At 48.6% G+C, this 72,089-nt stretch overlaps 2 pseudogenes; one reads left to right on the forward strand and one right to left on the reverse strand.

Annotated features, from left to right (window-relative positions):
• Positions 1–19,003: 19,003 nt before the first annotated feature.
• Positions 19,004–41,883, forward strand: LOC148774613 (uncharacterized; annotated as a pseudogene).
• Positions 41,884–57,570: 15,687 nt separating this feature from the next.
• On the reverse strand, positions 57,571–69,396 carry LOC148774614 (uncharacterized; annotated as a pseudogene).
• Positions 69,397–72,089: the final 2,693 nt, after the last annotated feature.

Genomic DNA, 72,089 nt, shown 5'->3' on the forward strand with positions numbered 1-72,089 from the left:
CCGTACAGAGAGGAGAACACAGTTTACAGACTGATTCTTAGATGAGGTCCTATTCTCATTTCATGCCTCCAGAGTAATCCAGAAGCTCTCTTGCAACATGAAAGGAAACCTGACTTCCCTAAAGCAACATGAGCGAGTTCCTGAGGTCCCCGACATAACTCGAGAGAGACCACATGCTTAACGCCACAACTCGACAAAAATCAAAGATTCCCCATCAATGCAAGATGAGGAATATTTCTGCTGCAGAGTCTCAAAAGAAACCTCACATTCCAGGTTTAAATTCGAACGGATACTTGACACCCTTACTTCGACACAAAAAGCTCCCTGATTAAGCCGTCCCCACCGGCGAGGAGAACACAATTAACGGATTCATCTCTAGATGAGGCCCAATTCCCATTCCTCGCCTCGAGAGGAATCTCTAAGTTCCCCTTTACAACACGAAAGGAGACCTGACTTTACAGGTTCAATTGGAGCAAGTGTCTGAGGTCCCCGTCACAATTCAAGAGAGACCCCAAGGTTCCCGCCGCTACTCAAGAAAAACCACAGCATTCTGCCCTCAAGGCATGATGAGGAACAATTCTGCTGCAGAGTCTCAAGAGAAATCCCACATTTCTGCTTGAAACTCGTACGGGTACTTGACACACTTTATGCGACATAAAATGGTCTGTGAAATAGCTGTCCCCAATACTGAGGAGCAAACAGTTTCCGGACTCAACTTAGATCAGGCCCTATTCCCATTGCACACCTCGAGAGGAATCCCGATGCTCTCCTTGCAACCCGAAAGGAGAACTTATGTCCATGAAGACCACGGGTGAGTTCCTGAGGTCCCCGTCGCATCTCGAGAGGGACCACAGTCCTCCCACCACTACTCGAGAAGAAAAAAAAAGATTCAGCCCTCAAGGCGAGATGAGGAACTTACACAATGCAGACTCTCAGAAAAATTCCACATTCCCTCTTGATTCGAAAAGGGAACTTGACAACCTTTTTGTGACTCAAAACTTCCCTGGCATAACCGGTCCCACTGAGGAAGAGCACACAGTTTACCTACACAATGCTAGGTTCGGCCCTATTCCTCTGCTGTGCCACGGGAAAAATACCATGGTTCCCGTTACAACACGAAAGGAGACGAGACTTCCCGGGGACAACACCAGCAATATCCTGAGATCCCCGTCGCAACTTGAGAGAGTCTACAAGCTACCCGCCGCAACAGGAGAAAACCCAAAAGATTCACCCATCAATGCGAGATGAGGAAATTTTCTGCTGCAAAGTCTCAAGAGAAATCACACTTTCCCTCTTGAAACTCATAGGGGTACTTGAGACCCTTTACGTGACTCAAAACTTCCCCGACATAACCGGCCCCACTGAGGAAGAGCACACAATTTACCTACACAATGCTAGATTCGGCCCTATTCCTCTGCTGCGCCACGGGAAGAATATTGTGGTTTGCATTCCAACACGAAAGGAGACCAGACTTTTCTGGGACAATACAAGCGAGTTACTGAGGTCACCGTGGCAACATGAGAGGAACCCTAAGCTTCCCGCCATAACTCGATAAAAACCACAAGATTCCCCATTAATGGGAGATGAGGAAGTGTCCTGCTGCAGAGTGTCAAGAAAAATCCCACAATGCCGCTTGAAACTAGTAGGGGTACCTGACACCCTTTATGTGACTCAAAAAATTCCATGATATAGCTGTCCCCACTGGAGAGGAGAACACAATATACAGACTCATTCTTAATGACGCCCTATTCCCTTTCCATTCCTCCAGAGTAAGCCCGAAGCTCTCATTGCAATAGGAAATGAGACCTGATTTCCCTGAAGCTACACGAGCGAATTCCTCAGGTCCCTGACGTAACGAGAGAGAGACTACATGCTTCCCGCTGCAAGTCGAGAAAAATCAAAAGATTCCCCATCAATGCGAGATGAGGAATATTTCTGCTGCAGAGTCTCAAGAGAAACCCCACATTCATGATTTCAACTTGTACGGACACTTGACACCCTTTCTGCATATAAAAAGCTCCCTGATTAAGCTGTCCCCACAGGAGAGGAGCACAGAATTAACGGACTCATACGTAGATGAGTCCCAATTACCATTCCATTCCTTGAGAGAAATCTCTAAGTTCCCCTTCCAACACAAAAGGAGACCTGACTTTCCAGGGTCAATGGGAGCGAGTTCCTGAGGTTCCCGTCGCAATTCGAGAGGGACCCCAAGTTTCAAACCGCAACTCAAGAAAAAACACAGCATTCTGCCCTTAAGGCATGATGAGGAACTTTTCTGCTGCAGATTCTCAAGAGTAATCCCACATTTCCGCTTGAAAATTGTACGGGTACTTGACAACCTTTATGCGACCCAAAACGTTCCCTGACATAGCTGTCCCCAGTAGTGAGGAGCACACAATTTCCGGACTCAAACTTAGATCATGCCCGATTCCCATTCCACACCTCGAGAGGAATCCCGAAGCTCTCCTTGCAACACGAAGGGAGAACTGATGTCCCTGAAGACCACGAGTTAGTTCCTGAGTTCCCCGTCGCAACTTGAGAGGGACAACAAGCTTCCCACCACAAGTCGAGAGAAACCAGAAGATTCAGCCCTCAAGGTGAGATGAGGAATTTTTCCAATGCAGACTCTCAGAAAAATTCCACATTCCCGCTTGAAACTCGAAAGGGTACTTGACACCTTTTATGCGACTCAAAACTTCCCCAACATAACTGGCCCCACTGAGGAACAGCACACAATTTACCTACACAAAGCTAGATTCGGCTTTATTCCTCTGCTGCGCCACAAGAAGAATACCGTGGTTCCCTTCCAACGCAAAAGGAGACCAAACTTCCCTGGGACAACACCAGCAATAACCTGATATCCCCGTCGCAACTCGAGAGAGACTACAAGCGACACCCCGCAACTGGAGAAAAACCAATAGATTCGCGCATCAATGTGAGATGAGGATATTTTCTGCTGCAAAGTCTCAAGAGAAATCCCACATTCCCTCTTGAAACTCGTAGGAGTACTTGACACTTTATGCGACTGAAAACTTCCCTGACATAACCGGTCCCACTGAGGAAGAGCACACAGTTTACCTACACAACGCTACATTCGGCACTATTCCTCTGCTGTGCCACGGGAAGAATACCGTAGTGACCGTTCCAACATGAAAGGAGACCAGACTTCCCTGGGATAACACGAGCAAGTTCCTGAGGTCCCCTGGCAACTCGAGAGGATACTAAGCTTCCCGTGGTAAGACACACACACAAAAAAAACCCAAAAGATTCCCCATCAATGCGAATTGAGGAAGTATTCTGCTGCAGAGTCTCAAGAGAAATTCCACAATGCCACTTGAAACACGTAGGAGTACCTGACACCATTTATGAGACTCAAAGAGTTCCCAGAATTAGCTGTCAACATTGGAGAGGAGAACACAATATACAGACTCATTCTTAGATGAGGCCCTGTTCCCATTCCATGCCTGCAGAGTAATTCCAAAGCTCTTCTTGCAACACGAAAGGAGACCTGACTTCCCTGAAGCATCACAAGCGAGTTCCTGAGGTCCCCGACGTAACTCAAGAGAGACTACAAGCTACCTGCCACAACTCGAGAAAAAACCCCAAGATTCCCCTATCAATGCGAGATGAAGAACTTTTCTGCTGCAGAGTCTCAAGAGAAATTCCACATTCTGGCTTGAAACTAGAAAGGGTACTTAACACCCTGTATGCGACTCAAAACTTCCCCGTCATAACCGGCCCCACTGAGGAACAGCACACAATTTACCTACACAACGCTAGATTCAGCCCTCTTCCTCTGCGCCATGGGAATAATACCGTCGTTCCCGTTCCAACACGAAAGGAGACCAGACTTCCCTGGGACAACACCAGCAATATCCTGAGATCCCCGTGACAACTCGAGAGAGACTACAAGCTACCATCCGCAACTGGAGAAAAACCAAAATATTCGCCCATCAATGCGAGATGAGGATATTTTCTGCTGCAAAGTCTCAGGAGAAATCCCACATTCCCGCTTGAAACTCGTAGGAGTACTTGACACATTTTATGCGACTCAATTCTTCCAGGACATAACCGGCCCCACTGAGGAACAGCACACAATTTACCTACACATTGCTAGATTTGGCCCTATTTCTCTGCTGCTCCTCAGGAAGAATACCGTAGTGCCTGTTCCAACACGAAAGGAGACCAGACTACCGTGGGACAAAAAGAGCGAATTCCTGAGTTCCCCCACACAACTTGAGAGGGACCCCAAGCTTCCTGCCACAACTTGAGAAAAACTACAAGATTCTACCCTGAATGTGAGATCAGAAAATTTTCCGCTGCATACTCTCAAGAGAAATCCCACATTTCCGCTTGAAACTCCTACAGGTACTTGACATCCTATATGCGACTCAAAAAGTTCCATGACATAGCTGCCCGCATGGAGAGGAGAAAACAATTTACAGACTCATTCTTCAATGAGGCCCTATTCTCATTCCACCCTTCAAGAGTAATCCAGAAGATCTCTTGCAACACGAAAGGAGACCTTACTTGCCTGAAGCAACACAAGCGAGTTCCTGAGGTCCCCGACGTAACTCGAGAGAAACCACATGCTTCCACCGCAACTCGAGAAAAATCAAAAACTTCCACATCAATGCGAGATAAGGAATATTTCTGCTGCAGAGTCTCAAGAGAAACCCCACATTCCCGCTTTCAACTCGAACGGACACTTGACACCCTTTCTGCATATAAAAAGCTCCCTGTTTAAGCCCTCCCCACAGGAGAGGAGAACACAATTAACGGACTCATCTCTAGATGAGACCCAATTCCTATTCCATGCCTCGACAGGAATCTCTAAGTACCCCTTCCAACACGAAAAGAGACCTGACTTTCCAGGGTCAATGGGAGCGAGTTCTTGAGGTCCCCGTCGCAATTCGGGAGGGACCCCAAGGTTCCTGCCGCAACTCAATAAAAACCACAACATTCTGCCCTCAAGGCATGATGAGGGACTTTCCTGCTGTAGAGTCTCAAGAGAAATCCCACATTTCCGTTTGAATCTCTTATGGGTACTTGACACCCTTTATGTGACCCGAAACTTTCCCTGACATAGCTGTCCCAGTACTGAGGAGCACACAATTTCCGGACTCAAACTTAGATCATTGTCTATTCCCATTCCACGCCTCGAGAGGTACCCCGAAGCACTCCTTGCAACACGAAAGGAGAACTGATGTCCCTAAAGACTATGAGTGAGTTCCTGAGGTCCCTGTTGCAACTCCAGAGGGACCACAAGCTTCTCACCACAACTCGATAGAAACCAAAAGATTCAGCCCTCAAGGCGAGATGAGGATCTTTTCCAAAGCAGAGTCTCATAAAAATTCCACATCCCCCCTTGAAACTCGAAAGGGTACTTGACACCCTTTATGCGACTCAAAACTTCCTCGACATAACTGGCCCCAATGAAGAAGAACACACAATTTACCTACACAACGCTAGATTCGGCCCTATTCCTCTGCTTTGCCACGGGAAGAATACCGTGGTTCCAGTTCCAACACGAAAGGAGACCAGACTTCCCTGGGACAACACCGGCAATATACTGAGATCCCCATTGCAACTAGACAGAGAGTACAAGCTACTCGCCGCAACTGGAGAAAAACCAAAATATTCGCCCATCAATGAGAGATGAGGAAATTTTCTGCTGCAAAGTCTCAAGAGAAATCCCACATTCCCGCTTGAAACTTGTAGCAGTACTTGACACCCTTTATGTGACTCAAAACTTCACCGACATATCCGGCACCACTGAGGGAGACACACAATTTACCTACACAATGCTACATTTGTTGCTATTCCTCTGCTGTGCCACAGGAAGAATACCGTGGTACCCGTTCCAACACGAAAGGAAACCAGACTTCCCTGGGACAACATGAGAGAGCTCCTGAGGTCCCCCTGGCAACTCGAGAGGAACCCCAAGCTTCCCGCCAAAACTCAAAGAAAAGTACAAATTCCCCATCAATGGGAAATGAGGAAGTTTTCTGCTGCAGACTCTCAAGAGAAATCCCACAATGCCGCTTGAATCACATAGGGGTACCTGACACCCTTTATGCGACTCAAAAAGTTCACAGACTTAGCTGTCCCCAATGCAGAGGAGAACACAATATACAGACTCATTCTTAGATGAGGCTCTATTCCCATTCCAGGCCTGGAGAGTAATACCGAAGCTCTCCTAGCAACACATAAAAAGAACTGACTTTCCTGAAGCAACACAAGTAAGTTCCTGAGGTCCCGGCCGTAACTCGATTGAGACTACAAGCTTCCCGCCATAACTCGAGAAAAACCACAAGATTCCCCCATCAATGCGAGATGAGGAAATTATCTGCTCCAGAGTTTCAAGAGAAATCCCTCATTCTCGCTTAAAACTCGAACTGGTACTAAACACCATTTCTGCGACACAAAAAGCTCCCTAATTAAGTCAAACCCACAGAAGAGGAGCACACAATTAACGGACTCATCTCTATATGAAGCCCAATTCCCATTCCACGCCTCCAGAGGAATCCTGAAATTCCTCTTGCAACGCAAAAGGAGACCTTCCTTTCCTGGGGAAACAAAGCGAATTCCTCAGTTCCCCATCGCAATTCGAGAGTGACCCGAAACTTCCCGCCTCAACTCGAGGAAAACCACAAAATTCTGCCCTCAAGGCGTGATGAGGAACATTTCCGTAGCAGATTTTCAAAAGAAATCCCACATTACAATTGCAACATGACAGGTTACTTTACATCCTTTATGCAACGCAAAAATTACACCGACATACCCCGCCCCAATCGAGAGGAACACCGACTTTCTTGCCACAACTGACAAAGTGCCCCATTATCCAGTCCTGTTTTCCAGATGACAGTCGATTCACCTGCTTTGTCTGGAATGGAATCGGGACATTCCCGTCGCACTGTACGAGGAGGCCAGGACCACCTTGAACCTAGGAAGGATCCGCAGGGTTTCAAAACAAAATTGTAAAAGGAACCGATGTCCCCAACCACTCATGATATTGTCTGATTCCACGGCACAGATTCAAATATATCCTCGAGTATCAACTCACAAGACGTAAGGTGACCAGATTCCCCGAGAATTCTCGATACAATCTCCAGTTACAAATTCAACTCGCCTGTGGTTTAACACTCCTTTAACCAATCGAGAAGAAAGTGGAGTTCCATGCCTGAACACGAGAAGAGGCCTGACCCCCCAGGTCAATGTTTGAGAGCAACTCCAAGATCCATATCCCCACTGGAGAGGAACACACAGTTGACAAATTCAACACTAGATAGGGCCCTATTCATCTGCTGCACTTGGAGAGGAATCCCGAAGTTCCCCTTCCAACGTGATAGGATAACTTACTTTACTGGGGCAACACGAGTGATTTCATGAAGTCCCCGTCACAACTCGAGAAGAAGTGCAAGCTTCCCGCCGCAACTCGAGAAAAGCCACAAGACTCCCCCATCAATGCGAGATGAGGAACTTTTCTGCTGCAGAGTCTCAGGAGAAATCCCACATTCCCACTTGAAATTCAAACGGGAACTTGACACCGTTTATGCGACTCAAATGTTCCCTGACATAACAGTCCCCAGTGCTGAAGAACACACAATTTACGGGCTCAAACTTAGATGAGGCCCTATTCCCATTCCACGCTTTGAGAGTAATCCCGAAGCTCTTCTTGCAAAATGAAAGGAGACCTGACTTCGCTGAAGCAACACGAGTGAATTCCTGAGGTCCCCCGCACAACTTGAGAGAGACCCCATGCTTCCCGCTACAACATGAGAAAAACTAGAAGACTCTACCCTCAATGTGCGGTCAGAAAATTTTCCGTTGCAGAGTCTCAAGAGAAATTCCACATTTCCGCTTGAGACTCGTACAGGTACTTGACACCCTTTATGCGACTCAAAAAGTTCCATGACATAGCTGCCTGCACAGAGAGGAGAACACAATTTACAGACTCATTCTTCGATAAGGCCCTATTCTCATTTCACGCCTCCAGAGTAATCCAGAAGCTCTCTTGTAACACGAAAGGAGAAGTGACTTCCATGAAGCAACACGAGCATGTTCCTGAGGTCGCCGATGTTACTCGAGAGAGACCACATGCTTCCCGTCGCAACTCGAGAAAAATCAAAAGATTCCCCATCAATGCGAGATGAGGAGTATTTCTGCTGCAGAGTCTCAAGAGAAACCCCACATTCCCTGTTTTAATTCGAACGGATACGTGACACCCTTTCTGTGACACAAATTGCTCCCTGATTAAGCCATCTCCACAGGAGAGGAGCACACAATTAACGGACTCATCTCTAGATGATGCCCAATTCCCATTCCTCACCTCGAGAGGGATCTCTAAGTTTCCCTTCCAACACGAAAGGAGACCTGACTTTTCAGGGTCAATGGGAGCGAGTTCTTGAGGTCCCTTTCGCAATTCGAGAGGGACCACAAACTTCCCACCACAACTCGAGAAAAACCAAAAGATTCAGTCCTGAAGGCGAGATGAGGAAGTTTTCCAATGGAGACTATCAGAAAAATTCCACATTCCTGCTTGAAACTCGAAAGGGTTCTTGACACCCTTTATGCGACTCAAAACTTCCCCAACATAACCGGCCCCAGTGAGGAATAGCACACAATTTGCCTACACAACGCTAGATTCGGCCCTATTCCTCTGCTGTGCCACGGGAAGAGTATCGTGGTTCCCATTCCAACCTGAAAGGAGACCAGACTTCCCTGGGACAACACCAGCTATATCCTGAGATCCCCGTCACAACTCGAGAGAGACTACAAGCTACCCACCGCAACTGGAGAAAAAACCAATAGATTCTGCGAGATGAGGAAATATTCTGCTGCAAAGTCTCAAGAGAAATCCCACATTTCCGCTTGAAACTCGTAGGTGTACTTGACACCCTTTATGCGACGCAAAAATTCCCTGACAAAGCAGTCCCCACAGGAGAGGAGAACACAATATAAAGACTCATTTTTGATGAGGCCCTATTCCCATTCCACACCTCGAGGGTAATCTCAAAATTCTCCTTGCAACACGAAAGGAGACCTGTCTTCCGAGAAGCAACATGAGCGAGTTCCTGAGGTCCCCGTCATAACTGGAGAGAGACTACAAGCTACCCGCCGCTCTGAGTTCCCCTTCCAAAAGAGGTAGTTCCTGAGGATCTAGAAAACTCCAAGGTAAAACCGACTATGACATCAAAACAGAACGGGATACCTGACACCCATGCTGAAGCTATAGAAAAAGCCTTAATGAATGGTCTGGTCAACACACGAGGACAGATTCCCCTTTTACAACTTGAAAGGAATGCAGAATTCCATTCCTTAAATCGAGACGAAACCTGATCCTCCAGTAAAACCTTCATAGCAATCCCGAGATCCCTGTCGCCACTGGAGACAACACACATTTTACCGACTCAATGCTAGATGTGGCCCTATTCCTCTGCTGCCCCTAGAGAGGAATCCTGAGGTTTCCCGTCCAACATGATAGGAGACCTGACTTCCATGGGACAACACGACAGAGTTCCTGAGGTCCCCGTTGCAACTCGAGAAGAACCCCAAGCTTCCAGCCGTAACTCGTGAAAAACCACAAGATTATCCTTTCAATGCCAGATGAGGAAATTTTTCGTTGCAGAGTCTCAAGAGAAATCCTACATTCCCGCTTGAAATTCGAATGGGTACTTGACACCCTTTATGCGACTCAAATACTACCTGACATAGCTGTCCCCACTGGAGAGGAGCACACAGTTTTCCGACTCAACAGCAGAGTAGGCCCTATTCCCATTCCACATCTCAAGAGTAATCCGGAAGTACCCCTTCCAACATGACAGGAGACCTGTATTCCCTGAAGCAACACGAGCAAGTTCCTAGGTCCCCTTCACAACTGGATAGAGGTACCAAGCTTCCCTCCGCAACTCGAGAGAAACAACAAGATTCTGCCCTAAAGGCGAGATGAGGAGCATTTCCATTGTAGATTCTCAAGGGAATTCCCACGTTACCGTTGGAAACTCGAGAAGTTTCTTAACATCCTTTATGTGACTGAAAAATTACACTGACCTACCCTGCCCCAATCGAGAAGAACACCGAATTTCCTGCAACAACTGACAAAGTGCCCCGTTTCCAGTTCTCTTTTCCAGATGACAGTCGATTCGCCTGCTATGTCTGGAATGGAATCCGCATGTTCCCGTCACACAGTACAAGGAGGCCGGTATCACCTTGAAACTCGGGAGTACCACAGGGTTTCAAAACACAATTGGAAAAGGTACCGGTGTCCCCACCAGCTTGAGATATTGTCTGATTCCACTGCACAGATTCAAATGTATCCTCTAGGATCAACTCACAAGACGAGTGGAGACCTGACTCCCCGAGCATTCTCAATACAATCTCCAGGTACAAATTCAACTCGACTGTGGCCTAACACCCCTTTTACAAATCGAGAAGGAAGTGGAGTTCCATGTCTGAAAACGAGAGGAGGCCTGACTCCCCAGGTGAAATTTGAGAGCAAACCTGAGAACTCTGTTGCTACTGGAGAGGAATCCTGAGTTAAACCGACGCGAATCTAGATGCAGTCCTATTTCTTTGTAGCAACTCCAAGGAATCCCAAGGTTCCTCTTGCAAATGGAAAGGAGTTCTGACTTCCCAGAGACAACAAGGGAGGCTCCCTGATATTCCCATCGTTACTCGAGTGGATCACCAAACTTCCCACAGCAACTCGAGCAAAACCTCGAGATTCCTCTTTCAAAGCAAGATGAGGCAATTTTTTTTTCCTGAAACACATAGACAGAAGTCCCAAGTTCCTTTTCCAAATTCGATATGAGGCTTGAGTTCCTTGATGCAGCTTAAGGGTCGCCCAGATTTACCCATCCCGCTGAGAGAAGAAAACTGAATTCCCCCGCCACAATTTAAGAGAAGGCCCGTTATCACACCTCAGCTGAAGATAATGGGGCTTTCCACTTTCAACTGAAAAGGAATCCCAACTACCACTCACACCACTTGAAGAGTCCTGTCACATCTATTGACACTCGAGGGCAACCCAGTAGATACTGCAGCAAGGTCAAAGGACTCCAAGTTCACACTCAACTAGAGATGAATCGTGTTTTGTTTGCAGCAGCTAGAGTAGAATAAGTAGTATCAACTCCCAACGTGATCGGAGGCATTAATCCCCCACTGAACCTCTCGGGGAGTGGGGGGAAAGCCCAAAATTCCCGCTCAAACAGATAGCAGGCCTGATAATCCTTTTACAACTTGGGGGGAAATCTTAATTCCCTCCTCAACAAAGACTAGGCCTGACTCCCCAGGGAAACTTTCATAACAACCCCAAGATCCCTGTGGCCACTGGAGAGGAAAACCGAGTTTACCCTCTCAAGTCTAAATGTGGCCCTCATGCTCTGCAATGACTCGAAAGAAATCACGAAGTTCCACTTACAACAAGATAGGAGACCTGACTTCCATGAGTCAAAACTAGCGAGTCACAGTGGTTCCTGTCGTAACTCGAGAAGACCTCCAAGCTTCAAGCCGCAACTCGAGAAAAACCATGAAATTCTGCGCTCCACGTACAGGTTGCCCCTATCCGCTAACTAGACTTTCCGGATGTTCCCGACGAACAATAGCCAATTAGACTTTCACTGTGTCCAGTGAAAGGGGAGTCAGGTGCAGCCTCCCTTTCAGCACCAATCCCCAGGTCGGGTTGACAGGGTGCTGATCTTCCATCTGTGAGCCGCAGGCCACAGGTATCCTCGTTTGCCCTTGGCTGTGTGAGCAGCTGAAGGGAGTTTAGTCTCCGCAGGTGCCCAGCAGGCCTGTGGCTTCAGACCACCAGAGGTGAGTATCTCAGAGGACAGGAGCCACCGTGCCAGAAGTGGAGTGGAATCCACCCTAAGGGTGGGCACTGATCGCCATGAGATGCTCCTGTGGGACTTTGATGGGTCCGGCACACTCTTCTCCCAGAGAGCGAGAGAGATGTCTATGGGCTCTGCTAGGCCCTCGGCTTCCTCTTGTGGTCCCGAAGGCTGGTTGTCACCATCTGGAGCACCTAGCTCTGAGATGATGACCACTACCACCTGCACTGTTTTTCCCTTTGCCCGCATGTCCATGCGAAGTGTCAGGCCATCTCTGACATACACAAGACATGTGCATTTCCTCTCATTGGACCTGCATATGTTTCTTCTCTTTCCTTCCCGATCACTGATTTTCTCGAGGATATGGGGGCCAAAAGGATGGTGGGTCTTTCTCTGGCTTTGTGCTCTGAAGAACACTTCTCCTTTTGTTGGTGTGGGTTTATCTTTCCATTTCTCCTGCCTGGTTTATTGTTGTGAGTTTGTTTGTTCCGGCAGAAGAACTCAGCATTTCCCTTGTGCCTTATGTGTCCCAATTACCACAGCTCTGCCTACCTGGAGATTTTGAGCACATTTGCCAAGAGGCTTCGTTTGGCAGATGACATCTTGAAAGGACCTACACTGTCCTTTCAGATACCCAAAGGCTACTTCAAATGACATAGAAATGAGAATTCTAAAGTTTGGTCTTCCTTTATGTGGGAAGTCAGAAAATCCCCTGGAGAAGGGAAAAGCTACCCACTCCAAGATTCTGCTCTAGAGAATTACACGGACTGTAGAATTCATGGTGATGCCATGATTCTAACAATACATAGAGACTGCAACTTTCACATTCAGTCAGAGCAAAATCCAGTTTCCTTTCATTTCAGTGGTTGGCATTGATTGGGGCCTCAAAAAGATGGGAAGAAATGCAGAGAAAAGTAGACTCAATGTTGTCAGGAGGGGGAGAGAGGAACTGGGAGTGCTTGCCATGAATCCAGGCTTTGCTGGGAAGTGGGGGGAATAGAATGAGGGTGTCTGAATGTAGACAGTGTTGATGCTTACAGAGCATTGTGAAGGCCTCCATATTCCCAGATGGCTTCAAGGAAGGAAAATTTATTGACACACACTTATGACCAAAATATACATAAAGCCACAAAAGACATAAAAATTGAGAAGAAAGATGCCTAGGAGCCTGATGAAAATCAGGTCAGGGGAAGGGAAGTCAATCTCCCCTGGGTGAGGAGGGAATGGACGGCTTAAATGGGGAACACACAGGGATGGAGGCTGCATAGCCAACTGCACCCTTGGACCAGGTGTTTGCCAAAAGGGCTCTGGGTCTATGTCCAGAACTGGGGCCTGTTCTCCCTGCAGGGGAGGGACAGAAATGGTGGGCGTCTGAGTCCTTGGCAGGAGCCAGGACAGGCTGCCCCTTCCCAGGTGGCCACTCAGGCCCTGACTCGGGTTCTGCCGCCAAAGCCCAAGCAGGTGCAAATGCACGTGGAATTGGAGGTTCTGGAAGGTGGAGTAGGACATCAGGGCCGGGGACTGGGAGTCCTGCTGACACAGAGATCCAATGTGCTGAGGGTGCTGGCCAGTACCCGGCTTGTCCCGTGTCTTTGGGAGGGGATGTCTCAGGTCTCGATTCCCCTCATTGGATCCCTGGGTCCTGCACCTGGAGATCCCACCTCTGTAGGGACAGGTCTTGTTCGTGGGGTCTGGCTGAGTTTGACGGCCAGAGCTAGAGTTTGGGGAAAAGAAGAGTTTGCCACAGGCCAACATAGCAATGTGCCTAAGTGGGCACGAAAGCTTCCTAGAGATGCGCTAAGAAGGCCCAGCATTGGTGTCTTCTCTGCATTCTAAAAGATGGGTGGTTTGAGTCCAGCCTTTGGTCCAGGCCCAGCCTCAGCTCTTGGGGACTCCTCCCTGTGTGGCTCAGCACCAACTCCCCACACTCACATGCAGCATCCCCAGCCGCCTCACCTCTGTGCTCTGTTCTGCTGGGTTCCAGGTCTTCCTGCTGCTTCTGAGGCAGGGATTCTCGACCCTTTGGTTTAGAGCCGGCTGTGCTGAGCTCAGTGACAGCCTGACACTGAGTACCCGGGTGTGTGCTGAGTGGTGTCTGGGCAGCAGGCCTCGCCTGCTTCCTCTTCATCGCCAGTTCGGCTGATCCCTCTGTGGTCACGCTCACCTGGAGCCTGCACTGGGCCTCCAGGGCAGGGGGTGGAGCTCTGAAACCTCCCTCTGGGAGGTTGATGGGGTGTGAACCTCAGGGGCCACCTCGGATGGGACGCTATGCAATGATAGTGATCATCAGCCAGCCCTGCTTCGATATTTCTGAGGTGAGCCTGGCCAGGATATCTAAAGTTTCTGCCCGTCTGCCCTTCTGCTCCCAGAAAGAACAGATACGGGTGTCTGCTCAGTACCCACCGGGTAGGACGGAGACCCCCCATGACGGTGTGAGGTCAGCCTCGGCACAGGGCTCTGCCTGGACGCTCACCATGCTACCCAGCATGCTCTCCCCTGGGGTGTGGACACAAGCGACCCACGGGCTCCTGACCCACATGTGGCTGGGCTTGCTTGAGGCAGACACACCCCGAGAAACCCCCATCCACACACAGCGAAAGGCCTCAGGCTTCCCCATATGGGACGGGAGAGGTGGCCTGACCTGGCCTGGGTCTCCCCTGTTACCTTTCTGTTCCTTCAGACAAAGGATCAGAGGCCTCTTGGGGTGGGGGGGAGCTGAGCCAGCGTCGACCGCGTTCCCACACACTCTGCCTGTGAGCTCGCCTGAGGCCCTGGCCTCTGGGCAGGGGCAAACAGCAGAACATTTTGAAAGGAAGAGATCTGGCTGGGGGCTCCTCTCTACTGGGGAGGCCTGGATACCCGGGTTGCGGGTTCTGTTGGGTTGTGCTTCCAGGAAGTGATATCATTTCCTGCTTTCGTGGCCAAGGTCCATTCCACAAAGTTCCCCAAGGGAACCTCTGTGTTTCTGGCTGTTCCGCCATACCCTTAGGACACGTGCAGGCAAAGTGACACCCACACAGCAAAACCCACAGCCTTGAGGAGACCAGGGTGCAGCCAGGGCCTGAGTTCTGAGGACACAGCTGCTTTCAGCCCAGGTTCCTTCTTCTCAGAAGTGATGTGGCTCTGGGCAAGACATGTGCCCCGCATGGTTTCCCCAGTCTCTCCATCTGCAGATTGATGATCACTCTCCCATCTCCTGCCTAGGTCTGTCAACCTACAAACAGATCCAGTGCCTGTTCAAACTTTGGGCCACTCTCACATGGAGCTACGACACTGAGACTTCCCAATGGACAGATTACACACAGGGCTGACCTAGCACAGAATGGGGCAGAATCAGGCATAGATGGGCTCTGGGACCTTTGAAGATGAAGTCTCCTTCCTGCCTATTTCTTGACCCCAGCATTGGGAGGACTGGAAGGTCATATTCAGACATGGCCGCCTCTGATATCAACCTTCCTCCTCCTACTCAAGTGTCGCACTCTGACTCGAGGGGTGGGGGAGCCTGCCACAAAAGTGGCTCCCCGCATACTTGTTTTTGAGTCTCATCATCTTGGGTCATTTTCCCCTTTCAAGGGGAATCAGCACTGTTATTTTCCCCAAACTCAAGTGAGTTTCATGCAAATACTGTGAAATCGATTCATTTACTCTCTCCATTGTTCAGTCTCTTTGGCTCGTTCCCTCTCTTTCTTGACCTTTCCAAATTCAGTCTGTCTCTTCCTCTCTGTGTCTCTCCGCTGGATGCTCGCATGCCTGAGAAATGCATGTACGCATATATATTGTTGACCTAGGGTGAGGCATTAGGGTTTCATTTCAAGTGAGGTAAAGGTTTTGGGTTGGTGTTCGTCTTAGGGGAAAGGATATTTCTGGGGCTTGTTCTGGGAGACTTAGTGGTGTGAGTTCTCAGTCTCTTTTACGAAGGAACCCCTTCTCCGATATTCTGCTTGCAAATATTCTTTTGTGTTCAGATTGTTACCATTTTGATAAGTGAATGCTTAGCATTTCTGATGCAAAGCTGTTCAAGTGGATGGAAGCAAGTTGGTGTCCTTTGGTTTCCTGTTTCCTTGACTTGAAGAGACCTGATTTCGCTTCCCTCCCACACACATGTTGATAAATCCATGACATTAAGGAGCCAAAGGCCCTTGTTTATTTCCACGAGTTTCATCACTTCACGTTTGCGTTGATGTGTTTCACTAAATCTGAAATGTTATGAGACCAAAAGCCAATGTGATTGTTGAGATGGAACCATCTCCAATTCCCGTGGCCTTTCGTTGCATAGTCTCTTGTTCACATTCATATTGCCTCCCCTCCTTTGGCATTGAGGAATTGACCGTTGAAGCTTGGGTTTATTCCTGGACCCTCAATTCCATTCCATGGATCTGGTTCTCTGTGTTTGATTTCTTCCCAGTACCATGCTGTCCTGATGATCCTAGTGTGATAGTCTAATTGGCTATCAGGCAGCCTGCTATGTCCATTTCAGGGCTTTGTGGTAGATTGCATTGACCCTTTTGACTCCTTTGTTTTTCCATAGACATTCTGGAATTCTTTCGTTATAATGACCTGGGAACAACCATTGGTATTTTGAAAGGAATAGCGTGGAAACTCTGGATTGCCCTAAGGTAGGGGTTGGGGGGAGGGGGAAGTGACATGATCTTACCAGGAGGAATTCTTCTGATCCGTGAGCACAGCTTATTTTCCATTGGATTGGTGGGCTTCACCTTCTTTCTTCCATCTCTTGCAGTTCTCTGAGAAGGGTTTCCCTCCTGGGATAGATGGACTCCTAGCTATTGCCTTTTAGGGAATGTCACTGTTGGTGGGGTTGATAATTGCCTTCTTCTAAGCGTTTGCTGGAAGTGTTAGAAATGCCAAGGATTTTTCTTCATCTTCCTCACTGTCCATCTCTCTGAGCCTCCAGGTAGAACAGGCCTAGTCCAGGGTCCCATGGGGCTCAGGGAATGCAGCTAGACCGCGTTTCTCAGACCTCAGTGCTGGGCATCATTTGGTGTACTCTCCGTGTCCCTTCCTTCGCCTGGTGTCTCCTTCAGGCCCATTTGTGTTCATGTCTTTTATGTATTAAGAGCCAAATCCTGCCTAAGCTCTGTGTATGCAAACAGTTGTCTCCCAGCTTGGGGAGTGCCATTTGTGCTTTTCAGACGGTTTTTAAAAGGGTCCATATCTTAGATTTGACAAAGTTCACTGTGTTCCCTTGTTACTCTTTGTGTAGTGCCTTTCTGTGTTGTGTATGAAGACACAGAGCTCATGTTAATGTCTGCTCCATTTCCTTCTGGATTTGTGAACCGTTTGCATGGAATGTATGTCTAGGAATCATTTGAAGTGCATTTGTCAAGAGGTGTCAAGTTTCCATGGACATTCATGTGGTTTCCAAATGCGTTGCTCCTAAACTCTTTCGGAGACCTTCTCAGAAAAATGGGGGTTTTTCTGCTTGCATTTCCACAGATGAATGGATTCAGCAGCTCTAGCAGAAGGGACGCTGTGTCCAGTGAAAAGGGAGTTGGGTGCGGCCTCTTTTTCAGCACCAATCCCCAGTTCAGGTTGACAAGGCTCTGAACTTCCATCTGTGATCCAGAGGCCACAGGCATCCTTGTGTACCCTTGGCTGTGTGAGCAGCTGAAGGGAGTTTTGTCTCCACCGGTGCCCAGCAGGCCTGCGGCTTCAGACCGCCAGAGGTGAGCATCTCAGAGGACAGGAGCCACCGTGCCAGAAGTAGAGTGGAATCCACCCTGAGGTTGGGAACTGATCGTCAAGAGATGTTCCTGTGGGACTTTGATGGGTCTGGCACACTCTTCTCCCAGATAGCGAGAGAGATGTCTATGGGATCTGCTAGGCCCTCTGCTCCCTCTTGTGGTCCCGAAGGCTGGTTGTAACCATCCTGAGCACATAGATCTGAGATGATGGCCACCTTCACCTACAATGTATGTCCCTTTTCCCACGTGTCCATGCAAAGTGTCAGGCCGTCTCTGAGCTACATTAGCCATGTGCTTTCCCTGTCATTGGACCTGCACATGTTTCTTCTGTTTCCTTCCTGATAAACGATTTTCTCGAGCATGTGGTTGCCACAAGGATGGTTTGTCTTTCTCTGGCCTTTTGTTCTGAGGAACACTTCTCCCTTTGTTGGTGTGGGTTTATTTTCCCATTTATCCTGCATGGTTTATTGTTGTGAGTTTGTGTCGGCGGAAGAACTCAGCCTTTCACTTGTGCCTGATGTGTCCCACTTACAACAGGACGGCCTACCTGGAGATTCTGAGCACATTTGCCATGACGACTTCGTTTGGCAGATGATATCTTGAAAGGACCTACACAGTCCTTTCAGATATCCAAAGGCTCCTTCAATTGACACAGAAACCAGAATTCTCCAGTTTGGTTTCCAATATGTTGGGAGTCAGAACAATCCCCCAGAGAAGGGAAAAATTACCCACTCCAGGATTCTGGCCTAAAGAATTCCATGGACTGTAGAATTCATGGGGATTCCAAGACTCTAACAATACTGAGAGACTATAACTTTCACCTTCAGTCAGACCAAAATCCAGTTTCCTCTCATTTTAGTGATTGACATTGATTGGGGACCCTGAAAAGATGGGAAGAAATGCAGAGAGAAGTAGACTCAATGTTTTCAGGTGGGGGAGAGAGGAACGGGGAGTGCTTGCCATGAATCCAGGCTTTGATGGGAAGTGGGAAGGGGATAGAATGAGGGTGTCAGAATGTAGACAGTGGAATGGTTACACAGCATTGTGAAGGCCTTCATATTCCCAAATGTCATGAAAGAAGGAAAATTTATTGACACACACTTGCGAGCAAAATATACAGAAAGCCATAAAAGATAAGAAGAAAGATACCTAGAAGCCTGATGAAAATCAGCTCGGGAGAAGTGAAGTCAATATCCCCTTGGGGTGGGGGGAAGGGAGTGGACAGCGTCCACAGGGAACACACAGGGATGGAGGCTGCAGAGCCAACCGTGCCCCTGGATGATGTGTTTGCCGAAAGGGCTCTGGGTGTATGTACAGAGCAAAGGCCTGTTCTCCCAACAGGGGAAGGACAGTCATGGTGGGCGTCTGAGTCTTTGGCAGCAGCCAGGTCAGGCTGCCCTTGCGCAAGTGGTCACTCAGGCCCTGACTCGGGTTCTGCCACCAAAGCCCAAGCATGTGCATGTACACATGAAGGTGGAGGTTCTGGAAGACATGGTGAGACATCAGGGCCTGGGGCTGGGAGTCATGCAGGTACAGAGTTCCAATGTGCTCAAGGGGCTGTCAAGTACCCGGTTCGCCCCGTGGCTTTGGGAGGGTTGTCTCTGGTCTCGATCTCCCCTCATTGGATCCCTGGGTCCTGGACCTGGAACTCCCACGTCTGTAGGGACGGGTCTTGTACGTGGAGGCTGGCTGAGTTTCACGGCAAGAGCTAGAGATGGGAGGGAAGAGTTTGCAAATGCCAGCCTTGCCATGTGCCTAAGGGGACATGAAGGCTTCCTAGAGATTCGTTAAGAAGGCCCTGATTCGGAGTCTTCTCTACAGTCTCCAAGATGGGTGGTGTGAGGCCAGCCTTTGGTCCAGGCCCAGCCCCAGCTCTGGGAGACTCCTCTCTGTGTGGTTGAGCACCGCCTCCCCACACTCACATGCAGCAGCCCCAGGAGCCTCAACTCTGTGCTCTGCACTGCTGGCTCCAGGTTTTCCTGCTGCCTCTGAGGAAGGGCTTCTCGGAGCTCTGGGTCAGAGCCAGGTGTGATGAGCTCCGTGGCAGCCTGAGACTGGGCCCCAGAGTGTGTACTTGGTGGTGCCTATGCAGCAGGCCTTGCCCGCTTCCTCTTCTTTGCCAGTTTGGCTGAGCCCTCCGTGGCCATGCTCACCTGGAGCCTGCACTGGGCTTCCCGGGCAGGGTGCTGGTGATCTGAGCCCTTCCTCAGGGTGGTGGTAGGCGTGTTCCCCTCAGGGACCACCTCGGGTGGGACGCTCTGCAATGACAGTGACCATCAGCAACCCTCCTTCGATATTTCTGAGCTGTGCCTGGCCAGGAGGGCTGCTGCCTCTGCCCATCTGCCCTTCTGCTCCCAGAAAGAGCAGAGACGAGTGTCTGCTCAGATACACAATCGGGAGGACGGAGATACCCCTGAGGGAGTGAGGTCAGCCTGGGCAGCCAGCTCTGCCCGGCTGCTTCTCATGCCACCAGCCTGCTCTCCCCTGGGGTGTTTACAAAAGCGACCCAGGAGCTCCTGACCAATATGCGGCTGGGGTTGCTTAAGGCAGACACACCCTGAGAAACCCCTATCAACACACAGGGAAAGGCCTCAGGCTTCCCCATGTGGGACGGGAGAGGTGCCCGGACACGGCTTGGGCCTCCGCAGTTACCTTTCTTTTCCTTTGGGCAAAGGGCCAGAGGCCTTTTGGGTGGTCCCTGTGCCAGCGTCGACCACGTTCCCACAGGCTCTGCCTGTGAGCTCTACTGAGGCCCCGGCATCTAGGCAGGGTCAAACAACAGAACATCTTGAAAACAAGTGATCTGGCTGGGGGCTCCTCTCTGCTGGGGAGGCCTGGATACCAGGGTTGCGGGTTCTGTTGGGTTCTGTTGCCAGGAAGTGACATCATTTCCTGGTTCGTGGCCGCGGTCCCTTCCAGAAAGCTCCCCAAGGGAACCTCTTGTTTTCTGGCTGTTTCCCCCACGCCCTTAGGCCATGTGCAGGCACAGTGACACACACAGCCCACCCCACAGCCTTGGGGAGACCTGGGTGCAGGCAGGGCCTGAGCTCTGAGAACACAGCTGCTTTCAGCCCAGACTCCTTCTCAGAATTGAAGTGGCCCTGTGCAAGGCATGTGCCCTGCAGGGTGTCCCCAGTCTGTCCATCTGCAGAATGGGGGTCACTTTCCCATCTCCTGCCTAGGTCTGTCAGCCTACGAACAGCTCCAGTGCCTGTTCAAACATTGGGCAGATATCACATGGAGCTTGGACACTGAGACTTCCCAAAGAATGGATTCCACACAGGACTGACCTAGCACAGATTGGGGCAGAATCAGGCCTGGATGGGCTCTGGGACCTGGGAAAAGGCAATCCCCTTTCTGCCTATTTCTTGACCACTGCATCTGATATCAACCTTCCTCATCCTCCTCAATTGCCCCACTCGGCCTCGAGGACTGGGGGAGTATGCCCCAACAGTGGCTACCCGAATCCTTTTCTTTGAGTCTCATCATCTTGGGTCATTTTACCCCTTGCAGGGGGAATATGCACTGTCATTGTTTTCAACCTCAAGAGAGATTCATGCAAAATCTGTGAAATCGACTCATTTCCCCTCTCCATTGTTCAGTCTCTCTTGCTCGTTCCCTCTCTTTCTTGACCTTTCCAAATTCAGTCTGTCTATTCCTCTCTGTGTCTCTCCCCTGGATGCTTGCATGCCTGTGAATGCATGGACGCATGTATGTTGTTGAACTAGGTTGAGGCTTTAGGACTTCCTGTCAAGTGAGTTAAAGGTTTGGGGTTGGAGTTGATGTTAGGGGAAGGGATAGGTCTGGGGTTTGTTCTGGGAGATGTAGCTGTATGAGTTCTCAGTCTCTTTTACGTAGGAAACCCTTCTCCGATATTCTGCTTGCTAACATTCTTTTTTGTTCAGTTTGTTACCATTTTAATTTGTGAATGCTCAGTTTTTCTGATGCAAAGCTTTTCAAGTGGATGGAAGCCCGTGGGTGTCGTTTCGTTTACTGTTTCCTTGACTTGAAGAGACCCAATTTTCTTCCCCACAGACATACACATGTTGAGAAGTCCATTACATGAAGGAGACTATGGTCCATGCTTATTTCCAGTTTCATCACTTCAGGCTTTGCGTTGATGTGTTTCACTGAATCTGACATGTTATGAGACCAAAAGCCAATGTTATTGTTCAGCTGAAACCATCTCCAATTCCCATGGCCTTTCATTACAGAGGCTCTTGTTCCCATTCTTATCACCTCCCCTCCTTTGGCGTCGAGGAATTGACCGTAGAAGCTTGGGTTTTTTTCTGGACCCTCAATTCTATTCCATGGATCTGGTTCTGAGTGTTTGATTTCTTCCCAGTACGATGCTGTCCTGATGATCCTAGTGTCGTAGTCTAATTGGCTATCAAGCAGCCTGCTATGTCCATTTCAGGGCTTTGTGGCAGATTGCATTGATTCTTTTGACTCCTTTGTGTTTCCATAGACATTTTGGGATTCTTTGGTTATAATGCCCTGAGAACAGCCGTTGGTATTTTTTTTAATTTTATTGGAGGCTAATTACTTTACAATATTATATTGGTTGCTTTTGCCATACATTGACATGAATCCGCCTCGGGTGTACATGAGGTCCCTCTCCCTAACCCCTCTACCACCTCCCTCTTCCCTTTATTTTCCCTCTGGGTCATACCAGCCCTGAACATCCTGTAACATGCCTCGACCCTGAACTGGTGATTCGTTTCACATATGATAATATACAGGTTTCAATGCCATTCTCCCAAACCATCCCACCCTCACCCTGTCCCACAGAGTCCCTAAGACTGTTTTATACAACTGTGTCTCTTTTGCTGTCTCGTATACAGGGTTATCATTTGCATCTTTCTAAATTCCATATATATGCTTTAGTATATTGTATTGGTGTTTTTCTTTCTGGCTTACTTCACTCTGTATAATAGGCTCTAGTTTCATTCACCTCATTAGAACTGATTCAAATGCATTCTTTTTTAATGGCTGAGTAATACTCCATTGTGTATATGTACCAAAGCTTTCTTATCCAATCATCTGTGGATGGACATCTAGGTTGCTTCCATTTCCTGCCTATTGTAAACAATGCTGCGATGAACATTGGAGTACATGTGTCGCTTTCAATTCTGGTTTCCTCGGTGTGTATGCCCAGGAGTGTGATTGCTGGATCATAAGTCAGTTCTATTTCCAGGTTTTTGAGGAATCTCCACACTGTTCTCCATAGTGGCTGTACTTGTTTGCATTCCCACCAACAGTGTAAGAGGGTTCCCTTTTTTCCACAACCTCTCTAGCATTTATTGCATGTAGACTTTTGGATAGCAGCCATTCTTACTGCTGTGAAATGCTATCTCATTGTGGTTTTGATTTGCATTTCTCTGATTATAAGGGATGTTGAGCATTTTTTCATGTGTTTGTTAGCCATCTTTATGAATTCTTTAGAGAAATGTCTGTTTAGTTCTTTGGCACATTTTTTTATTGGGTCATTTATTTTTCTGGAATTGAGCTGCAGCAGATGCTTGTATATTTTGGAGATTAATCCTTTATCAGTTGTTTAATTTGCTTTTATTTTCTCCCATTCTGAAGGTTGTCTTTTCACCTTGCTTATAGTTTCCTTTGCTGTGCAGAAGCTTTTGATTTTAATTAGGTCCCATTTGTTTATTTTTGCTTTTATTTCCATTATTCTGGGAAGTGGGTCTTGGAGGATCCTTCTGTGATTTATGTCAGAGAGTGTTTCACCTACGTTCTACTCTAGGAGTTTTATAGTTTCTGGTTTTACATTTATCTCTCTAATCTATTTTAAGTTTATTTTGGTGTAGGAAGTGTTCTAGTTTCATTCTTTTACAAGTACTTGACCTGTTTTCCCAGCACCAGCTGTTAAAGAGACTGTCCTTTCTCCATTTTATATTCTTGCCTCCTTTGTCGAAGATAAGGTGTCCATAGGTGCGTTGATTTATGTCTGGGCTTTCTAGTTTGTTCCATTGATCTATGTTTCTGTCTTTATGCCAGTACCATACTGTCTTGATGACTGTGGCTTCGTAGTAGAGCCTGAAGTCCGGCAGGTTAATTCCCCCAGTTCCATTCTCTTCTTCAAGATTGCTTTGGCTATTCGAGGGTTTTTGCATTTCCATACAAATTGTGAGATTAGTTGTTCTAGTTCTATGAAAAATATCGTTGATAGCTGGATAGGGATTGCATTGAATGTATAAATGACTTTGGATAGTATATTCATTTTCACAATATTTATTCTTCCAATCCACGAACACGGTATAATTCTCCATCTATTAGTGTACTCTTTGATTATGTTCATTAGTGTTTTGTAGTTTTCTGTGTACAAGTCTTTTGTTTCCTTAGATAGATATATTCCTAAGTATTTAATTCTTTTCGTTGCACCAGAGAATGGAATAGTTTCCTTAATTTCTGTTTCTATTTTCTCATTATTATTGTAAAGGAATGCAAGTGATTTCTGTGTGTTGATTTTATATCCTGCAACATTACTCTATTCATTGATTAGCTCTAGTAGTTTTCTGGTAGATTCTTTAGGGTTTTCTGTGTAGATGATCATGTCATCAGCGAGCAGTGAAAGTTTTACTTCTTCTTTTCCAATTTGTATTCCTTTTATGTCTCTTTCTGCTCTGATTGCTGTAGCCAAAACTTCCAGAACTATGTTGAATAGTAGTGGTGAGAGTGGGCACCCTTGTCTTGTTCCTGACTTTAGGGGAAATTCTTTCAGTTTTTCACCATTGAGGATAAGGTTTCCTATGGGTTTGTCATATATAGCTTTTATTATGTTGAGATATGTCCCTTCTATTCCCACTTTCTGGAGGGTTTTTACCATAAATGGATCTTGTCTTTTGTCAAAGGCTTTCTCTGAATCTATTGAGATAATCATATGATTTTTATTTTTCAGTTTGTTAATGTAGTGTATTACGTTGATTGATTTGCGGATATTGAAGAATCCTTGAATTCCTGGGATAAAGCCCACTTGGTCATGATGTATGATCTTCTTAATGTGTAGTTGGATTCTGATTGTTAGAATTTTGTGAAGTATTTTTGCATCTATGTTCTTCAGTGATATTGGCCTGTAGTTTTCTTTTTTTGTGGGATGTTTACCAGGTTTTGGGATTAGGGTGATGTTGGCCTCATAGAATGAGTTTGGAAGTTTCCCTTCCTCAGCAATTTTCTGGAAGAGTTTGAGTAGAATAGGTGTTAGCTCTTCTCTAAATTTTTGGTAGAATTCAGCCGTGAAGCCGTCTGGACCTGGGCTTTTGTTTGCTGGAAGATTTTTTATTATAGCCTCAAGTTCCGTGCTTGTGATGGGTCAGTTCAGATATTGTATTTCTTCCTGGTTCAGTTTTGTAAAGTTGTACTTTTCTAGAAATATGTCCATTTCTTCCAGGTTATTCATTTTATTGCCATATAATTGCTGATAGTATTCTCTAATAATCATTTGTATTTGTGTAACCGTTGGTATTTTTAGAGGAATAGTGTGCTACCTCTGGAATGCCCCATGGTGGGGGCCGGGCGTAGGGGAAAGTGACATTCTCTTACCAGGAGGAATTCTTCTGATCCTGGAGCACAGTTTATTTTCCATTGGATTGGTGGGCTTCACCTTCTTTCATCCATCTCTTGCAGTTCTCTGAGAAGAGGGTCTTCCTTCCTGGGTTAGATGAACTCCTAGCTATTGCCTTTCAGGAAATGTCACTCTCGGTGGGGTTGATACTTGCCGTCTCCTTCTAAGCATTTGCTGTGAGTATTAGAAATACCAAGGATTTCTCTTCCCCTTCCTCACTGTCCATCTCTCTGAGCCTCCAGGTGGAACAGGCCTAGTCCAGGGTCCCACGGGTATCGGGTAGTGCAGCTAGACCGTGTTTCTCAGGCCTTCAGTGCTGGGCATCATTCGGTGTACTCTCCATTTCCCTTCCATCACGTGGTTTCCCTTCAGACATCTCCTTCAAGCTTGTTTGTGTTCATGCCATTTGTGTTCATTTCAGTTCATTTCAGTCGCTCAGTCGTGTCCAACTCTCCGCGACCCCATGAATCACAGCACGCCAGGCCTCCCTGTCCATCACCAACTCCCGGAGTACACTCAAACTCATGTCCACAGAGTCGGTGATGCCATCCAGCCATCTCATTCTCCGTCGTCCCCTTCTCCTCCCACCCCCAACCTTTCCCATCATCAGAGTCTTTTCCAGTGAGTCAACTCGTCGCATGAGGTGGCCAAAGTATTGCAGTTTCAGCTTTAGCATCAGTCCCTCCAATGAACATCCAGGATTGATCTCCCTTAGAATGGACTGGTTGGATCTCCTTGCAGTATAAGCGACTCTCAAACTAGGAGCCAAATTGTGCCTACGTTTCGTGTTTGCAAACAGTTGTGTTCCCGCTTGGGATGTGTCATTTGCATTTTTCAGACGGTCTTTCCCAGAGCCCAAATCTTGCATTTGACAAAGTTCACTGTCTTCCCTGGTCACTCTTTGTGTAGAGCCTTTCGGTATTGTGTGTGAAGACTCAAAGCTCATGTTTAATGTCTGCCCCATTTCCTTCTGGATTTGTGAACCGTTTTGCATGGAACGTATGGCTATGAATCATCTGATGTGCATTTGTTGAGAGGTGTTAACTTTCCATGGACATGCATGTCATCCCCTCTGGTTTCCAATGTGTCACTCCTAAACTCTTTTGGAGACCTTCTCGGAAAGATGGGTGTTTTTCAGCTTGCATTTCCACATTTGAATGGATTCAGCAGCTCTAGAAGTAAGGACACTTTCTCCAGTGAAAGGGGGAGGCGGGTGTGGCCTCCCTATCAGCACCGATCCCCAACTCTGGTTGACAGGGCACTGATCTTCTATCTGTGAGCCAGAGGCCACAGGCATCCTTATGTGCCCTTGGCCATGTGAGCGGCTTAAGGGAGTTTCGTCTGCACAGGCCCCGGGCAGGCCTGCGGCTTTGGACCACCAGAGGTGAGCATCTCAGAAGACAGGATCAACCGTGCCAGAAGTGGAATGGGATCCACCATGAGGGTGGGCACTGATCACCAAGAGATGTTCCAGTGGGACTTTGATGGGTGCAGCACATTCTTCTGGCAGAGAGAGAGACAGATATCTATGGGCTCTGCTAGGCCCTCTGTTCCCTCTTGTGGTCCCGAAGGCTGGTTGACACCATTCTGAGCGCCTAGCTTGGAGGTGATGACCATCGCCACCTGCACTGTGTTTCCCTTTTTCTGCGTGTCGATGCGAAGCATCAGGCAGTCTCTGAGCTACACTAGCCATGTGCATTGCCTCACATTGGACTTGCATATGTTTCTTTTGTTTCTTTCCCGATCACTGATTTTCTCTAGCATGTGGGGATCACAAGGATGGTGGATCTGACCTTGTGTTCTAAGGAGAACTTCTCCCTTTGTTGCTGTGGGTTTATCATTCCATTTCTCCTGCCTCGTTTATTGTTGTGAGTTTGTTTGTGCCGGCGGAAGAACTCAGCATTTCCCTTGTGCCTGAGGTATCCCACTTACAACAGCATTGCCTACCTGGAGATTCAGAGCACATTTGCCAAGAGGGCTTCATTTGGCAGATAACATCTTGAAAAGACCTACACTGTCCTTTCAGATACCTAAAGGCTACTTCAAATGACATAGGGACCGGAATTCTCCAGTTTGGTCTTCCAATATGTGGGGAGTCAGAACAATCCACTGAGAAGGGAAAAGCTACCGACTCCAGGATTCTGACCTAGAGAATTGCATGGATTATAGAATTCATGGGGATGCCAAGACTTTAACAATGCAGAGAGACTATAGCTTTCGCCTTCAGTCAGAGCAAAATCCAGTTTCCTTTTATTTTAGTGATTGACATTGATTGGGGACCCCGAAAGGATGGGAAGAAATGAAGAGAGAAGTTGACTAAAAGTTGTCAGTAGGAGGAGAGAGAAACGGGTAGTGCTTAACATGAATCCAGGCTTTGCTGGGACGTGCGGGGGGGATAGAATGAGGGTGTCCAAATGTAGACAGTGGTGATGCTTACACTGCATTGTGAAGGCCTCCATATTCCAAAATGGCATCAAAAAAGGAAAATTTATTGACACACACTTGAGAGCAAAATATACAGAAAGCCATAAAAGACATAAAAGATGAGAAGAAAGATGCCTAGGAGCCTGATGAAAATGAGCTCAGGGGAAGGAAAGTCAATCTCCCCTGGGTGGGGAGCGAGTGGACGGCTGCCACGGGGAACACAAAGGGATGGAGCCTGAAGAGCCAACCACGTCCATGGACGAGGTTTTTGATGAAAGGGCTCTGGGTCTCTGTCCAGAGCATGGACCTGTTCTCCATGCATGGGTGGGACAGACACGGTGGGTGTCTGAGTCCTTGGCAGGAGACAGGGTAGGCTGCCCCTCTGCAGGTGCTCACTCAGGCCCTGACTTGGGTTCTGCTGCCAAAGCCCGAGCAGGTGTAAGTTCATGTGTATGTGGAGGTTCTGGAAAATGGGGTGGGACATCGGGGCCTGGGGCTGTGGTTAGTGCAGGCACAGAGATCCGATGTGCTGAGTGTGCTTGCCAGTATCCGGCTCGCCCCATTTCTTTGGGAGGGGACGTCTCAGGTCTCGATTTCCCCTCAGTGGATCCCTGGGTGTTGCACCTGGAGCTCCAACTTCTGTAGGAACAGGTTTTGGACGTGTCTGAGCCTGGCTGAATTTGACGGTCAGAGCTAGAGCTGGTGGAGAATAAGAGTTTGACACAGGACAGCATTACCATGTGCCTAAGTGGGCACGAAAGCTTCCTAGAGATTCTATAAGAATACCTAGCATCAGAGTCTTCTCTGCAGGCTCCAAAATGCGTGGTGTGAGGCCAGCCATTGCTCCCGGACCAGCCTCATCTCTGGGGGACTCCTCCCTGTGTGGCTCAGCACTACCTCCACACAATCACAAGCAGCAGCACCAAACGCCTCATCTATTTGCTCTGCCCTGCTGGGTTCCAGGTCCTACTGCTACCTCCGAGGCAGGGCTTCTCAGAGTTCTGGGTCAGGGCCGGCTCTGCTGAGTTCCGTGGCAGCCTGAGACTGGGCCCCGGGGTGCGTGCTGGGTGGTGTCTGTGTAGCAGGCCTGGCCTGCTCCGCCTTCATCGCCAGTTGGGCTGAGCCCTCCGTGGCCATGCTCACCTGGAGCTTGCACTGGGCCTCCCGGGCAGGGGACTGGTGCTCTGAGCCCTCCCTCTGGGAGGTGGATGGTGTGTGCCCCTCAGGGGCCACCTCGGGTTGGACGCTCTGCAATGGTAGAGACCATCAGCCAGTCCTGCTTTGATATTTGTGAGCTGAGACTGGCCAGTATGGCTGCTGCTTCTGCCCGTCTGCCCTTCTGCTCCCAGAAGGAGCAGCAACAAAGATATGCTGAGATACCCACCCGGGAGAACGGAGACACCCCTCAGGGTGTGAGGTCAACCTGGTCCGCCAGCTCTGCCTGTCCACTCACCATGACACGCAGCCTGCTCTCCGCTGGGGTGTGGACACAAGCAGTCAAAGGGCTCTAGACCCACATGTGGCTGGGCTTGCTTGAGTCAGACACACGCCGAGAAAACCCCTTCCACACACAGGGAAAGGCCTCAGGATTCCCCGGGTGGGACAAGAGAGGTGGCAGGACCCTGTATGCATACACTGAGCTTAGACAGGATTTGGCTGTTAATACAAAAATGACATGAACACAAAGGAGCCTGAAGGAGAGGTCTGAAGGGACACCAGGCGAAGAAAGGAACACTGAGAGTACACCGAATGATACCCAGCAATGAGGGTCTGATCTACATGGTCTAGCTGCACTCCCCGAGCCAGTGGGACCCTGGACTAGGCCTGTTCTACCTGGAGGCTCAGAGAGATGGACAGTGAGAAAAGGGAAGAGAAATAATTGTCATTTCTAACACTCATAGCAAATGCTTAGAAGAAGGCAATTATCAACCCCACCGACAGTTATATTCCCTGAAAGGCCATAGCTAGGAGTCCATCTAAACCAGGAAGGGAGCCCCTCTTCTCTGAGAACTGCAAGAGATGGATAAAAGAAGGTGAAGCCCACAATTCCAATGGAAAATAAGCTGTGCTCAAGGATCAGAAGAATTCCTCCTGGTAAGATGATGTCACTTCCCCTTCCCCCTGACCCCCACCATGGGGTAATCCAGAGGTTCCACTCTATTCCTCTCAAAATACCAACGGATTTTCTCAGGGCATTATAAACAAAGAATCCAAAATGTCTATGGAAACACAAAGAAGAATCAATGCAATCTGCCGTAAAGCTCTGAAATGGACATAGCAGGCTGCTGATAGTCAATTAGACTATCACACTAGGATCATCAGGACAGCATGGTACTGGGAAGAAATCAAACACACAGAACCAGATCCATGGAATGGATTTGAGGTTCCAGACATAAACCCAAGCTTCTACAGTCAATTCCTCGACGCCAAAGGAGGGGAGGTGATACGAATGGGAACAAGAGCCTCTGCAATGAAAGGTGGGAAATGGAGATGGTTCCATCTGAACAATCACATTGGCTTTTGGTCTCATAAGTCGTCAGTATAGTGAAACACATCAACGCAAAGCCTGAAGTGATGAAACTCTTGGAAATAAGCACGGGCCATAGGCACCATAATGTCAGGGACTTCTCAACATGTGTGTGAGGGGGAAGAAAATTGGGCCTCTTCAAGTCAAGGAAACAGTAAACCAAAGCACACCCATGGGCTTCCATCCACTTGAACAGCTTTGCAACAGAAAAGCTAAGAATTCACTAATCAAAATGGTAACAAACTGAACAAAAAGAATATTAGCAAGCAGAATATCGGAGAAGGGGTTCCTATGTAAAAGAGACTGAGAACTCACACCACTAAGTCTCCCATAAGAAACCCCAGGCCTAGCCCTTCCCCTAAGACCAATTCCAAACCCAAACCTTTACCTCACTCGACACGAAACCGAAACCCTAAAGCCTCACTCTAGGTCAACAGTTTAGCATCCACAGGAGAGACACAGAGAGGAAGACAGACTGAATTTGGAAAGGTCAAGAAAGAGACGGAACGTGGGAGAGAGACTGAACAATGGAGAGAGGGAATGAGTCGATTTCACAGAATTTACATGAATCTCTCTTGAGGTTGGAAACACTGACAGTGCCTATTCTCCCTGCAAGGGGTAAAATGACCCAAGATGATGTAGATTCAAAGACAAGGATGCGGGGAGCCACTGTTGGGACAGACTCCCCCACCCTTAGAGGCTGAGTGGGACACTTGAGTAGGACGAGGAAGGTTGATATCAGAGGGGGCGATGTCTGAGTATGACCTTCCGGTCCTCCCAATGCGGGGGTCAAGAAATAGGCAGTAAGGGGACTGCCTTTTCCCAGGTCCCAGAACCTATGCAGGCCTGATTCTGCTCCATTCAGTGCTAGGTCAGCCCTGTGTGTAATCCGTCCTTTGCGAAGTCTCAGTGTCCAAGCTCCATGTGATCGCGGCCCAAAGTATGAACAGGAAATGGAGTTGTTCATAGGCTGACAAACCTAGGCAGAAGATGGGAGAGTGTCCCCCACTCTGACGATCAAGAGACTTGGTTACCCTGCGGAGCACATGCCTTGCCCAGGGCCACATAATTTCTGAGAAGTAGGATCCTGGTCTAAAATCAGCTGTGTCCTCAGAGCTCAGGCCCTGGCTGCACCCAGGTCTCCCCAATACTGTGGAGTGGGCTGTGTGGTGTCACTGTGCCTGCACGTGGTCTAAGGGAGTGGGAGAACAGCCAGAAACCCAGAAGTTCCCTAGGGGAGCTTTGTGGAAGGGACCTCGGCCACGAAACCAGGAAATGATGTTACTTCCTGGCAGCAGAACACAACACAACCCACAACCCGGGTATCCAGGCCTCCCCAGCGGAGAGGAGCCTCCAGCCAGATCGTTTGCTGTCAAGATGTTCTGCTGCTTGCCCTTGCCCAGATGCCGGCACCTCAGGAGAGCTCACAGGCAGAGTGTGTGGGAACATGGTCGACGCTAGCTCAGCCCCCACTCCCCAATGAGAGACCTCTGGCCCTTTGCCCGAAGGAACAGAAATGTAACAGGGGAGCCCCAGACCGGGTCCTGCCAACTCTCCCGTCCCACACGGGGAGGCCTGAGGCCTATTGCTGTGTGTGGATGGGGATTTTTCAGGGTGTGTCTGCCTCAAGCAAGCCCAACCGCATGTGGGTCAGGAGACTGTGGGTCACTTTTGTCCACACCCCAGGGGAGAGAAGCCTGGGTGGCATGTGGAGCTTCCTGGCAGAGCCCGCTGCCCAGGCTGACCTCACACCCTCAGGGGTGTCTCCGTCCTCCTGGGTGGGTATCAGAGCAGATCTTTGTCTCTGCTCTTTCTGGGAGCAGAAGGGCAGACAGGCAGAGGCAGCAGCCATCATGGTCAGGCTCAGCTCAGAAATATCGAAGCAGGGCTGGGTGATGGTCACTATCATTGCAGAGCCTACCACCCGAGTTGGCCCCTGAGGGGCACACCCCATACACTTCCCAGAGGGAGCGCTCAGAGCACCAGCCCCCTGCCCGGGAGGCCCAGTGCAGGCTCCAAGTGAGCGTGGCCAAGGAGGGCTCAGCCAAACTGGCAATGAAGATGGAGCAGGCAAGGCCTGCTGCCCAAACACCAGCCAGCATGCACCCCGGGGCCCAGTCTCAGGCTGCCACGGAGCTCCGCAGAGACGGCTCTGAGCCAGAGCTCTGAAACGCCCTGCCCCTGAGGAAGCAGGAGGACCTGGAACCCAACACGGCATAGCACATATGTGAGGTGGCTGGGACTGCTGCATATGAGTGTAGGGATTCAGTGCTGAGGCACACAAATAGGAGTCCCACAGAACTGGGGCTGGGCTGGGACCAAAGCCTAGCCTCACACCACCCATCTTGGAGACTCCAGAGAAGACTCCAATGCTGGGCCTTCTTAGCGAATCTCTAGGGAAATTTCGTGCCCACTTAGGTACATGGCAAAGCTTGCCTGTGGCAAACTTTTCTTCTCCCCCAGCTCTAGTTCTTGCCGTCAAACTCAGCGAGGCTCCACGTCCAAAACCTGTCCCTACAGAGGTGGGAGCTCCAGGTTCAGGACCCAGGGATCCACTGAGGGGGGTTCGAGACCTGAGACGTCCCCTCCCAAAGACATGTGGCCAGCCGGGTACTGGCAGGCACACTCAGCACATCGGATCTCTTTGTCTGCACGACCCACAGCCTCAGGCCCTGATGTCCCACCCCGTTCCCAGATCCTCGATCTCAATGTTCACTTACACCTGCTCGGGTGTTGACGGAAGAACCCGAGTCAGGGTCTGTGTGACCACCTGCACAGTGACAGCCTACCCTGGCTCATGCCAAGGACTCAGACACCCACCATGTCTGTCCCACCCCTGCAGGGAGAAAAGGCCCCTGCTCTGGACAGAGACCCAGAGCCCGTTCGGCAAACACCTCGTCCAGGGGTGCGTTTGGCTCTGCAGGCTCCACCCCTGTGTGTTCCCTGTGGACGCCGTCCACTCTCTCCCCACCTATGGGAGATTGACTTCCTTTCCCCTGAGCTTATTTTCATCAGGCTCCTAGGCATCTTTCTTCTCATCTTTTATGTCTTTTATGGATTTCTGTGTCATTTGCTTGCAATGTGTAAATAAATTTCCCTTCCTTGATGCCATTTGGGAATATTGAGGCCTTCAGAATGCTGTGTAAGCATCACCAATTTCTACATTCTGACACCCTTATTCTATCCACACCCTACTTCCCAGGAAAGCCTGGATTCATGGCATGCACTCGCTGTTCCTCTCTCCGCCGCCTGAAAACATTGAGTCTACTTCTCTCTGCATTTCTTCCAATCCTTTCGGGGTCCCCAGTCAATGCAATCACTGAAATGAAAGGAAACTGGATTTTCCTGTGAGTGAAGGTGAAAGGTATAGTCTCTCAGTATTGTTAGAGTCTTGACATGCCCATGAATTCTACAGTCCATGGAATTCCTTAGGCCAGAATCTTGGAGTGGGTAGCTTTTCCCTTATCCGGGAGATTGTTCTGAGTCCCCACATATTGGAAGACCAAACTGGAAAATTCTGGTTTCTATGTCATTTGAAGGAGCCTTTGGGTATCTGAAAGGACCGTGTAGGTCCTTTCAAGATGTCATCTTCCCATCGAAACCCTCTCGATAGCTGCTCAGAATTTCCAGGTCGGCAGTGCTGTTGTAAGTGGGACACCTCAGGCACAAGGAAATGCTGAGTTCTTCTCCCGGCTCAAACTAACTCACAACAATAAATCAGGCAGGAGAAATGGAAAGATAAACCCACAACAACAGAGGGACAACTGTCCTTCAGAACACAGGCCCAGAGAAAGACGCACCATCCTTGTGGCCCCCACATGCTCAAGTAAATGTATGATCAGGAAGGAAACAGAAGAAACATATGCAGGTCCAATGAGAGGCAATGGACATGGATAGTGTAGCTCAGAGACAGCCTGACACTTTGCGTGGACATGTGGGCAAAAGGAAACACAGTGCAGGTGGCAGTGGTCATCATCTCGAGCTAGGGACTCATCATGGTGACAACCAGCCTTCGGGACCACAAGAGGGAGCGGAGAGCCTAGCAGAGCCCATAGACATCTCTCTCGCTCTCTGGCAGAAGAGTGTGCCGGACCCATCAAAGAACCATAGGAGCATTTCTTGACGATCAGTGCCCACTCTCAGGGTGGATCCCACTCCACTTCTGGCACGGTGGCTCCTGTCTTCTGAGATGCTCACCTCTGGCGGTCCGAAGCCACAGGCCTGCTGGGCATCTGTGGAGATGAAACTCCCTTCAGCTGCTCACACAGCCAAGAGCACACAACGATGCCAGTGGCCTGTGGCTCACAGATGGAAGATCTGTACCCTGCCAATCCAACCTGGGTATTTGTGCTGAAAGGGAGGCCGCACCCAACTCTGCTTTCATTGGAGTCAGCGTCCCTTCTGTAGAGCTGCTGAATCCATTCAATTGTGAAAATGCAAGCTGAAAAACACCCACCTTTCCGAGAAGGTTTCCTAAAAAGTTTAGGAGCAACGCATTTGGAACCCAGAAGGGATGACATGCATGTCCATGGAAACTTGACACCTCTCAACAAATGCACTTGAAATGATTCCAAGACATAGGTTCCATGGTAAACAGTTCACAAAACCAGAAGGAAATGGAGCGGACATTGGACATGAGCTCTGAGTCCTCACACAAAATGCAGAAAGGCACTACACAAAGAGTAACCAGGGAACACAGTGAATGTTGTCTAACCAAGATTTGGACTCTGGGAAAGATGGTCTGTAAAACGCAAATGACACCTCCCAAGCTGAGAGACAACTGTTTGCATACACAGAGCTTAGGCAGATTTAGCTTCTAATACACAAAATGACATGAACACAAAGGAGCCTGAGGGAGAGTTCTGAAGGGACACCAGATGACAGAAGGAACACGGACAGTACACCGAATGATGCCCAGCACTGAGCAACTGAGAAACACGATCTAGCTGCACTCCCCGAGCCCCTGGGGACCCTGGACTAGGCCTGTTCTACCTGGAGGCTCAGAGAGATGGACAATGAGGAAGGGGAAAAGAAATCCTTGGCATTTCTAACATTCACAGCAAACACTTAGAAGGAGAAGGCAAGGATGAACCCCACCGACAGTGACATTTCCTGAAAGGCAATAGCTAGGAATCCATCTAACCCAGGAGGGAAGCCCCTCTTCTCAGAGAACTGCAAGAGATGGATGAAAGAAGGTGAAGCCCACCAATTCAATGGAAAATAAGCTGTGCTCCCGGATCAGAAGAATTCCTCCTGGTAAGATGATGTCACTTCCCCCTCCACCCAACCCCCACCGTGGGGCAATCCAGAGGTTGCATGCTATTTCTCTCAAAATACCAAAGGCTGTTCTCAGGGCATAAAAACCAAATAATTCCAAAATGTCTATGGAAACTCAAAGGAGTCAAAAGAGTCAATGCAATCTGCCGTAAAGCTCTGAAATGGACATAGCAGGTTTCCTGATAGCCAATTAGACTATCACACTAGGATCATCAAGACAGCATGGTACTGGGAAGAAATCAAACATTCAGAACCAGATCCATGGAATGGAATTGAGGGTCCAGAAATCAACCCAAGCTTCTATGGACAATTCATTGACGCCAAAGGAGGGGAGGTGATATGAATGGGAACAAGAGCCTCTGCAATGAAAAGCCGTGGGGATTGGAGATGGTTCCATCTGAATAATCACATTGGCTTTTGGTCTCATAACACCTCAGATTCAGTGAAACATATCAACACAAAGCCTGAAGTGATGAAACTCCTAGAAATAAGCACGGGCCATAGGCTCCTTAATATCAGGGACTTCACAACATGTGTGTGGTGGCGGAAGCAAAATTGCGTCTCTTCAAGTCAAGGAAACAGGAAACCAAACAACATAAACTAGCTTCCATCCACTTGAACAGCTTTGCAACAGAAAAGCTTAGCATTCACAAATCAAAATGGTAACAAACTAAACACAAAAGAATATTTGCAAGCAGAATATAGAAGTGTTTCCTAAGTAAAAGAGACAAGAACTCACATGACTAAGTTTCTCAGAACAAACCCCAGGCCTACCCCTTCCCCTAACCTCAACTCCATCCCCAAACCTTTACCTCCCTGGAAAGGAAACCTTGAAGCCTCACTCTAGGTCAACAATATACATGCTTACATTCATTCACAGGCACGTGAGCGTCCACAGCAGAGACACAGAGAGGAAGAGACAGACTGAATTTGGAATGTTCAAGAAAGAGACAGAAGGAGGGAGAGAGACTGAACAATGGAGAGAGGAAATGAGTCGATTCCACAGAATTTGCATGAATCTCTCTTTAGTTTTGAAACAATGACAATGCCTATTCCCTCTGCAAAGGGGAAAATGACCCAAGTTGATGAGGCTCAAAGACAAGGATGCGGGGAGCCACTGTTTTGGCATCCTCCCCCACCCCTCGAATCTGAGTGGGACACTTGAGCAGGAGGATGAAAGTTGATATCATAAGGAGCGATGTCTGAATATGACCTCCGGTCCTCCCAATGAGGGGGTCAAGAAATAGGCAGGAAGGGGACTGCCTTTTCCCACGTCCCAGAGCCCATCCAGGTCTGATTCTGCCCCATTCTGTGCTAGGTCAGCCCTTGTTTGTGCCGGCGGAAGAACTCAGACTTTCCCTTGTGCCTGAGGTTTCCCACTGAAACAGCACTGCCTACCTGGAGATTCTGAGCACATTTGCCGAGAGGGCTTCTTTTGGCAGATGACTTCTTGAAAGGACCTACACGGTCCTTTCAGATACCCAAAGGCTACTTCAAATGACATAGAAACCAGAATAATCCAGTTTGGTCTTCCAACATATGGGGAGTCAGAACAATCGCCTGGAGAAAGGAAAAGCTACCCACTCCAGGATTCTGGCCTAGAGAATTCCATGGACTGTGGAATTCATGGGAATGCCAAGACTCGAACGATACTGAGAGACTATAACTTTCACCTTCAGTCAGAGCATAATAAAGTTTCCTATCGTTTCAGTGATTGTTATTGATTGGGGACCCCGAAAGAATGGGAAGAAATGCAGAGAGAAGTAGACTCAATGTTTTCAGGCGGGGGAGAGAGGAACGGGGAGTGCTTGCCATGAATCCAGCCTTTGCTTCTAAGCGGAGGGGGAAGGGGAGAATGAGGGTGTTCAAATGTAGAAAGTGGTGATGCTTACACAGCATTCTGAAGGCCTCCATATTCCCAATGTCATCAAGGAAGGAAAATTTATTGACACACACTTGCTAGCAAAATATACAGAAAGCCATAAAAGACATAAAAGATGAGAAGAAAGATTCCTAGGAGCCTAATGAAAATCAGCTCAGGGGAAGGGAAGTCAATCTCCCCTGGGTGGGGAGGGAATGAACAGCGTCCATGGGGAACACACAGGGATGGTGGCTGCAGAGCCAACTGCACCCCTGGACGAGGTGTTTGCCGAACGGGCTCTGGGTCTATGTCCAGAGCAGTGACCTGTTCTCCCTGCAGGGGTTGGACAGTCATGGTGGGGGTCTGAGTCCTTGGCAGGAGCCAGGACACGCTCCCACTGTGCAGGTGGTCACTCAGGCCCTGACTCGAGTCCTGCCGCCAAAGCCCGAGCAGATGCAAGTGCCGGTGGTGGTGGAACCTCTGGAAGTCATGGTGGGACATCAGGGTCATGCAGGCAGAGATCCGATGTGCTGAGGATGCTGGCCAGTACATGGCTGGCCCCGTAACTTTGGGTGGGGACGTCTCAGGTCTTGATCTCCCCTCAGTGGGTCCCTGTGTCCTGCACTTGGAGTTTACACCTCTGTAGGGACAGGTCTTGGACATGGAGGCTTGCTGAGTTTGACAGCCAGAGCTGGAGCTGGGGGAGAAGAAAAGTGTGCCACAGGCCAGCCTTTCCTTGTGCCAAAGTGTGCACGAAAGCTTCCTAGAGATTCTCTAAGAAGGCCCAGCATTGGAGTCTTCTCTGCAGTCTCCAAGAAGGGTAGTTTGAGACCAGCCTTTGGTCCAGGCCCAGTCCCAGCTCTGGGGGACTCCTCCCTGTGTGGCTCAGCACCACCTCCCCACATTCACATGCAGAAGTCCAACGGCTTCACCTCTGAGTCTGCCGTGCTGGGATCCAGGTCCTATTTTTGCCTCTGAGGCAGGTCTTGTTGGAGCTCTGTGTCAGAGCCAGCTGTGCTGAGCTCCGTGGAAGCCTTAGACTGGGCCCCGGTTTATGTGCTGCATGGTGTCTGCACAGCAGGTCTTGCCCGCCTCCTCTTCATTGCCAGTTGGGCTGAGCCCTCCATGGCCATGCTCACCTGGAGCCTGCACTGGGCCTCCTGGTCAGGGGGTGGTGCTCTGAACCCTACCTCTGGTAGGTGCATGGGGTGTGCCCCTCAGGGGCCACCTCGGGTGGGACACTATGCAATGATAGTGACCATCAGCCAGCCCTGCTTCAATATTTCTGAGCTTAGCCTGGCCAGGATGTCTATTTTTTTCTGCACGTCTGCCCTTCCACTCCCAGAAAGAACAGAGATGAATGCCTGCTCAGATACACACTGGGGAGGATGGAGACCCCCCCAAGGGTGTGAGGTCACCCTGGGCACACGGCTCTGCCCAGACACTCACCATGCCACCAAACGTGCTCTCCCTTGGGGGTGGACACAAGCGGTCCACGGGCTCCTGACCCACATGTGGCTGGGCTTGCTTGAGGCAGACACGGCCGGAGAAACACCCATCCACACACAGCGAAAGGCCTCAGGCTTCCCCGGGTGGGACGGGACAGGTGGCCGGACCCGGCCTGGGGCTCCCCCGTTACCTTTCTCTTCCTGTGGGCAAAGGGCCAGAGGACTCTCGGAGGGACCCTGAGCCAGCATCGACCGCCTTCCCACACACTCTGCCTATGAGCTCGCCTGAGGCCCTGGCCTCTAGGCAGGGGCAAACAGTAGAACATCTTGACAGCAAGCAAACTGGCTGGGGGCTCCTCTCCGCTGGGGAGGCCTGGATACCCGGGTTGTGGGTTCTGTTGGGTTCTGTTGCCAGGAAGTGACATCATTTCCTGGTTCGTGGCCGAGGTCCCTTCCACAAAGCTCCCCAAGGGAACCTCTGGGTTTCTGGCTGTTCTCCCACGTCCTTATGCCACGTGCAGGCACAGTGACATCCATCCATCCCACCCCACAGCTTTCGGGAGACCTGGGTGAAGGCAGGGCCTGAGCTCTGAGGACACAGCTGCTTTCAGCCTAGGTTCCCTCTTCTCAGAAGTGATGTGGTCCTCTGCAAGCCATGTGCCCCACATGGTTTCCCCAGTCTCTCCATCTGCAGAGTAGGGGTCACTCTTCCATCTCCTCCCTAGGTCTGTCATCCTACAAACAGCTCCAGTGCCTGTTCAAACTTTCGGCTGCTATCACATGGAACTTAGACACTGAGACTTCCCAAAGGACGGATTCAACACAGGGCTGACCTAGCCCAGAATGGGCAGAATCAGGCCTGGATGGGCTTTGGGACCTGGGAAAAGGCAGTCCCCTTCCTGCCTATTTCTTGACCCCTGCATTGGGAGGACCGGAAGATCATATTCACACATCGCAACCTCTGATATCAACCTTCCTCGTCCTATTCAAGTGTCCCACTCAGCCTTGAGGCCTGGGGGAGGCTGCTCCAACAGTGGCTCCCCGAATCCTTGTCTTTGAGCTTCATCAACTTTGGTCATTTTCCCCCTTGCAGGGGGAATAGGCACTGTCATTGTTTCCATCCTCAAGAGAGATTCATGCAAATTCTGAGAAATCGACTCATTTCCTCTCTCCATTGTTCAGTCTCTCTCCCTAGTTCTGTCTCTTTCTTGATCTTTCCAAATTCAGTCTGTCTCTTCCTCTATGCGTTTCTCCTGTGGATGCTTCCATATCTGTGAATGCATGTAAACATGTATAGTGTTGACCTAGGTTGAGGCTTTAGGGTTTCCTGTCGAGTGAGGTAATGGTTTGTGTTGCAGTTGGTGTTAGGGGAAGGGATAGGTCTGGGGTTTGTTCTGGGAGACTTAGTCGTGTGAGTTCTCTGTCTCTTTTACGTAGGAACCCCTTCTCTGATATTCTGTTTGCAAATATATTTTTGTGTTCAGTTTGTTACCATTTTGATTTGTGAATGCTTAACTTTTCTGTTCAAGTGGAAGGAAACTCGTGTGTGTCCTTTGTTTTCCTGTTTCCTTGACTTGAAGAGACCCTATTTTGCTTTTTCACCCACACATGTTGAGAAGTCCTTGACATTAAAAGCCTATGGCCCGTGCTTATTTCCAGGAGTTTCTTCACTTCAGGCTTTGCGTTGATGTGTTTCACTGAATCTGAGGTGTTATGAGGCCAAAAGCCAATGGGATTGTTCAGGTGGAACCATCTGCAATTCCCATGGTCTTTTGTGGCACAGACTCATGTTCCCATTCGTATCGCCTCCCCTCCTTTTGTATCGAGGAATTGACCGTAGAAGCTTGGGTTTATGTCTGGACCCTCAATTCCATTCCATGGATCTGGTTCTGAGTGTTTGATTTCTTCCCAGTACCATGCTGTCCTGATGATCCTAGTGTGATAGTCTAATTGACTATCAGCAGCCGGCTATGTCCATTTCAGGTTTTTGCGGCTGATTGCATTGACTATTTTGATCCCGTAGTGTTTCCATAGACATTTTGGAATTATTTGGTTTTTATTCCCTGAGAGCAGCCGTTTTTATTTTGAGAGGAATAGTGTGGAACCTCTGGATTGCCCCATGGTGTGGTTCCGGGGGAGGGGGGAAGTGACATCATCTTATCATGAGGAATTTTTCGGATCCGTGAGCACAGCTTATTTTCCATTGGATTGGAGGGCTTCACCTTCTTTCATTCATCTCTTGCAGTTCTCTGAGAAGAGGGGCACCCCTCCTGGGCTAGATGGATTCTTAGCTATTGCCTTTCAGGGAATTCACTGTCGGTGGGGTTGATACTTGCCTTCTCCTTCTAAGCATTTGCTGTGCTTGTTAGAATTGCCGAGGATTTCTTTTCCCTTTCCTCACTGTCCATCTCTCTGAGCCTCCAGGTGGAAGAGGCCTAGTCCAGGGTCCCACTGGGCTCGAGGAGTGCAGCTAGACCGTGTTTCTCAGGCGCTCAGTGCTGGGCATCATTTGCTATACTCTCCGTGTAACTTCCTTCGCCTGGTGTCCATTCAGACCTCTCCTTCAGGCTCGTTTGTGTTCATGTCGTTTGCATATTAGGAGCCAAATGCTGCCTAAACTCTGTGTATGCAAAGAGTTGTCTCCCAGCTTGGGAGGAGGTGTCTTTTGCATTTTCAGACAGTCTTTCCCAGAGTCCTAATCTTGGATTGGACAAAGTTCACTGTGTTCTGTGGTTAGTCTTTGTGTAGTGCCTTTCTGCATTGTGTCTGGAGACTAAGAGCTCATGTCTAATGTCTGCTCCATTTCCTTCTGGATTTGTGAGACGTTTTGCATGGAACATATGTCTAGGAATCATTTGAAGTGCATTTGTTGAAAGGTGTCAATTTTCATGGACATGCATGTCATCCCCTCTGGTTTACAAATGGGTTGCTTGTAAACCCTTCTAGAGACCTTCTCGGAAAGATGGGTGTGTTTCAGCATGCATTTCCACAGTTGAAAGGATTAAGTAGCTCTAGCATCAGGGACGCTGTGTCCAGGGAAAGGGGAGTCGGGTGCGGCCTCACTTTCAACACCGGTCCCCAGTTCGGGTTGACATGGCGCTGATCTTCCATCTGTGAGCCAGAGGCCACAGGCATCCTTGCGTGCCCTTGTCTGTGTGAGCAGCTGAAGTGAGTTTCGAGTCCGCAGCAGCGCAGCAGGCCTACGGCTTTGGACCGCTACAGGTGTGCATCTAAGAGGACAGGAGCAACCGTGCCAGAAGTAAATGGAATCCACCTTGAGGGCTGGCATTGATCATTAAGTGATGCTCCTGTGGGACTTTGATGGGTCTGGCACACTCTTCTGCCAGAGAGCGAGAGAGATGTCTATGGGCTCTGCAAGGCCCTCCGCTCCCTCTTTGGGTCCCGAAGGCTGGTTGTCACCATCCTGTGCACCTATCTGTAAGATGATGACCACCGCCACCTGCACTGTGTTTCCCTTTGCCCATGTGTCCATGTGAAGCGTCAGGTCATCTGTGAGCTACACTAGCCATGTGCATTGCCTCTCATTGGACCTGCACATGTTTCTTCTTTTTCCTTCCTGATCACTGATTTTCTAGAGTATGTGGGGGCCACAAGGATGGTGGGTCTTTCTCTGGCCTTGTGTTCTGAGGAACACTTGTCACTTTGTTGGTGTGGGTATATCTTTCCATTTCTCCTGCCTGGTTTATTCTTGTGAGTTTGTTTGTGCCAGCGGAAGAACTCAGACTTTCCCTTGTGCCTAGGTGTCCCACTTACAACAGCACTGCCTACCTGGAGATTCTGAGCACATTAGCCGAGAGGGCTTCATTTGGAAGATGACATTTTAAAAGAACCTACACAGTCCTTTCAGATCCCCAAAGGTTACTTCAAATGACGTAGAAACCAGAACTCTCCACTTTGGTCTTCCAATATGTGGGGCGTCAGAACAATCCTCTGGAGAAGGGAAAAGCTACCCATCCAAGTTTCTGGTCTAGACAACTCTATGGACTGTAGAATTCATGGGGATGCCAAGATTCTAACAATACTTAGAGACTATAACTTTCGCCTTCAATAAGAGCAAAATCCAGTTTCCTATCATTTCAGTGAATAGCATTGATTGGGGACGCCGAAAGGATGGGAAGAAATACAGAGAGAAGTAGACTCAATGTTGAGAGGCGGGAGAGAGAGGAACGGTGAATGCTTGCCATGAATCCAGGCTTTGCTGCGAAGTGGGGGGTATAGAATGAGGGTGTCTGAATGTAGACAGTGGTGACACTTACACAGCATTGTAAAGGCCTCCATATTCCCAAATGGCATCAAGGAGGGAAAATTTATTGACACACACTTGTGAGCAAAATATACAGAAAGCCATAAACGACATAAAAGATGAGAAGAAAGATGCCTAGGAGCCTGATGAAAATGAGCACTGAGGAAGGAAAGTCAATCTCTCCTGGGTGTGGAGGGAGTAGACGGCATCCATGGGGAACACACAGGGGTGGAAGCTGCAGAGCCAACTGCGCCCCTGGATGATGTGCTTGCCGATGGGTTCTGGGCTTCTCTCCAGAGCAGGGGACTGTTCTCCCTTCAAGGGTTGGACAGTCATGGTGGGCCTCTGAGTCCTTGGTAGGAGACAGGGCAGGCTGCCGCTGCAAAGGTGGTCGCTCAAGCCCTGACTCGGGTTCTGCCACCAAAGCCCGAGCAGGTGCAAGTGCACGTGGTGGTGGAGTTTCTCGAAGGCGGGGTGGGACATCTTGGCCTGGCACTGGGTGTCGTGCAGGCACAGAGATCCGATGTGCTGAGGGTGGTGGCCAATACCCGGCTGGCCCCTTGTCATTGGGAGGGGACGTCTCAGGTATCGATCTCCCCTCAGTGGATCTGTGAGTCCTGCACCAGGAGTTCCAACCTCCGTAGGGACAGGACTTAGACATGGAGGCTGGCTGAGTTTGACCGCCAGAGCTAGAGCTGGGGGAGAAGAAAAGTTTGCCACAGGCCAGCCTTGCCATGTGCCTAAGTGGGCACGAAAGCTTCCTAGAGATTCGCTAAGAAGGCCCAGCATCGAAGTCTTCTCTGCAGTTTCCAAGATGGGCTGTGTGAGGCTAGCCTTCGTTCCACGCCCAGCCCCAGCTCTGGTGGACACCTGCTGTGTGCCTCAGCACCTCTTCCCCTCGCTCACAGGCAGTAGCCCCAGCCAACTCACCTCTGTGCTCTTCCATGCTGGGCTCCAGGTCTTCCTGCTGCCTCCAAGGCAGGGCTTCTCGGAGTTCTGCATCAGAGCCGGCTGTGCTGAGCTCCGTGGCAGCCTGAGACTTGGTCCCCAGGTGTGTGCTGGGTGGAATCTGGACAGCTGGCCTTGCCTGCTTCCTCTTCATCACCAGTTGGGCTGAGCCCTCCATGGCCACCCTCACCTGGAGGTTGCACTGGGCCTCCCGGGCAGTGGGCTGGGGCTCTGAGCCCTCCCTCTGGGAAGTGGATGTGGGGTGCCGCTCAGAGGCCACCTCGGCTGGGACGATCTGCAAAGTCAGTGACCATCAGCCAGCCCTGCTTCTATATTTCTGAGCTTAGCCTGACCAGGATGGCTGCTGCTTCTGCCTGCCTGCCCTTCTGCTCCAAGAAAGACCAGAGACACGAGTGTCTGCTCAGATACCACCCGGGAGGATGGAGAACCCCCTGAAGGCATGAGGTCAGCCTGGGCATCTGTCTCTGACCGGACACTCCCCATGCCACACAGCCTGCTCTCCCCTGGGGTGTGGACACAAGCAGCACACGGGGCTCCTGACCGAAATGCGGCTGGGCTTGCCTGAGGCAGACACACCCCGAGAAAGCCCCATCCACATACACGGAAAGGCCTCGGCTTCCCCATGTGGGACGGGAGAGGTGGCCAGACCCGGTCTGGGGCTCCCCTGTTACCTTTCTTTTCCTTTGGCAAAAGGCCAGTGGCCTCTCGGTGGGGCCCTGAGCCAGTGTCGACCACATTCCCATGCATTCTGCCTGTTAGCTAGCATGAGACCCTGGCCTCTGGGCAGGGGAAAACAGCAGAACGTCTTCACAGCTAACAATCTGGCCAGGGTCTCCTCTCCTCTGGCCAGGCCTGGTTACATGTGTTGCGGTTCTGTTGGATTCTGTTGCCAGGAAGTGACATCATTTCCTGGTTAGTGGCCGAAGTCCCTTCCACAAAGCTCCCCAATGGAACCTCTGGGTTTCTGGCTGTTCCCCCACGCCCTTAGGCCACGTGCAGGCACAGTGACAGCCACACAGCCCACCACACAGCCTTGGGGAGACATGGGTGCAGCCAGGGCCTGAGCTCTGAGGACACAGCTGCTTTCAGAACAGGCTCCTTCTTCTCAGAAGTGTTGTGGCCCTGGGCAAGCCATTTGCCCCACAGGGTTTCCCATCTCTCCATCTGAAGAGTGGGTCACACTCTCCCATCTCCTGCCTAGGTCTGTCAGCCTACGAAGAGCTCCAGTCCCTGTTCAAACTTTGGGCTGCTTTCACATGGAGCTTGGACACAGACTTCCCAAAGGATGGATTCCACACAGGGATGACCTAGCACAGAATGGACAGTATCAGGGCTGGATTTGCTCTGGGACCTGGCAAAAGGCAGGCCCCTTTCTGCCTATTTATTGCCCCCGCATTGGGAGGACCGGAAGATCATATTCACACATCACCCCCTCTGATATCAACCTTCCTTGTCCTACTCAGTTTTCCCACTCAACCTCGAGGGTTTGGGGAGTCTGCCCCAACAGTGGTTCCCCGCATCCTTATCTTTGAGTCTCATCATCGTGGGTCATTTTCCCCTTTGCAGGGGAATATTCACTGTCACTGTTTCCAACCTCAAGAGAGTTTCATGCATATTCTGTGAAATCGACTCATTTCCTCTCTGCATTGTTCAGTCGCTCTCCCTCATTTCCTCTCTTTCTTGGCCTTTCCAATTTCAGTCTGTCTCTTCCTCTCTGTGTCTCTCCTGTGGATGCTCTCATGCCTCTGAATGCATGTATGCATGTATATTTTTGACCAAGGGTGAGGCTTTAGTGTTTTGTTTTGAGTGAGGTAAAGGTTTGGGGTTGGAGTTGGTGTTATGGGAAGGGATAAGTCTGGGATTGTTATGGGAGACTTACTGGTGTGAGTTCTCTGTCTCTTTTATGTAGGAACCCCTCCTGCGATATTCTGCTTGTAAATATTCTTCTGTGTTCAGTTTGATAGCATTTTGATTTGTGAATGCTTAGCTTTCTGTTACCAAGCTTTTCAAGTGACGGAAACTCGTGGGTGTCCTCTGGTTTCTTGTTTCCTTGAATTGAAGAGATTCAATTTTGCTTCCCCCCAACACACACATGTTGACAAGTCCCTAACAAGGAGGACCCTATAGCCCCTGCTTATTTTCAGGAGTTTCATCACTTCAGAGTTTGTGTTGATGTGTTTCACTGAATCTGAGGTGTTCTGAGACCAAAAGCCATTGTGATTGTTCAGATGGAACCATCTCCATTTCCCAAGTCTTTTCGTTGCAGAGGCTCTTGTTCCCATTTATATCGCCTCCCCTTCTTTGGCATCAATGAATTGACCATAGAAGCTTGGGTCTATTTCTGGACTCTCAATTCCATTCCATGGATCTGGTTCTGCATGTTTGATTCCTTCCCAGTACCATGATGTCCTGTTATCCTGGTGTGATAATCAAATTGGCTATCAGGCAGCCCTGCTATGTCCATTTCAGGGCTTTGTAGCAGATTGCATTGACCCTTTTGACTCCTTTGTGTTTCCATAGACATTTTGGATTTCTTTGGTTATAATGCCCTGAGAGCAGCAGTTGGTATTTTGAGAGTAATAGCTTGGAATCTCTGGATTGATCCACGTTGGAGATCAGGGGGATGGGGTACTGACATCATCTTACCAGGAGGAATTCTTCTGATCCGTGAGCACAGCTTATTTTCCATTGGATTTGTGGGCTTCACCTTCTTTCCTCCGTCTCTTGCAGTTCTCTGAGAAGAGGGACTTCCCTAATGGGTTAGATGGACTCCTAGCTATTGCCTTTCTGGGAATATCACTGTCGGTGGTGTTGTTCCTTGACTTCTCCTTCAAAGCATTTGCTCTGAGTGTTAGAAATGCCAAGGATTTCTTTTTCCCTTCCTCACTGTCCATCTCTCTGAGCCTCCAGGTAGAAGAGGCCTAGTTCAGGGCCCCACGGGGCTCAGGGAGTGCAGCTAGACCATGTTTCTCAGGCCCTCAATGCTGGGCATCATTCGGTGTATTCTCCGTGTCCCTTCTTTCATCTGGTGTCCCTTTAGACCTCTCCTTCAAGCTTGTTTGTGTTCATGCGGTTTGAGTATTACGAGCCAAACCCTGCCACAGCTCTGTGTCTGTAAACTGTTGTCTCCCAGATTGGGATGTGTCGTTTGCGCTTTCCAGAAGGTCTTTCCCAGAGTCCAAATCTTGGATTTTATTTATTTGTAAAAAATGTATTTTATTGGAGGCAAATTACCTTGCATTAATATATTGGTTGATTTTGCCATACATTGACACGAATCTGCTCCGGGTGTACATGTGTTCTCTTTCTTGAACCCCCCTCCCACCTCCCTCTTCCCCATATCCTCCATCCATGTCATCCCCGTGCAGCAGCCCCAAGCATCCTGTATCAAGCGTCGAATCTGGACTGGTCATTTATTTCACATACGATAATATACATGCTGCAATGTCATTCTCCCCAATCATCCCACCTCACCCTCACCCATAGACTCCTAAAGACTGTTCTATATACCTATGTCTCTTTTGCAGTCTCGTATACAGGGTTAATGTTACCATCTTTCTAAATTCCATATATATGTGTGTGTGTGTGTGTGTTAGTATACTGTATTGGTGTTTTTCTTTCTGGCTTACTTCACTCTGTATAATAGGCTCCAATTTCATCCACCTCATTAAAACTGATTCAAATGCATTCTCTTTGATGGCTGAAAAATATTCCATTGTGTATATGTACCAAAGCTTTCTTATCCATTCATCTGCAGATGGACATCTAGGTTGCTTCAATGTCTTGGCTATTATAAACAGTGCTGCAATGAACACTGGAGTACATGTGTCGCTTTCAATTCTGGTTTCCTCCGTGTGTATGTCCAGGAGTGTGATTGCTGGATCATATGGCAGTTCTATTTCCAGTTTTTTGAGGAATCTTGACAGTGTTCTCCATAGTGGCTGTACTAGTTTGCATTCCCACCTAAAGTGTAAGAGGGTTCCCTTTTCTCCACACCCTCTCCAGCATTTATTGCATGTAGACTTTTGGATAGCAGTCATTCTGACTGGTGTGAAATGGTATCTCATTGTGGTTTTGCTTTGCATTTCTCTGATTATGAGGGATGTTGAGCATTTTTTCATGTGTTTGTTAGCCATTTTTATGTCTTTGAACAAATATTAAAAGCAGCAAGGGAAAACCAACAAATAAAACACAAGTTGATCCCCATAAGAATAACAGCTGATCTTTCAGCAGAAACTCTTCAGTCCAGGAGGGAATGGCAAGAAATACTTAAAGTGATGAAAGAAAGTAACCTACAGCCCAGATTACTATACCCAGCAAGGATCTCATTCAAATATGAAGGAGAAATCTAAAGCTTTACAGACAAGCAAAAGCGGAGAGAATTCAGCATCACCAAACCAACTGTCCAACAAATACTAAAGGATTTCTCTAGACAGGAAACACAGAAAGTGTATATGAACTAGAATCCAAAACAATAAAGAAAATGGCAACGGGATCAAACTTATCAATAATCACCTTAAACGTAAATGGGTTGAATGCCCCAACAAAAAGGCAAAGTCTGGCTGAATGGATACAAAAACAAGACCCCCATATATGTTGTCTACAAGAGACCCACCTCAAATCGAGGGACACATACAGACTGAAAGTGAAGGGCTGGAAGAAGATATTCCACGCAAATAGAGACCAAAAGAAAGCAGGAGTTGAAATACTCATATCAGATGAAATAGACTTTAAAAAAAGGCTGTGAAAAGAGACAAAGAAGGAAACTACATAATGATCAAAGGATCAATCCAAGAAGAAGATATAACAATTATAAATATTTATGCACCCAACATAGAAGCACCAAAGTATGTAAGACAATTACTAACAAGTATGAAAGGGGAAATTCACAATAACACAATAATAGTGGGAGACTTTAACACCCCAATTACATCTATGGATAGATCAACTAAACAGAAAATTAACAAGGAAACACAAACTTTAAATGATACAATAGACCAGTTAGACCTAATAGATCTCTATAGGACATTTCACCCTAAAACAATGATTTTCACCTTTTTCTCAAGCACACACGAAACCTTTTCCAGGATAGATCACATCCTGGGACATAAATCTAGCCTTGGTAAATTCAAAATAATTGAAATCATTCCAAGCATCTTTTTCTGACGACAATGCAGTAAAATTAGATCTCAATTACGGGAGAAAAACTATTTAAAATGCCAACATATGGAGGCTGAACAACACGCTGCTTAATAATGAACAAATCATAGAAGAAATCAAAAGAGAGATCAAAATATGCATAGAAATGAATGAAAATGAAAACACAACAACCGCAAACCTCTGGGACACTGTAAAAGCAGTGCTAAGGGGGAAGTTCACAGTAATACTGGCACACCTCAAGAAACAAGAAAAAAGTCAACTAAATAACCTAACTCTTCATCTAAAGACACTAGAAAAGGAAAAAATGAAGACCCCAGGGTTAGTAGAAGAAAAGAAATCGTAAAAATTAGGGCAGAGATAAATGCAAAAGAAACAAAAGAGACCATAGCAAAAATCAACATAGCCAAAAGCTGGTTCTTTGAGAAGGTAAGTAAAATTGCCAAACCAATAGCCAGACTCATTCAGAAACAAAGAAGGAAGAACCAAATCAATAAAATTAGAAATGAAAATGGAGAGATCACAAGCAACAACAGAGAAATACAAAGGACTATTAGAGAATACTATCAGAAATTATATGGCAATAAAATGAATAACTTGGAAGAAATGGACAAATTCCTAGAAAAGTACACCTTGCCAAAGCTGAACCAGGAAGAAATAGAAAATCTGAAGAGACTCATCATAAGCACGGAACTAGAGGATGTACTCGGAAATCTTCAAGCAAACAAAAGCCCAGGTCCACACGGATTCACAGCTGAATTCTACCAAAAATTTAGAGAACAGCTAACACCTATTCTACTCAAAATCTTCCAGAAAATTGCTGAGGAAGGGAAACTTCCAAACTCATTCTATGAGGCCACCATCACCCTAATCCCAAAACCTGGTAAACATCCCACAAAAAAAGAAAACTACAGGCCAATATCACTGATGAACATAGATGCAAAAATCCTTAACAAAATTCTAGCAATCAGAATCCAACAACACATTAAGATTATACATCATGACGAAGTGGGCTTTATCCCAGGAATTAAAGGATTCTTCAATATCTGCAAATCAATCATCGTAATACATCACGTTAACAAACTGAAAAATAAAAATCATATGATTATCTCAATAGATGCAGAGAAAGCCTTTGACAAAATACAAGATCCATTTATGATAAAAACTCTTCAGAAAGTGGGAATAGAAGGGACATATCTCAACATAATAAAAGCTATGTATGACAAACCCAGAGCAAACATTATCCTCACCGGTGAAAAACTGAAAGCATTTCCCCTAAAGTCAGGGACAAGACAAGGGTGCCCACTCTGACCACTACTATTCAACATAGTTCTGGAAGTTTTGGCTACAGAAATCAGAGAAGAAAAAGACATAAAAGGAATACAAATTGGAAAAGAAGAAGTAAAACTTTCACTATTCGCTGATTAAATGATCCTCTACTCAGAAAACACTAAAGACGCTACCAGAAAACTACTAGAGCTAGTCAATGATTACAGTAAAGTTACAGGATATCAAATCAACACACAGAAATCCCTTGCATTCCTATACAATAATAATGAGAAAATAGAAAGATAAATTAAGGAAACTATTCCATTCACTGTTGCAACGAAAAGAATTAAATACTTAGGAATATATCTACCTAAGGAAACAAAAGACGTGTACATAGAAAACTATAAAACACTAGTGAAAGTAATCAAAGAGGACACTAATAGATGGAGAAATATACCGTGTTCGTAGATTGGAAGAATAAATATTGTGAAAATGAGTATACTACCCACAGTAATTTATACATTCAATGCAATCCCTATCAAGCTAACAATGATATCTTTCACAGAACTAGAACAACTAATCTCACAATTTGTATGGAAATGCAAAAAAAAAAAAAAACCTCGAATAGACAAAGCAATCTTGAAGAAGAGGAATGGAACTGGAGGAAATAACCTGCCTGATTTCAGGCTCTACTACAAAGCCACAGTTATCAAGACAGTATGGTACTGGCATAAAGACAGAAACATAGATCAATGCAACAAAATAGAAAGTCCAGAGATAAATCCATGCACCTATGGACACCTTATCTTTGACAAAGTAGGCAAGAATATAAAATGGAGAAAAGACACTCTCTTTAACAAGTGGTGCTGGGAAGACTGGTCAGCTACTTGTAAAAGAATCAAACTAGAACACTTCCTGACACCATACACCAAAATAAACTAAAAATGGATTAGAGAGCTAAATGTAAGACCAGATTCTATAAAACTCCTAGAGGAGAACGTAGGCAAAACACTCTCCGACATAAATCACAGCAGGATCCTCCAAGACCCACCTCCCAGAATAATGGAAATAAAAGCAAAAATAAACAAATGGGACTTAAATAAAATCAAAAGCTTCTGCACAGCAAGGGGAACTATAAGCAAGGTGAAAAGACAGCCTTCAGAATGGGAGAAAATAATTGCAAATGAAGCAACTGATAAAGGATTAATCTCCCAAATATACAAGCATCTGCTGCAGCTCAATTCGAGAAAAATAAGTGACCCAATCAAAAAATCGGCCAAATCTTGAATTTTAAAAATGTCACTCTGTTCCCTGGTTACTCTCTGTGTAGTGCCTTTCTGTACTGTCTGTGAAAACTAAGAGCTCATGTCTAATGTCTGCTCCATTTCCTTCTGGATTTGTGAAACATTTGGAATGGAACATATGTCTAGGAATCATGTGAAGTGCAATTATTGAGAGGTGTCAAGTTTCCATGGACATGCATGTCATCCCCTCTGGTTTCCAAATGAGTTGTTCCTAAACTCTTTTGGAGACCTTCTCGGAAAGATGGGTGTTTTTCAGTTTGCCTTTCCACAGGTGATTGGATTCAGCAGCTCTAGAAGCAGGGACGCTGTGTCCAGGGAAAGGGGAGTCCAGTGCGGCCTCCCTTTCAGCACCAATCCCCATTTCGGGTTGACAGGGTGCTGATCTTCCATCTGTGAGCCAGAGGCCACAGGCATCCTTGTGTGCCCTTGCTTGTGTGAGCAGCTGAAGGGAGTTTCGTCTCCACAGGCGTCCAGCAGGCCTGTGGCTTCGGACCGCCAGAGGTGAGCATCTCAAAGGAGAGGAACAACCGTGCCAGAAGTGGAGTTGGATCCACCCTGAGGTTGGGCACTGATCATCAAGAGATGCTCCTCTGGGACTTTGATGGGTCCGGCACACTCTTCTGCCAGAGAGTGAGAGAGATATCTGTGGGATCTGCAAGGGCCTCTGCTCCCTCTTTGGGTCCCAAAGGCTGATTATCACCATCCTGAGCACCTAGCTCTGAGATGATGACCACCGGCACCTGCACTGTGTTTCCCTTTGCCCGCGTGTCCATTCAAAGTGTCAGGCTGTCTCTGAGCTACACTAGCCATGTGCATTGCCTCTCATTGGACCTGCGCATGTTTCTTCTGTTTCCTTCCCAATCACTGATTTTCTTGAGCATGTGGGGGCCACAAGGATGGTGGGTCTTTCTCTGGCCTTGTTTTCTGAGGAATTCTTGTCCCTTTGTTGGTGTGGGTTTATCTTTCCATTTCTCCTGCCTGGTTTATTGCTGTGAGTTTATTTGTGCCGGCGGAAGAACTCAGCCTTTCTCTTGTGCTACTTACAACAGCAATGGCTACCTGGAGATTCTGAACATATTTGCTGAGAGGGCTTTGTTTGGCCGATGACATCTTGAAAGGACCTACACGGTCCTTTCAGATATCCAAAGGCTCCTTCAAATGACATAGAAACCAGAATTCTCCAGTTTGGTCTTCCAATATGTGGGGAGTCAGCACAATCCCCTGGAGGAGGGCAAAGCTACCAACTCATGGATTCTGGCCTAGAGAATTCCATGGACTGTAGAATTCATGGGGATGCCAAGACTAACAATACTGAGAGACTATAAAGTTGACCTTCAGTCAGAGCAAAATCTAGTTTGCTCTCATTTTAGTGATTGGCATTGATTGGGGAAACCCCCAAAATGGGAAGAAATGCAGAGAGAATATGACTCAATGTTGTCAGCAGGGGGAGTGTGGAACGGGGTCTGCTTGCCATGAATCCAGGCTTTGCTGGAAGTGGGGGGGTAGAATGAGGGTGTCCCAATGTAGACAGTGGTGATGCTTAAACAGCATTGTGAAGGCCTCCATATTCCCAACTGGCATCAAGGAAGAACACTTTATTGACACACTCTTACGAGCAAAATATATAGAAAGCTATAAATGACATAAAAGAGGAGGAGAAAAATGCCTAGGCCCCTGATGAAAATCAGCTCAGGGTAAGGAAAGTCAATCTCCCCTGGGTGGGGAGGGAGTGGACGGCGTCCATGGGGAACACACAGGGATGGAGCCTGCAGAGCCAACCGCGACCCTGGATGATGTGGTTGCCGAAGGGCTCTGGGCTTCAGTCCAGAGCAGAAGCGTGTTCTCCCTGCAAGGGTGGGACAGTCATGGTGGGCGTCTCAGTCCTTGGTAGGAGTCAGGGCAGACTGCCGCTGCGAAAGTAGTCACTCAGGCCCTGACTCTGGTTCTGCCACCAAAGCATGAGCTGCTGCAAGTGCACATGGAGGTGGGGGTTCTGGAAGGCGGGGTGGGACATCGGGGCCTGGGGTTGGCGGTCGTGCAGGCACAAAGTTCGGACGTGCTGAGGGTGCTGGCTAGTACCCGGCTGGCCCCGTGTCATTGGGAGGGTATGTCTCAGGTCTCGATCTCCCATCAGTGGATCCCTGGGTCCTGCACCTTGAGCTCCCACCTCTGTAGGGACAAGTCATGGACGTGGAGGCTGGCTGAGTTTGATGGCCAGTGCTAGAGCTGGGGGAGAAGAAAAGTTTGCCACAGGCCAGCCTTGCCATGTGCCTAAGTGGGCACAAAAGCTTCCTAGAAATTCACTAAGAAGGCCCAGCATTGGAGTCTTCTCTGCAGTCTCCAAGATGGGTGGTGTGAGGCCAGCCTTTGATCCAGGGCCAGCCCCAGCTGTGGGGGACTCCTCCCTGTGTGGCTCAGCACAGCCTTCCCATGCTCACAGGCAGTAGCCCCAGCCAACTCGCCTCAGTGCTCTGCCGTACTGAATTCCAGGTCTTCCTGCTGCATCGAGGCAGGGCTTCTCGGAGCTCTGGGTCAGAGCTGACTGTGCTGAGCTCCATGGCATCCTGAGACTGGGCCCCGGGGTGTGTGCTGGGTGGCGTCTGGGCAGCAAGTCTTGCCTGCCTCCTCTTAATCGCCATTTGGGCTGAACCCTCCGTGACCACGCTCACCTGGAGCCTGCACTGGACCTCCCGGGCAGGGGCCTGGTGCTCTGAGCCCTCCCTCTGGGAGGTGGATGTGGTGTTCCCCTCAGGGGCACCCCAGTTGGGACGATCTGCAATTACAATAACCATTAGCCAGCCCTGCTTCGATATTTCTGAGCTGAGCCTGGCCAGGATGGCTGCTGCTTTTGCCCGCCTGCCCTTCTGCTCCCAGAAAGAACAGAGAGAAGAGTGTCTGCTCAGATACCCAACCAGGAGGTAGGAGACCCCCCTGAGGGCGTGAGTTCAGCCTGGGCAGCTAGCTCTGCCCGGACTCTGCCCATGCCACCCAGCCTGCTCTCCCCTAGGGTGTGGACACAAGCGTCCCACAGGCTCCTGACCCACATGCGGCTGGGCGTTCTGGAGGCAGACACAGCCCGAGAAACCCCCATCCACACACAGGGAAAGGCCTCAGACTTCCCCGGGTGGGAAGAGAGAGGTGGCCGGACCCGGCATGGGCCTCCCCTGTTACCTTTCTCTTCCTTCGGGCAAAGGTCCAGAGGCCTCTTTGGGGGCCCCTGAGCCAGCGTCGACTGCATTCCCACACACTCTGCCTGTGAGCTCGCCTGAGGCCCCGGCCTCTGGGCAGGGGCAAACAATAAAACATCTTGAGAGCAAGTGATCTGGCCAGGGGCTCTTTTCTGCTGGAAAAGCCTGGATACACGTGTTGCGGGTTCTGTTGGGTTCTGTTTCCAGGAAGTGACATTATTTCCTGGTTCGTGGCTGAGGTCCCTTCCACAAAGCTCCCCAAGGGAACATCTGGGTTTCTGGCTGTTCCCCCACGTCCTTAGGCCACGTGCAGGCACAGTGAAACCCACAAAGCCCACCCCACAGCCTTGGGGAGACCTGGGTGCAGCCAGGGCCTCTGCTCTGAGGACACAGCTGCTTTCAGCACAGGCTCCTTATTCTCAGAAGTGATGTGGTCCTGGGCAAGCCATGTGCCCGGCAGGGTTTCCCCAGTTTCTCCATCTGCAGAGTGGGGCTCACTCTCCCGTCTCCTGCCTAGGTCTGTCAGCTTACGAAGAGCTCCAGTGCCTGTTCAAACTTTGGGCCGCTTTCACATGGAGCTTGGACACTGAGACTTCCCAAAGGATGGATTCCACACAGGACTGACCTAGCACAGAATAGGGCAGAATCAGGCCTGGATGGGCTATGGTACCTGGGAAAAGGCAGTCCACTTCCTGCCTATTTCTTGACCTCCGCATTGGGAGGACCGGAAGGTCATATTCAGACATCGCCCCCTCTGACATCAACCTACCTCGTCCTACTCAAGTGTCCCACTCAGCCTCAATGGGAGGGGAGACCTCCCCAACAGTGGCTCCCCGCATCCTTGTCTTTGAATCCCATCATCGTGGGTTATTTTCCCCCTTTCAAGGGAATAGGCACTGTCACTGTTTCCAACCTCAAGAGAGATTCATTCAAATTCTGTGAAATCGACTCATTTCCTCGCTGAATTGTTCAGTCTCTCTCCCTCGTTTCCTCTCTTTCTTGACCTTTCCAAATTCAGTCTGTCTCTTTCACTCTGTGTCTCTCCTGTGGATGCTCGCATACCTGTGAATGCATTTACACATGTATATTTTTGACCTAGGGTGAGGCTTTAGGGTTTCGTTTTGAGTTAGGTAAAGGTTTGGGGTTGGAGTTGGTGTTAGGGAAAGGGCTAGGTCTGGGGTTGGTTCTGGGAGACTTAGTGGTGTGAGTTCTCATTCTCTTTTACATAATAACCCCTTCTCCGATATTCTGCTTGCAAATATGCTTGTGTTTTCACTTTGTTACCATTTTGATTTGTGAATGCTTAGCTTTGTGTTGCAAAGCTGTTCAATTAGATGGAAGCTGCTGGGTGTCCTTTGGTTTCCTGTTTCCTTGAATTGAAGAGACCCAATTTTGCTTCCCCCCCACACACACATGTTGAGAAGTCCCTGACAAGGAGGACCCTATGGCCCCTGCTTATTTCCAGGAGTTTCATCACTTAATGGTTTGCATTGATATGTTTCACTGAATCTGACGTGTTATGAGACCAAAAGCCAATGTGATTGTTTAGATGGAACTATCTCCATTTCACATGGCCTTTCGTTGCAAAAGCTCTTGTTCCCATTCATACCCCCTCCCCTCCATTGCCGTCAATGAATTGATCACAGAAGTTTGGATTTGTTTCTGGACCCTCAATTCCATTCCATGGATCTGGTTCTGCATGTTTGATTTCTTCCCAGTACCATGCTGTCCTGTTATCCTGGTGTGATAATCAAATTGGCTATCAGGCAGTCATGCTATGTCCATTTCAGGGCTTTGTGGCAGATTGCATTGACCCTTTTGACTCATTTGTGTTTCCATAGACATTTTGGAATACTTTGGTTATAATGCCCTGAAAACAGCAGTTGGTATTTTGAGAGGAATAGCGTGGAACCTCTGGATTGCCCCACTGTGGGGATCGGGGGGATGGGGAACTAGCATAATCTTACCAGGAGGAATTCTTCTGGTCTGTGAGCACAGCTTATTTTCCCATTGGATTAGCGGGCTTCACCTTCTTTCATCCATCTCTTGCAGTTCTCTGAGAAGAGGGACTTCCCTCCTGGGTTAGATGGACTCCTATCTATTGCCTTTCAGGGAATGTCACTGTCGGTGGGGTTGATACTTGCCTTCTCCTTCTAAGTGTTTGCTGTGAGTGTTAGAAATGCCAAGGATTTCTCTTCCCCATCCTCATTGTCCATCTCTCTGAGCCTCCAGGTGGAATAGGCCAAGTCCAGGATCCCACGATTCTCGGCGAGTGAAGCTAGACCGTGTTTCTCAGGCCCTCAATGCTGAGCATCACTCGGTGTACTCTCCGTGTCCCTTACTTCGCCCGGTGTCCCTTCAAACCTCTCCTTCAGGCTCATTTGTGTTCATGTCGTTTGTGTATTAGGAGCCAAATCCTGCCTAAGCTCTGTGTCTGTAAACAGTTGTCTCCCAGCTTGGGAGGTGTCCTTTGCGTTTTACAGACCGTCTTTCCCAGAGTCCAAATCTTGGTTAAAAAACGTTCACTGTGTTCCCTGGTTACTCTTTGAGTAGTGCCTTTCTGCATTGTATGTGGAGACCAAGAGCTCATGTCTAATGTCTGCTCCATTTCCTTCTGGATTTGTGAACCGTTTTGCATGGAACGTATGTCTAGGAATCATTTCAAGTGCATTTGTTGAGAGGTGTCAAGTTTCCATGGACATGCATGTCATCCCCTCTGGTTTCCAAATGCGATGCTCCTAAACTCTTTTCTAGGAAAGATGGGTGTTTTTCAGCTTGCATTTCCACAGGTGAATGTATTCAGCAGCTCTAGCAGCAGGGACGCTGTGTCCAGTGAAAGGCGAATCAGGTGCGGCCTCATGACCTCCCTTTCAGCACCGATCCCCAGGTCGGGTTGATAGGGCGCTGATCTTCCATATTTGAGCTAGAGGCCACAGGCATCCTTGAATGTCCTTGGCTGTGTGAGCAGCTGAAGTGAGTTTCGACTATGCATGAGCCCAGCAGGCCTGCAGTTTCACACCGCCAGAGGTGAGCATTTCAGAGGACAGGAACAACCGTACCAGAAGTGGAGTGGGAACCACCCTGAGGGTGGGCACTTATCGTCAAGAGATGCTCCTGTGGGATTTTGATGGGTCTGTCACACTCTTCTGCCAGAGAGCGAGACAGATGTCTATGGGCTCTGCTAGGCCCTCTGCTCCCTCTTGTGGTCCTAAAGCCTGGTTGTCAGCATCCTGAGCACCTAGCTCTGAGATGATGACCACCGCCACCTGCACTGTGTTCCCTTTGCCCGCGTGTCCATGCGAAGCATTAGGCCATCTCCGAGCTACACTATCCATGTGCATTGCCTCTCATTGGACCTGCGCATGTTTCTTCTGTTTCCTTCCAAATCACTGATTTTCTCCAGCGTGTGGGGGCCACAAGGATGGTGGGTCTTTCTTTGGCCTTGTTTTCTGAGGAATACTTGTCCCTTTGTTGGTGTGGGTTTATCTTTCCATTTCTCCTGCCTGGTTTATTGCTGTGAGTTTGTTTGTGCCGGGGGAAGAACTCAGCCTTTCTTTTGTGCCTGAGTTGTCCCACTTGCAACAGCAATGCTACCTGGAGATTCTGAACACATTTGCCGAGATGGCTTCGTTTGGCAGATGACATCTTCAAAGGACCTACCCGGTCCTATCAGATACCCAAAGGCTCCTACAAATGACATAGAAACCAGGAGTCTCCAGTTTGGTCTTCCAATATATGGGGAGTCAGCACAATCCCCTGGAGAAAGGAAAAGCTACCGACTCCAGGATTCTGGACTAGAGAATTCCTTGGACTGTAGAATTCATGGGGATGCCAAGACTAACAATACTGAGAGACTATAACGTTGACCTTCAGTCAGAGCAAAATCCAGTTTCCTCTCATTTTAGTGATTGGCATTGACTGGGGACCCCGAAAAGATGGGAAGAAATTCAGAGAGAAGATGACTCGATGTTGCAAAGCGGGGGAAAGTGGAATAGGGACTGCTTGCCATGAATCCAGGCTTTTTTTTTCTTTTTTTTTCAAGTGAGGGGGGATAGAATGAGGGTGTCCCAATGTAGACTGTGGTGATGCTTACACAGCATTGTGAAGGCCTCCATATTCCCAACTGGCATCAAAGAAGGAAGCATTATTGACACACTTATGAGCAAAATATACAGAAAGCTATAAAAGACATAAAAGATGAGGAGAAAGATGCCTAGGACCCTGATGAAAATCAGCTCAGGTTAAGGAAAGTCAATCTCCCCTGGGTGGGGAGGGAGTGGACAGCATCTACGGAGAACACACAGGGATGGAGCCTGCAGAGCCAACCGTGCCCCTGGATGAGGTGTTGCCGAAAGGGCTCTGGATCTCTGTCCAGAGCAGGGGCCTGTTCTCCCTGTAGGTGTGGGACAGTCATGGTGGGAGTCTGAGTCCTTGACAGGAGCCAAGGCAGGCTGCCCCTGCACATGTGGTCACTCAGGCCTTGAATGGGGTTCTGCCGCCAAAGCCCGAGTAGGTGCAGGTGCACGTGGAGGTGGAGTTTCTGGAAGGCCGGGTGGGACATCGGGGCCTGAGGCTGGGGGGTCATTCAGGCACAGACATCCGATGTGCTGAGGTTGCTGGCCAGTACACAGCTGGCCCCGTGTCATTTGGAGGGGACGTCTCAGGTCTCAGTCTCCCCTCACTGGATCCCTGGGTCCTGCACTTGGACCTCTCTCCTCCTTAGTGACAGGTCTTGGACGTGGAGGCTGGCTGAGTTTGACGGCCAGAGCTAGAGCTAGGGGAGAAGCAGAGTTTGCCACAGGCCAGCCTTGCCATGTGCCTAAGTGGGCCAGAAAGCTTCCTAGAGATTCGCTAAGAAGGCCCAGCATTGGTGTCTTCTCTGCAGTCTCCAAGATGGGTGGTGTGAGGCCAGGCTTTGGTCCAGGCCCAGCCCCTGCTCTGGGAGACTCCTCTCTCTGTGGCTCAGCACTGCCTCCCCACACTTACAGGCAGCAGCTCCAGCCGCCTCACCTCTGTGCTCTGCCGTGCTGAGTTCCAGGTTCTTCAGCTGCCTCCGAGGCAGGGCTTCTCAGAGCTTTGTGTCAGAGCCAGCTGTGCTGATCTCCGTGGCAGCCTGAGACTGGGCCCCAGGTTATGTGCTGGGTGGTGTCTGAGCAGCAGACCTTGCCCGCTTCCTCTTCAATGCCACTTGGGCTGAGATCTCCGTGGCCACTCTCACCTGGATCCTGTACTTAGCCTCCAGGGAAGGGGGCTGGTGCGATAAGCCCTCTCTCTGGGAGGTGAATGGGGTGTGCCCCTCAGGGACTACCTCGGGTGGGACGCTCTGCAATGATAGTGACCATCACCCAGCCCTGCTTCGATATTTCTGAGCTGTGCCTGGCCAGGATGGCTGCTGCTTCTGCCTGCCTGCCCTTCTGCTCCAAGAAAGACCAGAGACACGAGTGTCTGCTCAGATACCCACCCGGGAGGACGGAGACCCTCATGAGGGTGTGCGGTCAGCATGGGCAGCTGGCACTGCCCGGACTCTCATGCCACCCAGCCTGCTCTCCCCTGGGGTGTGGACACAAGCAGCCCATGGGCTCCTGACGCACATGTGGCTGGGCTTGCTTGAGTTCGACACACAGGAAGAAACCCCCATCCACACACAGGGAAAGGCCTCAGGCTTCCCTGCATGGGAAGGAAGATGTGGCTGGACCCGGCCTGGGGCTCCCTTGGTACCTTTCTCTTCCTTTGGGCAAAGGGCCAGAGGCCTCTCGGGGGGTGGGGTCTGAGCCAGCATCGACCGCATTCCCACACACTCTGCCTGTGAGCTCTCCTGAGGCCCCGGCCTCTTAGCAGGGGCAAGCAGCAGAACATATTGACAGCAAGTGGTCTGGCTTGGATCTCCTTTCCGCTGGGGAGGCCTGGATACATGGGTTGCAGGTTCTGTTTGGTTCTGTTGCCAGGAAGTGACATAATTTCCTGGGTTCGTGGCCGAGGTCCCTTCCACAAGCTCCCAAAGGGAACCTCTGGTTTCCGGCTGTTCCCCTACGCCCTTAGTCCACGTGCACGCAAAGTGACACTTACACACCCCATCCCACAGCCTTGGGGAGAACTTGATGCTGCCAGAGCCTGAGATCTGAGGACAGAGCTTCTTTCAGCCCAGGCTCCTTCTCAGGAGTCATGTGGCCCTGGGCAAGCCATGTGCCCCGCAGTGTTTCCCGTCTCTCCGTGTGCAGAGTGGGGGTCCCTCTCCCATCTCCTGCCTAGGTCTGTCAGCCTACGAAAAGCTCTAGTGCCTGTTCAAACTTTAGGCCGCCATCACAAGGAGCTTGGACACAGACTTCCCAAAGGACGGATTCCACACAGGACTGACCTAGCACAGAATGGGGCAGAATCAGGCCTGGATGGGCTCTGGGACGTGGGAAAAGGCAGTCCCCTTCCTGCCTACTTCTTGACCCCCGCATTGGGAGGACCGGAAGGTCATATTCAGACATTGCCCCCTCTGATATCAACATTCCTCGTCCTACTGAAGTGTCCCACTCAGCCTCGAGCGGTGGGGGAGTCTGCCCCAACAGTGGCTCCCCGCATCCTTATATTTGAGTCTCATCATCGAGGGGGAATAGGCACTGTCATTGTGTCCAACTTCAAGAGAGATTCATGCAAATTCTGTGAAATCGACTCATTTCCTCTCTCAATTGTTCAGTCTCTGTCCCTCGTTTCATCTCTTTTTTGACTTGTCCAAATTCAATCTGTCTCTTCTTCTCTGTGTCTCTCCTGTGGATGCTCACAACCTGTGAATGCATGTACACATTTATACTGTTGACATAGGGTGAGGCTATAGGTTTTCCTTTCGAGTGAGGTAATGACTTAGGGCTGGAGTTTGTGTGAGGGGAAGGGATTCGTCTGGGGTTAATTCTGGGAGACTTAGTGGTGGGATTTCTTAGTCTCTTTTAAGAAGGAACCCCTTCTCCTATATTCTGCTTGCAAATATTCTTTTCTGTTCAGTTTGTTACCATTTTGATTTGTGAATGCTTAGCTTTTATGTTGCATAGATGTTCAAATGGATGCAAGCCCGTTGGTGTCTTTGGTTTCCTGTTTCCTTGGCTTGAAGATAGCAATTTTGCTTCACCCCCCACACATGTTGAGAAGTCCCTGACATTAAGAAGCCTATGTCCCTTGTTTATTCCCAGGACTTTCATGTCTTCAGTTTTTGGGTTGATGTGTTTCACTGAATCTGAGGTGTTATGAGACCAAAAACCAATGTGATTTTTCAGGTGGAATCATCTCCGATTCCCATTGTCTTTCGTTGCAGAGGCTTTTATTCGCATTTGTATTGTGTCCCCTCCTTTGGCGTCGAGGAATTGACCATAGAAACTTGGGTTTATTTCTGGACCCTCAGTTCTCTTCCATGGATCTGGTTCTGCGTGTTTGATTTCTTCCAAGTACCATGCTGTCCTGATGATCCTAGTGTGATAGTCTAAGTGGCTATCAGGCAGCCTGTGATGTCCATTTCACGGCTTTGCGGCAGATTGCATTGACTCCTTTGACTCCTAATATTTCCATAGACATTTTGGAATTCTTTGGTCATATTACCCGGAGAACAGCTGTTGGTATTTTGAGAGAAATAGAGTGGAACCTCTGGATTGCCCCACGGTGAGGGTCGGGGGGAGGGGGAGCTGACATCATCTTACCAAGAGGAATTCTTCTGATCCATGAGCACAGCTTATTTTCCATTTGATTGTTGGGCTTCACTTTTTTTCATCCATCTCTTGCAGTTCTCTGAGAAGAGGGGCTTCCCTCCTGTGTTAGAGGGGCTCCAAGCTATTGCCTTACAGGGAATGGCACTGTCAGTGTGGTTGATATTTGCCTTCTCCTTCTAAGCGTTTGCTGTGAGTGATAGAAATGCCAAGGATCTCTCTTCTCCTTCCTCACTGTCCATCTCTCTGAGCCTCCAGGTAGAACAGGCCAAGTCCAGGGTCCCACGGGCCTCAGGAAGTGCAGCTAGACCGTGTTTCTCAGGCCCTCAGTGCGGACATCATTCGGTGTACTCTCCGTGTTCCTTCCATCACCTGGTGTCCCTTCAGACCTCTCCTTCAGGCTCGTTTGTGATCATCTTTTGTGTATTAAGAGCCAAATCCTGCCTAAGTTCTGTGTATGCAAACAGTTGTCTCCAAACTTGGGATGTGTCGTTTGCGTTTTTCAGAAGATCTTTCCCAGAGTCCAAATCTTGGAATTGACAAAGTTCACTCTTCCCTGGTTACTCTTTTTGTAGTGCCATTCTGTATTGTGTGTGAAGACTCAGAGCTCATGTCTAATGTCTGCTCCATTTCCTTCTGGATTTGTGATCCGTTTTGCATGAAATGTATGTCTAGGAATCATTTGTAGTGCATTTGTTGAGAGGTGTCAAGTTTCCATGGACATGCATGTCATCAACTCTGGTTTGCAAACGCGTTGCTCCTAAACCCATTTGGAGAACTTCTCGGAAGATGCGGGTTTTTTTAGCCTGCATTTCCACAGTTGAATGGATGCAGCAGCTCTAGCAGCAGGGATAGTCTAATTGCTTAACATCTTAAGAGAAATCCCACATTCCCTCTTCAAACTCGAAAGGATACTCGGCAACCTATATGCGACTCAAGAAGTTCCCCGAGATACCCGACCAACCTCGAGAGGAGCAGCGAGGTTCCTGCCACAACTCAAGAAGAGACCAGTTTTCCACTCGTCATGTCGAGGTGAGGATCGATTCCCCTTCTTCGTCTGGAAATTAATCCCGATGTTCCCGTTGAAGGTGAAGAGGAGGTCTATGTTCCCTTGAAACTCGAGAGGACCCTGGGGAGTCGTGACACAATTCAAAAAGACACAGATTATCCCATCAGCTAGACATAAGGACTGATTCCACTGTACTGATTCAAACAGAACTCCCGGGATCAAATAACACCAATAAGGGAGGCCTGACTTCGCAGGTGCATCATGGAGGAAAAGCCCCAGGACAGAAATTGAACTCAACAGGAGGCCTCCCACCCCTTGGACAACTCGAAAAGATAGCGGAGTTTCAAGCCTCAACAAGAGACGTGGAATGACTCCCCTGTTGAAACTTCATAGGAAGACTGAGACCCATGTCAGAACTGGAGAGGGACGCTGAGGTTAGCGCCTCAACTCCAGATCAGACCCTATTCCCTTGTACTGACTCAAAAGGCATCCCAAAGTCTTCTCACAGCTCAAAAGGATTCCGGACTTCTCAGAGACAACTTGAGAAGCTCCGTGAGGCCTCTTTTGCAACTCGAGGGATCCGAAAGTTTCCTGCCCCCAAACTAGAAACACTCTGTCATTACCCCTTTCAATGTGAATTGAAGCCCGATTCCTCTGCATTGACTCAAGGGCAATCATGACCTTCCCCTTGAAAATTGACTTCCCTGAGGCAACACGAGTGTCTCCCTGAGTTCCTGGCATAACTCGAAAGAAAATCCAAACTTCCCTTTGCAAATCGCCAAAAACCACGAGAAGCCCCAGGCAACTTCACATGAGGGCCTTTTTTTTTTCTTGCAGCACCTGGAGAGCAATCCCGAGTTGACTATCAAGATAACATAGGAGGCTTGAACCCCTATTTACAATTCAAGTGGCTAACAGAATACCCATCTTCAATCGAGAGAAACCCTGAGTTTCCATCCACTGTTCAAGAAGAGCTCTGAATTCCCCAACTACTCACGATATGATCGTTAAAACCCTGTTTCAAATTTAGAGGAATCCTTTCTTCCTCTCCCACCACAAGAGAAGGCCTCTGTCTACTATTGAAACTCGAGGGCACTCCCGAGCGCCCTGATGCAAGGATAAAGGACTCTGTGTTCCCCCTCCAATCAAAGTAGGTCCTGATGATCTATCAAAGCTCCAATGGGAAACCGACGATCCCCTCACAACGTGATGGGAATCCTGACACCCATGCTGAGCCTATAAAAAAAGGCCTAATGGACAGCCTGATCACGACAAGAGTACTGGTTCCCCTTTTACAACTCGAAAGGAAAGCAGAATTCCATGCCTCAAATCGAGATGAAACCTGACTCCCGAGTAGAACCTTCATAGCAACCCCGAGATCCCTGTCGTCACTGGAGAGGAAAACACAGTTGACTGACTCAACACAAGATGCTGCCCTATTGCTCTACTGCGCCTCGAGGGAAATCCCGAGGTTCCCCTTTCAACAGGAGTGGAATCCTGAACTTCCCTGGGGCAACAAGAACGAGTTCATAAGGTCCCCGTCACAATTCGAGAAGAATACCAAGCTTCCCGCTGCAACTCGAGAAAAACAACCTGATTCTCCCCGCTATGCGTGATGAGGAACATTTCCACTGCAGAGTCTCAAGAGAAATCCTAAATTCCCGCTTGAAATTGGAATGGGTACTTGACACCCTTTATGCAACTAAAAACTTCCCCGATATAGCCATCCCCACTGAAGAGGAGCACACAGTTTATGTAGACAATGCTAGATGTGGCCCTATTTCTCTGCCGAGCCTCGAGAGGAATCCCGAGTTTCCCCTTCCAACACAAAATGAAACCTGACTTCCTTGGGACAACACAAGCGAGTTCCTGAGTTCCCCGTTGCAACTCAAGAGGTACCCCAAGCTTCCCGCCGCAACTCGAGAAAAACAAAAGTTCCCCCATCAATGTGAGATGAGGAATATTTCTGCTGCAGAGTCTCAAGAGAAATCCCATACACATTCCCGCTTGAAAATCGAACGGGTACTTTACACCATTTATGCGACTCAAAAAGTTCCCTGACATAGCCGTCCCCACTGGAGAGGAGCACACAATTTAGGGACTCAACTCTAGATGAGCCCTTATTCCAAGTCCACCCCTCCAGAGGAATCCCGAAGTTCCCCTTCCAACATGAAAGGAGACCTGTCTTCCCTGAAGCAACACGAGCGAGTTCCTGAGGTCCTCGTTGTAACTTGAGAGGGACCCATAGCTTCCTGCCGCAACTGGAGTAAAATCGCAAGATTCTGCCCTCAAGGCGAGATGTCGAACTTTTCCGTTGCAGACTCTCAAGAGAAATCCCACATTCCCGCTTAAAAGTCGACATGTTACTTAATATCCTTTAGGTGACTCAAAAATGACACTCATATAACCAGTCCAGAAAATTAGAGATACCAAGGGAACATTTCATGTAAACATGGGCTCAATAAAGGACATAAATGGTATGGATCTAACAGAAGCAGAGGATATTAAGAGGTGGTAAGAATACACAGAGGAACTGTACAAAAATGGTCTTCACGATGAAGATAATCACGATGGCGTGATCACTCACCTGGAACCAGACATCTTGGAATGTGAAGTCAAGTGGGCCTTAGAGAGCATCACTATGAACAAAGCTAGTGGAGGTGATGGAATTCCAATTGAGCTATTTCAAATCCTGAAAGATGATGCTGTGAAAATGCTGCCCTCAATATGCCAGGAAATTTGGAAAACTCAGCAATGGCCACTGGACTGGAAAAGGTCAGTCTTCATTCCAATCCCAAAGAAAGGCAAGGCCAAAGAATGCTCAAACTACCGCATAATTGCACTCATCTCACACGCTGGTAAAGTCATGCTCAAAATTCTCCAAGCCAGGCTTCAGCAATATGTGAACCGTGAACTTCCAGATGTTCAAGCAGGTTTTAGAAAAGGCAGAGGAACGAGAGATCAAATTGCCAACATCCACTGGATCATGAGGAAAGCAAGAGAGTTTCAGAAAAACATCGATTTCTGCTTCATTGACTATGTCAAAGCCATTGACTGTGTGGATCACAATAAATTGTGGACCATTCTTAAAGAGATGGGAATACCAGACCACCTGACCTGCCTCTTGAGAAACCTGTATGCAGGTCAGGAAGCAACTGTTAGAAATGGACATGGAACATCAGGCTTGTTTCAAATAGGAAAAGGAGTATGTCAAGGTTGTATATTGTCACCCTGCTTATTTAATTTATATGCAGAGGACATCATGAGGGACTCTGGACTGGAAGAAGCACAAGCTGGAATCAAGATTGCCACGAGAAATATCAATAACCTCAGATATGCAGAGGACACCACCCTTATGGCAGAAAGTAAAGAGGAATTCAAAGGCCTCTTGATGAAAGTGAAAGAGGAGAGTGAAAATTTTGGCTTGAAGGTGAACATTTAGAAAACGAAGATCATGGCATCTGGTCCCATCACTTCTTGGGAAATAGATGGGGAAACCGTGGAAACAGAGTCAGACTTTCATTTTTGGGGGGCTCCAAAAAAACTGCAGATGCTGATTGCAGCCAGGAAATTAAAAGACGTTTACTCCTTGGAAGGAAATTTATGACCAAACTAGATAGCATATTAAAAAGCAGAGACATTACTTTGCCAACCAAGGTCCGTGTAGTCAAGGTTATGGTTTTTCCCGTGGTCATACATGGATGTGAGAGTTGGACAGTGAAGAAAGCTGATCACCGAAGAATTGATGCTTTTGAACTGTGGTGCTGGAGAAGACTCTTGAGAGTCCCTTGGACTGCAAGGAGATCCAACCAGTCCATTCTAAAGGAGATCAATCCTGGGTGTTCATTGGAAGGACTGATGCTAAAGCTGAAACTCCAATACTTTGGCTACATCATGTGACAGGTTGACTCACTGGAAAAGAGTCTGATGCTGGGAGGGATTGGGGGTGGGAGGAGTCGGAGACAACGGAGAATGAGATGGCTGGATGGCATCACCGATTCGATGGACATGAGACTGAGTGAACTGCGGGATAGGGTGATGGACAGGTAGGACTGGCGTGCTGTGAATCATGGGGTCGCAAAGAGTGGGAGAGGACTGAGCGACTGAACTGAACTGAACCGAGAGGAACATCGAATTTCCTGCCACAACTGACAAAGTGTCCCATTTTCCAGTCCTCTTTTCCAGATGAAAGTCGATTCCCCTGCTTTGTCTGGAATGGAATCCGGACGTTCCCGTCGCACAGTATGAGGAGACGGGTAACACCTTGAAACTCGGGAGAATTCTGGGTTTCAAAACACAGTTGGAATAGGTATCAATGTCCCCACCCACTCGAGATATTGTCTGATTCCACTGCACAGATTCAAATATATCCTTGAATATCAACTCACAAGACGAGTGGAGACTTGTCTCCTGAGGATTTTCAACAAAATCTCCAGGTAAAATTTAACTCGACTGTGTCCTAACACTCCTTTTACTACTCAAAAAGAAAGCGGAGTACCATGTCTGAACACAAGATGAGGCCTGACTCCCCAAGAGAATTTTGAGAGCAACTCTGAAAACTCTGTCGCTACTGGAGAGGAATCCTGAGTTAAACGGACTCAAAACTAGATGCAGACCTACTTCTCTGCAGCGACTCCAAAGGAATCCCGAGGTTCCCCTTGCAAATGGAAAGGTGCTCTGACTTCCCAGAGACAACATGGGAGGCTCCCTGATATGTCCATCATCACTCCAGAGGATCACCACACTTCCCACAGCAACTCGAGATTCCTCTTTCAAAGCAAGATGATGCCCCCCTTTTTTTTTCCTACAGCACGTAGACAAAAGTCCCAAGTTCCTTCTCCAAATTTGATTAGGCTTGAGTTCCTTGATGCAACTTAAGGTCTCCCAGAGCTACCAGTCCCAATGAGAGAAGAAAACCGATTTTCCCCGCCACAATTTAAGAAAAGGCCCGTGATCATACCTCAGCTGAAGATAATGAGCGTTCCACGTTCAACTGAAGAGGAATCCCAATTTCACCTCCCACCACAGGACGAGTCCTGTCACATCTATTCACACTTGAGGGCAACACTGTAGATACTGCAGCAAGCTCAAAGGACTCTGAGTTCACACTCAACTAGAGATGAGTCGTGTTGTGTTTGCAGCAGCTCCAGTGGAACACGGAGTATCAACTCCCAACATGATCGGTGGCATGAATTCCCTGTTGAGACTCTCAAAAAAGCACAAATTTCCCGGTGCAACAGAAAGAAGACCTGACAGTCCTTTTACAACTCGGGGTTAAAGCAGAGCTCCCTCCTCAACAAAGACTAGGCCTGACTCCCCAGTGCAACCGTCAGAGCAACACCAAGATCCATGTGGTCACTTGAAAGGAATACTGAGCTTACCCACCCAAGTCTAAATGTGGCCCTCATGCCCTGCAGCGACTCCAATGGAATCGCGAAGTTCCACTTTAACAGGAAAGGAGACCTGACTTCCCTGAGGCAAAACTAGCAAGTACCAGTGGTTCCCGTCATAACGTGAGAAGACCTCCAAGCTTCAAGCCGCAACTCCAGATAAACCATGAAATTCTCCACTCCATGCGACAGGACGCCCTTTTCTGCTGCAGCGTCTTAAGAGAAGTCCCACATTCCCTCTTCAAACTCGAAAGGATACTCGGCACCCTATATGAAACTGAAGAGTTTCCCCCGAGATACCCGGCTAAACTCAAGAGGAGCAGCGAGGTTCCTGCCACAGTTCAAGAAGAGACCCGTTTTCCACTCGTCGTCTCAAGGTGAGGATCGATTCCCCTGCTTCGTCTGGAAATTAATCCCGATGTTTCCTTCGAATCTGAAGAGGAGGCCTATGTCCCCTTAAAACTCGAGAGGACCACGGGGAGTCGTGCCACAATTTAAAAAGACACCGACTTACCCATCCGCTCAATATAAGGAGTGATTCCACCATACTGATTCAAAGGGAACTCCCGGGATCAAGTAACACCACTCAGGGAGACCTGATTTCCCAGGTGCATCATGGAGAAAAAGCCCCAGGACAGAAAATCAACTCAACAAGAGGCCGACCACCCCTTTTACAACTCGAAAAGTTAGCGGAGTTCCATGCCTCAACAAGAGACTTGGCTTGACTCCCCTTTTGAAACTTCATAGGAACACTGTGATCCATGTAAGAACTGGAGAGGCACACTGAGGTTAGCACCTCAACTACAGATCAGTCCCTATTCCTCTGCAGTGTCTCGAAAGGCATTCCAAAGGCTCTCCACACTACAAAAGTTTTCCGGGCTTCCCAGAGACAACTTGAGAGGATCCGTGAGGCCCCTTTTGCAACTCGAGGGATCAGAAAGACTCCAGACCAAACTCGAGAAACACTTTGGGATTACCCCCTTTCAATGTGAATTGAAGCCCGATTCCTCTGCATTGACTTGAGAGCAATCACGACCTTCCCCTCGCAACTTTTCTTCCCTGAGGCAATATGAGTGTCTCCCTGAGTTCCCTGGCATAACTCGAAAGGAAAGCCAAACTTCCCTTTGCAATCGCCATATACCACGAGAAGCCCCAGGCAACGTCCCTTGAGGCCCTTTTTTCCTACAGCACCTGGAGAGCAATCCCGAGTTCTCTCTCAAGATGCCACAGGAGGCTTGAATCCCTATTTACAATTGAAGGGGCTCCCAGAATATCTTCAATCGAGAGTAAAGCCCAATTTCCGTGCACAGCTCTAGAAGAGCTCTGTATTCCCCACGTCCTCATGATATGAGCGTTCAAACCCTGTTTCAACTCTAGATGTATCCTTCTTCTCCCACCCCAAGAGGAGGTCTCTGTCTCCTCTTGAAACTCAAGTGCCCTCCCACGGAAGCTGCTGCAAGGATAAAGGACTCTGAGTTCCACCTCCAATCGAGGTAGGTCCTGATGATCTAGCAAAGCTCCAGTGGAACACTGACTATCCCCTCACAACATGATGAGAAAACTGACACCCATGCTCAGCCAAGAGAAAAAGCCCTAATGTACCTCCTGATCAAGACACGAAGAATGATTCCCCTTTACTACTAGAAAGGAAAGCAGAATTCCATGCTTCAAATCGAGACGAAGCCTGACTCCCCAGTAGAACCTTCATAGCAACCCTGAGATCCCTGTCGCCACTGGAAAAGAACACACAGTTGATAGACTCAATGCTAGATGCGGCCCTATTCCTCTGCTGCGCCTCGAGAGACATCCCGAGGTTCCCCTTTCAACACTAGAGGAGACCTGACTTCCCTGGGGGGCAACACGAGCGATTTCATATGGTCCCCGTCACAACTCGAGAAGAACCCCAAGCTTCCCGCCACAACTAGAGAAAAACCATCAGATTTTCCCCTCAATGCGAGATGAGAACATTTTCCGCTGCAGGGTCTCAAGAGAAATCCTACATTCCCGATTGAAATTCGAACAAGTACTTGACACCCTTTATGCAAATAAAAACTACCCCGACAGAGCTGTCTCCCCTGAAGAGGAGCACACAGTTTACGTACACAACGCTAGATGCAGTCTTATTTCTCTGCCGCACCTCGAGGGGAATCCCGAGGTTCCCCTTCAACATGAAAGGAGACCTGACTTCCCTGAAGCAACACCATTGAGTTCCATAGGTCCCCGTCACAACTCAAGAGGGAGCCCAAGCTTCTTGCCACAACTAGAGAATAACCATGAAAATCTGCCCTCAGGAGAGATGAGGAACATTTCTGCTGCAGAGTCTCAAGAGAAATCCCACATTCCCGTTTGAAATTTGAACTGGTAGTTCATACCCTTTATGCGACCCAAAAACTTCCCGGACATAGCCGTCCACATTGAACCAGAGCACACAATTTACGTACACAAAACTAGATGCGGCCCTTTTCCTCCCACGCACCATGAGAGGAATACTGAGGTTCCCCTTCCAACAGCAAATGAGCACTAACTTTCCTGGGACAACGCGAACGAGTTCCTGAGTTCCGCATCACAACTTGCAAGAAACCACTAGTTTTCTGCCACAATTCAAGAAAAACGACAACGTTCCCCCATCAATGTGAGATGAGGAAATTTTCTGCTGAAGAATATCAAGAGAAATCCTAAATTCCCGCTTGAAATTCGAAAGGGTACTTGACACAATTTGTGGAACTCAAAAAGTTCCCTAACATAGCCGTCCCCACTGGAGAGGAGTACACAATTAACGGACAAAACACGAGATGAGGGCCTATTCCCTTTTAACGGCTCGAGAGTAACCCTGAAGTTCCCCTTCCAACCCAAAAGGGGACAAGATTTCCCTGGAGTAACACGAGCGAGTTCCTGATGTCCATGGCGCAACTCGAGAGGGAACCCAAGCTTCCCGCCTCAACTGGAGAAAAACCAAGATTCTGCCCTCAAGGCAAGATGAGGAATATTTCCGTAGCACATTCACGAGAGAAATCCACATTCTCACTTGAAACTCGACAGGTTACTTAACATCCTTTATGCGATTCAAAAATTAAACAGACATACACAGCCCCAATCGAGAGGAACAACGAGTTTCGTGCCACATTGACAAATTGTCCCGTTTTCCAGTCCTCTTTTCCAGATGAGAGTAGATTGCACTGCTTTCTCTGGAATGGAATCCGGACCTTCTGGT

Source organism: Moschus berezovskii, chromosome 20 (assembly GCF_049115385.1).
Source record: "Moschus berezovskii isolate FMDL1 chromosome 20, NW_MosBer_1.0, whole genome shotgun sequence".
In the NCBI taxonomy this organism is placed as follows: domain Eukaryota; kingdom Metazoa; phylum Chordata; class Mammalia; order Artiodactyla; family Moschidae; genus Moschus; species Moschus berezovskii.